General features: G+C 41.1%; 1 protein-coding gene across 2 annotated transcripts; it reads left to right on the top strand.

The window, feature by feature from the left end:
* The first annotated feature begins 14,414 nt into the window (after nucleotides 1–14,414).
* Nucleotides 14,415–37,708, top strand: LOC129437766 (TRPM8 channel-associated factor homolog). 2 transcript variants are annotated; one of them, XM_073862750.1, is made up of 9 exons: nucleotides 14,415–14,527; nucleotides 19,815–20,456; nucleotides 20,545–21,536; nucleotides 21,667–21,761; nucleotides 21,913–22,126; nucleotides 22,339–22,578; nucleotides 24,363–24,700; nucleotides 25,528–25,815; nucleotides 36,376–37,708. In XM_073862750.1, the coding sequence occupies exons 2-8, from the start codon at nucleotides 19,840–19,842 to the stop codon at nucleotides 25,768–25,770; spliced, it is 2,739 nt and encodes a 912-aa protein (XP_073718851.1). In that variant the 5' UTR covers nucleotides 14,415–14,527; nucleotides 19,815–19,839; the 3' UTR covers nucleotides 25,771–25,815; nucleotides 36,376–37,708. The 2 variants fall into 2 exon arrangements, with proteins under 2 accessions (XP_073718851.1, XP_055052035.2); XM_055196060.2 differs by lacking the exon at nucleotides 36,376–37,708 and having other exon boundaries at nucleotides 25,528–27,918.
* Nucleotides 37,709–72,089: the final 34,381 nt, after the last annotated feature.

The following is a 72,089-nucleotide window of genomic DNA, read 5'->3' on the forward strand; positions in this document are numbered from 1 at the left end:
CAGGAAGTCGGCCATTTTGAATTTTCACTGTGATTTCTGTGCAAATTTTGGCATTTCCAGGCTTCGTACTTTAACGAACTCCTCCTAGAGATTTAATCCGATCATCATCATATTTGATCAGTATCATCTAAAGGCCTTTGCGATGTTAAATTGCAGAGCTTTTGACTTTTCGTTGGAGGGCGTGTCAGTGGCGGCCTGACAAATTTCAGCGTTTTCGCCATGAAACAGGATGTTTTTCTAACTCCGGCATACAATGTTCAATCTGACCCACGCTTCACATGTTTGATAAGGGTCTTGGCCTGAACACATTTCCATGCCAAAATTCAGCTTCAGTCATAGCGCCACCTAGAGGTAGCCGGAAATGCCATGTTTTACGCCATGATTTACTGCTCTTAGAGATTTAATCAAATCATCATCATATCTGGTAAGACTGATCTTAAGCCCTTTGTGATGATAAATTGCGAAGATCTTGACTTTTTGTTGGAGGGCGTGTCCTTGGCGGCCTGGCAAAGTCTGATGTTTCGCAATGAAACATGAAGTTGTTGTAATTCCGGCATACATTGTCTGATCTGCCCCCGACTTCACACGTTTGATAAGGGCCTGAACAGGTCAATATAACAATAATCAGGTACCGTCATAGCGCCACCTGCTGCACACAGGCGGTGTGGCACATACATTTTTCTTTGAATATCCACCTATATTTACCCACTTTAATTCATATCCCCCTGGTTCACTGCTTTACTAATGTTATAGGGTGGCGGTGCACATGCGTGCGAGGGCCCTTCCATCGCTGCTTGCAGCTTTAACATTGAAATTGTTATTTTTTTATTAAAACCTTTAAAAACCTTTTTCTTTTAGTCATGGAAATAAAAAAGCATGCTTGTAATTGCTTTAAATGTATGGCTACACTGTAAAAAAATTCCGTAAAAATCGCAGCTGGGTTGCCGGTAATGTTTTTTACTAGCAACATATTGTTTAAAGTTATATGAACATTAAACATTTACAAGTCTTTGTCTTTACAGAGTAAAACTAAAAAAAACAGCATCAAGCAAAACATTCTGGGAAACAAAATCTGAAGTAAAAAACAGAAAAAGGTTGATGATTTCTGGTTCCCAGAATGCTTTGCATGAGGCTGTTATTGTATAGTTTTATTCTGTAAAGATAAAGACTTGTTAATATTTAAAAATTATTTAACTTTGAACAAACTCTTGCTTGTAAATAACATAAATTTAAATCTATGGTAAATTACTGGCAACCCAGCTGCAATAACATTGTGATTTCTACTGAATTTTTTTTTACAGTATATCCAGTATGTAAGATAAGGTTTGTACTCTTAAAAATACTTTATTTGTAACAAACAGGAGATAAAGAATTTACAAACGGCTTTCCTCACGTTTCAGCACTTTGGACAGCGTTTTTTTAGCAAAGAGTTTTTTTAAGCATTACTTAAAAATGTTTCTCATCTCACCATATCCGCAGGTACAGTGTCATCATATATAATAAATCCGTGACGTAGCATTAAAAAAACATTTAAAAACAGATGCATTTATTTAAAGCTAAGCATTTACTTACCAGGCTTCAGGTGAAACAGCTCTTTGCGCCTTCTAACGTCACATAATTAGTCCTCATTTATGTCAAAGAGACTCAATAATAATCTTTTATATTCAATCCTTTAATCTTTAATATTTAAAATAATTTTTGCATTCATGTACTTTGTGATAAGCGTTGAATAAGCAAACCCGCGTTGTCCTCCCGTTTATTATAAATTATAAATTAGGGTGGAAACTAGCGAAAGACACTTGCGTCGCGCATTGCGCTGCATTGCACCGGGTGTAAGATAGAGCCCAAAATCTTTCTGTTCTTGACAAGACATATACAAACAAAATGATTTCCACACAGTATTCTTTTTCTAATAAAAAACATTTGTTGATCTCTTAAATGCACTGTATGTATAGATCTTTTAAAGAGACAGTAACCTCAATTAACCTACTCAAGTCTTTGTCATTAAAGGGACAGTTCACGCAAAAATGAAAATTCTGTCGTCATTTACTCACCCTCGTGTTGTTACAAACCTGTAAAAAATTAATTGTTGTGAGGAACACGAAGATATTTTGAGAAATGTTTGTAACCAAACTGTTTGTGAACCCCATTCACTTCCATAGTAGAAAAAAATAATACTATGAAAGTAAATGGGGTACACGAGAGTAAATGATGACAGAACTTTCATTTTTCGGTGAACTATGTTAATCAAACAAAATCTAATCAATTATGTAGCTCTAAAAAAATAATAAAGAAATAAATAAAGATAATAAATAAAGTCAGCGTTATTATTCATTTGATCTGATTTCTTTACCTATTGCTAATTTTAGACCTATCAAAAAAAATTACTCCTATTTATTTTAGAACTGTGACTTGACTGGAAACTTATCAGGACTCGACTTGACTTGCTTAGGGTGAACCCTTGACTTGACTTGCTTGATTTGGACATGTGGGACTTGTCCCCACCTCTGGTTTTAATATGAACACACATCGCTAGACAGGAAGGGACCACAGTCGACTTTATATTTAAATGTAATATTCCTCCAAATTTATGCAAGGATATGTTTCCTGTAAGGGAGCAAATTGAGACACAGCCATGGACAAAAGAGATTGATTAAAACACGAGGGCTGAACAGAAATGTTTGCAAAAATGCATCTTAATACCAGGTGTAAACAGGGCATGATCATAGTTTTGTTTGTAAGGGTTATTAGGCTATCCTTGTGGTTGTTTAAGTTGTTTATTTTATGTCTCATGTTTATGCTTAACTTTAAACAGTGCATTTATACATTAATCCTCTCAGAAAGGAGGAAGTGTCTCTGAGTAAAAGAACCATTATTCTTGTGACATTACCCATCCTTTTGGGGGGGGACTTAATAATTTGCTTATGATGCCAGTGTATGATTCCAGATATCAGAGTAATCGATTCCTTAAAAGGTATTAACTAAGATACTGAAGTATGATTGGCAACAAGAGCTCAGGAATGCTTATAAAAGGAGACAGGGACCTAGGATCTTTATATGACTCTGCAGCATTATCTGTATGACTGTTATCCCTTTCTGATCATCCGGATACTTTTACCATTTCAGCCCGTTGGGGATCGTCGAAAGAACTAAGTGGCAATAAACTACAGTAAAAACATTTAAGTTTGGGAAAACCCATTCTGGTGTATGGTTGTGGTATTGAGCACAAGTCAAGACTTAATATGCCTTGAAAAGAGTAGGCTGAAATAGTAGGTGACACTGTATGAAGGTACAGGGAATAGCCAAAACACAGTACTGTGAGGCTGACTGTATGAAAGCACAGGGAATAGCCAAAAACACTGTTGTGAGGTGAGATGACCTTGTGCCAAAGGTACTATATGAGGAATAGCCATTTTAGACAAAGACGGCCATAGAGTGTCATTATGGTGCAGTAAATCCACAAGGTATTCTGAGAAGAATGGGGAAATGCCAGCCAAATTAAACAGAAGCACAACACTGTTGCTGACTGAGAGAGAGGAGAGCAGAGGAAGGCGATTCCCTCAGAAAATTCTGCCAAGCCATACAAACACATACAATACACTGCTTATCCTCTCTTTTTAATCTCTTAAATTTAGAATGTTTAATAGTGATTTTATTTCTTAAAATCCCTAGACATATTCTTTTAATTGAGAATTGTGAAGTTTCACTTATGGTAGATAGCGGTACAAGCTGCTCTACACAGCGACCATGTTATTTGCCATGCCAACTGAAGCTGATATTGTCATTCCACCGTCCTGAAATACTTCTTTACAAAATGGTACATGCTGTGTTTATAAAAAATATTTCAAACACTGATTAAAAGAAGTACACCAAGTACTCATACTCCACCTAAATAAAGGAAAGAACAACAAAGAACCAATATTAACTATAACAAATTAAATCATCAAAACAAATAAAGAGAATGGTTACCCGCAGGACTGAGGCTGCCAATGGCAGAAGACTAAGTTTAGTTCAAGCAAAGCACACTTCCATTCACGCACACACACCAAGGTGAACTTAAACCACACTACGAAACACAAAAGATGTTACACAGCACAAGATGAAGAAGCACCACCACCACCACTGCTGAAATTCCTGTCACCCGTGGGACCCCAGCTCCTGTGATAAACCAAAAATAAAAGTTAAAGACAGTAAAGGACAAATTCTAGTTATATTTAATGGATGGCTTAAACTACTTCTCATATGCACATTCTCACAACTCCTCCATAGTAGTGACCAGTTGTACAGTAGACACAATACAATTGCAGAGACAATAAAAATTGGGACACTTTTTTTACACATACCGCTTCCCACTCTTACAATGTGTTATTCGGACCAATGGGCCACACACAAGGGCGCGTTGCAAATACAAGCATGCAACAAACAGATTATAAAACAAAATAACTAATTCGCACAAAAAAGAAACACTTAATACATCAGACATGGGAAACACAGCGCTCATACAGGGCGTCGTTTAATCTTTAACCATAAAATGTTCATGTCCTCAAAACACATAAATATAGAGGAACTAATTTACATCATGTGTTGACTGCTTAACCACAGACTGCACACACTGGTCCACCCAAAGAGCACACAATGTGTGCAGAACAAAAATGCACACTTTGCAACACAATATTTCAAAATTATATAAAATGTGAGGAATATGCAAAGATTAGAAATAAAGACCAAGGGCCAGAATTGCCAGCTATGGCTGGACCAGAGAAAAATAAGAATCACCAGTAGTGAGGCATTTGAGGTACAACAAGCCAAGCCTTTGGCTAGACAATGTTTTGAGCAAACAACTGGGCTTACGGTGGAGACTACAGGCCTGGTTGTACATGATCAAGAAAATTGGCTTGGTGCCAGTCTTGATAGAATTATTGACGCAGATACTATTCTTGAGATTAAGTGTCCCACACCAAAAAAGGTTAAAGCACATGGTGGCAGTCTAAAAAATTATAGATTCAATCAAATATGATGTTAGATTGAGTGATGGCAAGTACGTTCTGAGGGCAACAGCATCTGGGTTAGGGTACTACTATCACTGCCACCTGAAGAGGGTGTACTTTCAGCATCTGCTACCAGCAGTAGCAACAAGAATTGCACACGGGGTCATGACAATTTGTGGACTCAAGTAGCTATTACACTTTAATGAGCTTTCCCCTCACAACTTAGCGGTAATACACATATCAAGAGTTCTATACCATAATATATAAGACATCTATACCACCGCCCATGGCAGTGACCTCAACGTGGAACTTGACCTAGCGTGGAAGTATTGGCCTTACCAATCACAAAAGAGTGTGGATTGCAGTGGGTGAGTGTGCTTTATTGACGTGTATGTGTCACAGGTCGGGGCTGGCCACTAATGTATAACAAGCCACACCCTTTCCTAGTTTCCACCTCGGGGAGGTCCCAAAGTCAACCCAATGACCAGACAACACAAGCGTAAGTATGAATTTAAAATAAACTTTATTTAATTTACTTAAAATATATATATGGGAAGAAGGGGAAGGGCAATTAAAAGAAAGGGATCTCTGTTTGCCCTCCAGGTTGATCGTATCAGAGGGGGAGGGAAACGGGGGCCAGGTGCCTGGGGTCCAAAGCACCACCGAGGATAGGGAAGACACCGGGGCGAGGCTCCTATGCCTTTTCTTGATCCCGTGGCGCCCTTCTTCTTCCTCCTGGAGGCAGATTAAAACAATGTGGTAAGTGCTGGTTCAATGTTTCATATACCTAGGGGTCTCTCTGATGACGACTGGTGTATTCCTTGATGCTGTGCTGGAGTGGTATCAGGTAGGCTTTTTCTCATGGCGACTGGGTCTGCACCCTTTTCGTCCTCAGCCTCACACTGGAAACACAGAAATACTTCAGGTCAATGACCAAGACTCTTGCAGGTACCTGCGGCCGTGAACACCTCTACTCTCCCCCGACGTGAGACTCGGACAGACTTTCCACGGTAGGTATCTCCAGGTAAGGTATTCGGGCTTTCTCTTCCTGCAGGCTGTCAGCTGTGGCACAGAAGATCAATTAGCAAACACTGGGACTTTCACTCTCACCTCTTCAGCTCGTGACAACGTACGGTAAGTACTTCTCAGGTAAGGTATTCAAGCTTTCTCTTCCTGCAGGCTGTTAGCTGTGGCACAGAAGATCAATTAGCAAACACTGGGACTTTCACTCTCACCTCTTTAGCTTGTGACAACGTACGGTAAGTACTTCTCAGGTAAGGTATTCAAGCTTTCCCTTCCTGCAGGCTGTTAGCTGCGGCACAGAAGATCAATTAGCAAAAACTGGGACTTACACTCTCACCTGTTCAGCTCGTGACAACGTACGGTAAGTACTTCTCAGGTAAGGTATTCAGGCTTTCTCTTCCTGCAGGCTGTTAGCTGCGGCACAGAAGATCAATTAGAAAACACTGGGATTTTCACTCTCACCTCTTCAGCTCGTGACAACGTACGGTAAGTACTTCTCAGGTAAGGTATTCAGGCTTTTAGCTGTGGTACAGAAGATCGATTAGCAAACACTGGGACTTTCACTCTCACCTCTTCAGCTCGTGACAACGTATGGTAAGTACTTCTCAGGTAAGGTATTCAGGCTTTTAGCTGTGGTACAGAAGATCGATTAGCAAACACTGGGACTTTCACTCTCACCTCTTCAGCTCGTGACAACGTACGGTAAGTACTTCTCAGGTAAGGTATTCAGGCTTTTAGCTGTGGTACAGAAGATCGATTAGCAAACACTGGGACTTTCACTCTCACCTCTTCAGCTCGTGACAACGTACGGTAAGTACTTCTCAGGTAAGGTATTCAGGCTTTTAGCTGTGGTACAGAAGATTGATTAGCAAACACTGGGACCTTCACTGGTTTCGCTGGCAGCACATCACACAAAGCAGGGCAGGTTACAAATAACTTCTGTCTCTCCTCCACTCTACTTCAATAGTGATAACTTGTGGTCATTTAACAGGCAATCATAACATCAAATGCTACTCGTGGATGGTGGACTTACGGTGACTGCAATCCCATGGATCGATAGATACTCCAAGACTGAAGATGGTGAGGCGTCGTGGTACAGCCTTCCCAGAGGCCGCTAGCACTGCGAGGGGGAAATCTAACACCGTCACACCGAGCCGAGCGCTGCCCTCTCCTCTCCTTCGCCTCAACTACAGAGAACTGGACAGGGGCGCACCTTTGGAGAGACTTCGGGACAGGTGAGATTCAATCTAAGCCACCCTTTCTTACAGCAGTACGGTGTTCTGAATACACACAAAGCACTTGTTAATATTTGGTTTACTCACAGCAGTCTCGAGCAGTCGAAGTCCTTCACCACCGCTCCACCGAGCCAGGACAGATCCGAGGGATGGCCACAAAAAGATACTACACTTGTAGTTATAATACGGGGACACACACACAGCATATACAGGAGTTTGAAATTACTGGTTCCACAGCCTTGCGTTCTCCCACGGCGAAGGTTGGTAAAGGCAGGGGCTACTGACAATACAAACACAGCATCACACTGCACCACTTCAAAGTGTATTCTCACAGCAAAGACTCAGACTCACCCACAGCACTCGATGTGAACAATAAGGTCGCCGCCCCGTCTTCCTTGAGTTTCACAGAGGACCGGTTGGGGTTGTCAATGTGGGCCAGTTACATACACGTCGCTGCAACAGCCCCAATATCGTCTCCTCCCGGCTCTCCCACCACTCTGCTCCATGGCAGGGCCGTCACCCTATTTATTGGGGACTCCAGAACGGCACGCCCAGTAAACCACAGAGCATTGCAAGAATTAGGCCAAAAGTCATACTTACCTTACACCTTCGTCAGTCCAGCCCATCGTGATCCTGAGACAGCCTAGAGCACCCTGAAACGATAAGCAAAGTTGTCACTGTTACAGTAGCCCTGTCCATCTGGGATCGAACGTCCAGCACCGAGGGAGAGTATAGTAGTTAAGTTAAGATCACGCTAACCTGTCTCTTACCTGTGACTGTAGGGGCCTCCGGGACGAGTTGTGAGGACCGTGGGTCTGCGGACAGAGAAACGTCACTCAAGCATTCTGTGGAACGAGGGAAACAGAGGAACAAGTTATTCTCATGACGGGACTAACAGTAACACTTAACTGGCTAGATCACTTGTGTTCGCAGGGGCCTGCGCCGCGAAACATTCACCCCCAGTCTACGAGGAAGGAGATACGGACGTAGTGTCTGGTAGATAGCAGAAGGGAGACAAGGACGCCCCACTTGGAACCACAGAGTGAACCCCTTGACAGAGTGCAGGTAGTTGTTTTTGGCCATCCATCCGCTGATTGTGTGTTTTCCTTTCTGCCTCCAGGAGAAGAGGAGGGCGCCACGCGTCAACGTAAAACAAAGCAGAGGACCAAGACCCCTAAGAGAAAATATATACTGATCATCGGACGAAGGAGCTCCGTCTCCCTTCCCCCTCTCTGTGGGTGTCCTAACTCCTGGCACCTGGCCCTCTCCTCCCCTGCAAGCAAAAGAAAATGAGAAGACGTTATTTTAAAGGTGCCATTTGTAATAATTGAGGTAAAAGATTTTAGAAAATTAGCTACACGCATCAAAAGAATGAGAAGAAATACGGGCAAAAATGTCATAAAAAAATGACAAGGTATAGTGCTGCAGAAATATCAATCTGAATTAGCATGCTAAATTACTAGCTACAGCCAGACTGGTGTTGTAATACCAGTTTCGACCATGGGAGGCGGTATGCGGGCCACGCACATAACCGCCAGCCAAACTGCAATACACAAATAAGTCGCGTGTGTGGGAGTACAGCCCTCTACTACTACCGCTGCGTCCGAAGCTGACTTGTTGACTTAAGAAGCATGAAGGCAGCTCAGAGAAATGCAATTCGGACAGCCATGGATTTGGACATGCCTTCCTGCCTTGCAATAGGGTTTTCGGGCGTATTTCAGTTCAGGGAAGAGAGCGGAAGAATGGCTAAAGCAAGAGACATTTACCACTACCACAACCATTTGCTGCAGGGAACAACGCGCTCGGAATCACAAATAAAATATGATAAATAAAGGAACCGAACCAGAGTAAATACTGGCACTGCTTTTCATCGCTGGAGACAACTAATGGACATGAAAGAAATGAGGTTCGACTCCGAAATGACAACATTTCTTTTCGATTGGTAAGTAAGATGCTGTTAGTAACTTATTTGCGCTAGAAGTTCACTTATAATAGGCATTGCGATAACCTATGCTCAGCTTGTACATGAACTACGGCTTTGTGCAGTAAATGTGGCTCCATCTGAAAGCAGTTAATGGCGATTCACTTTTAATCAAGAAACCGGCTTCACTGACGAGAAGCGCAATGACTATCGCATGCAAATTATCGCGCATCCTTAGCTGTTAGCGTTTAATAGTTAGCTCTACGGATTTGATCTGGTTTTCACCCGTTATCTACCAAGCTGATGCTAAAATGTAACATTAGCTAAGAAGCTTGAAATGTCTTCGATGATAATAAACACCAAATGGACGCACGAAACGTAGCGGAAAACATTGCAATTTTAATGAGACCGAATGTTTTTTTTTGTGACTAATGATAACTTAGTTTCTAATGTAAATCAGACTTGATATGCTGCTAAATTAGCAGCTGCTAAATTAAAATAGACCAACTCACTTTCTGGAGGTATACTGCCCCCATCTGTTTGGAGTGTGGAGTATGAATTGATTTTTTTTTTGGCTGATATTTTAAATGGTCTCTTTAAATTCCCCTTTCCCCTTCCCAACAATATTTTAATTTATTTAAATAAAGCTTGTTTTAATTTTACTTATCTGTTCTCGTGTGTTTGGTCATTGGGGTGCTTTTGGGGACCTCCTCGAGGTGGAACTTACGGAGGGGCATTAGTGGCCCGCTCCGGCTGGTAACATAGCAGTTTGTATGTGTTATGATGTTTGTAATTGCTATAAGTTTGTGATCTTTTTCTTAAGTTCTTTGGCCTTTGTACAAAGACATTTGTACAGTCAATGATGCATGTGGCTTTAGGATAGTTTGAGAAATGTCTTGGGCCTGATTCTGTTCAGCGTATCACTGGGCAACCAAGCAATCCCCTTTTCCCTCATGAATCTTGCAAGGATTGGTCTAAAATGTAAATATCTCAAATGCCATGCTTCTTGCAAGCAAGCAAGCAACTTTATTTATAGAGCACATTTTTTAAACAACAGACGTTGTCCCAAAGTGCTTTACAAAGTAATAACATGAAAATCATAGAACACAACAAACATACTTCATTCAAAAGCTAAAGAAAATAAATACGTGTTTAAATAAGACTTAAAAGTTGTAACTGATGGAGCTGACCTCACATGGAATGGGAAACTATTCCAGAGTTTTGGACCTACCACGTAAAAAGCATGATCTCCTTTTGATTTTAGATTACAACGAGGTACCTTTAAAAGCCGTTGATAGGAAGACCTAAGAACTCTAAAAGGAGAGTAGGGAATTATAAGATCACTAATGTACTGGGGGACAAGGCCTAACAATGCCTTGTAAACAAACAAGAGAATTTTAAAATCAATCCTAAATTTGATCAGAAGCCAATGTAGAGATTGAAGTACAGGAGTGATATGGTCTCTCTTTCTCACCCCCGTTAAAAGCCTTGCAGCTGCATTCTGCAGTAACTGTAGGCAACCAAGCAGAGTGTGGGGAAGACCGATATACTGTATAGCGAATTGCAGTAGTCAAGTTTAGATGTAATAGAAGTGAATCACAATTTCTAAGTCCTTACTGGATAAAAAATGCTTTACTTTAGCAATTGATCTGAGGTTAAAAAAGCTTCATTCCTTCCCTTCCTGACAACAGCACCAATCTGTTTCTTAAAATAAAGTGATGAGTCCATAACTACCCCTAAACTCTTTACATGATTCTCAGTCTTTAGGGATAAAGAACCCAAATAATCGGAAAAGGTAGATAAAACGGGAGAGCCTACAATCAGAACCTCAGTTTTACTCTCGTTTAATTGGAGAAAGTTGCTAGATAACCAGAGTTTAATGTCACTGTAACATTCCTGTGCTTTATAAAAAGAACAGGTTTTATCTAAGCTCACAGGAAAGTAAAACTGGAGATCGTCTGCATAGCAGTGATATGAAATGCTATACTTCCGAAAAACACTTCGTAGAGGGAGCATATATAGTGAAAACAGCAACGGTCCCAATATCGACCCCTGAGGGACACCACAAACCAAAGGGGACGATGTGGAAGAGAAATCTCCCAAGTTCACAGCAACTGTCCTACCTTTTTAATACGAAGCAAACCACTGAAGAGCTATACCCTGCACACCAACCCAATGCTCCAGACGATTTCATGATCTATTGTGTCCAATAAAACCAGAACAACATGTGATCCAGATTCCAATGATAGTAATATATCATTAGTGACCTTGAGCAGATTCGATTCTGTGCTATGACAGGTCCTAAAACCTGACTGGAATATATCTAGAGTATCACAAGTATTTAAAAATGAATATAGCTGTGAATAGACCACTTTCTCTAAAATCTTAGAAATAAAAGGCAATGTAGAAATTGGCCTATAATTGTGATATACTGTATGATCCAAATTAGTTTTTTTAACAAGGGGTAAGAATTGCATGTTTAAAACTATAAGGTACCACTCTATTTATTAACTGTTAATCATAGCTGTTAGGCTAGAACTCACAGTGGGAAAAACATCTTTAAGAAGATGAGTGGGTAAGACATCCGTTTTACAACTACCTCCGTTTATTTTGGAGACAACATCTGCCAGCTGTACTGATGAAACTGGTTGAAAATTAGAAAAAGTGTTGGACAGTGCAGGATTAATTTGTAAACAGGAATGTACAGGTAATATTTCACTTCTAATCCTATCAATTTTTTGAGTAAAAAACTGTAGAAAATCTTCACAAGTTTCTTGTGTTGCATCTCTCATAACATTCCTTGTAGGATTTAAAATGGAATCAATTGTGTCAAATAATACTTTTGGCCGATTTGCATTATCTGAATTGACCATTGAATAAAATTTCATTTTTTCCTCCTTTACTACTTTCTGATAGTTAGCCAGAGATTTTTTTACATTTCAGAGGAAACTTGAAGTTTATCTCTCTTCCACTTTCATTTAGCTTTTCTACATTCGTGTCTAAGAGTGCGAGTTACGTTATTCAGCCATGGTTGAGAGATAACCTTTTGTTTCTTTAGTTTAAGAGGGGCAACACAATCTAACTCAGCAGTACATGACTTTGTAAAAGCCCCAACCTGCACTTCAATGTCCTCTCCGACGACATTGTCTGTAACGTGCGATGAATACATTTCGGAGAAAAGGTTTGCAGTTGTGGAATTAATAGACCTGGCATAATGTACAGGCTGCGAAGAGATTGGATGAATATAGGAACAAACAGCGTCAAATACCACTGAATAATGGTCAGAAATGCCTACATCTGAAACTTCCAGATTTGATACAGAAATACCAAATGATAGCACAAGATCTAATGCTTCTACTTACCCAAAATTGTTTACCCAAGTCAGTAAACAATAAACCCAAACGGAGTCTTATTAAAACAAGCAAAATTTGTTCATGGACGGCCAATATGGAATTATGTGAATGCGATACGTTGGTGATAAAAGTACTTCTCAAATAAGTATGTACAAGACAGCACTTTAAATAGCACTCTGCAATTTCTCTTAGTTAACATCAAACATGCACAATTGCCAAAACTGTTGTTTATCTGTCCTGTCCTTGTTTTTGTCTAGTGTCTTGTTATAAGCCTCCTGTTGAATCAGATGTACTATTGATTTCCTACTATGTACATAGTAGTTTAATTAGTAAACATTACCAATCACACAATAATCAAACAATTAGCAGTTGGATGTGTATGTTTACCTATCCATCTAGCAGACGTTTTTATCCAAAGCAAGCAGTGAGGACTAACTTAAGCATTTAAGCTGATGCATAGAGAGGAACTACAGTTTACCAAGCAGTAACACAAGTCTTTTGCCTATAGCTAACGAAATTGCTAACAAACTTAGCTAGCGCTGTTTCACTGTGCGTTACACCCAATGCATGTAACGTGTGGCATTAACATATTGAACAGTCAGAACCAAACTTACCACAATATTCTTGTTCAGCTTGAAGCCTTCTCGGTATATGTGTTTCATCCGCACATCTTGGTCCTCCGCTCGACCAGGAACTCTTGAGTGAAGGCTTGAATTTTTTTGCTGTTGTTAAAACAGCCAACCACACAACACATTCTTCCAGGAATCACTGGACAGAATATGTAAAAAAAAAAAACTTTGCACAGCTAACATCTGCGACAGCAACCTACGGGACCAACACTCTACTTCCTTAGCAGCAAAGCAATGCAGTAATGCTGGCGATGCTTTACTTCCGTGTTTCGCCGGATTTGTGTATAAGACATAGCCACTATTGATACCCAGTCTCTCCTGTATTGACAATGGGGCCACATGGCCTCATCCACATCACATTCAACATACTCTCTTGCAATGCACCTAGGGAAAAATCTTCTTGCATGCTTTATCCAACCTTGACATTCCTCTGCACTTATGTCTTGTGCAGCAGCAGTCAATGCAAGGGCTTTTGCTCATAAGGATGGTGATCATAAACTTTCCATCTCCAAGCACTGAAGAACTCCTCTATGGGATTCAAAAATGAGAAATATGAGGAACAGCTTCTTCATACGAGGGTGTACTCCAAACCACTCATTGACAAGGCAAGAGCGGTGGAAAGCCTTAACCTCCTCCATCCGTGGTGGCAAAGAACAACACAGACATGGCACCGTTTTTACAAGGCCTGCAGACGAATTGCTATTTGAAGATTTGTGTGAAGGAGTGTCAAAACGGTGCTTCAGTGAGTTCATACTAATCTAGGTAGTTTCTAATAGTTAGGAATAGATCGTTTCTGTTTGCTTACCATAGCTAAAACAATAGAGTTTGGACTGCTTGAATGACATCCGTGTTACAGCTTTTTTTCGATTGCTAAACGACAGTGGGCACAACTGGAGCTACATGTGCAAAACTCTAACTACAGTCTGCACAGCAGCAGTTCATGTGGACGAAACTCTAGTTCATTTTTCATTGCTGGAACACAGTTTTTAAAACTCTACACACTTATCCCATGACTTTAACCACAACCTGCACAACACTGTGGATTTACAGCACTTCGTTGAAATGCTAACACACTGCTGTCAAATCTGTGAACCACACATTCAAAACAGAATTAATTTCAGCCTTGTGTCCAATAGAGGAGTTTTTCTTTGCCTGGAGGTTGAAAGTGTTTGATCACCACCCACATGACCAAATGTCAACATGCGTGCCGGATGTGAGGCATGAGTTCAGCGGACTGCCAGGGATTTATAAGGCACTCCAGAAGGTTCTTCCCCAGGTGCATTGCAAGAGAGAACATTAGATTTGATGTTGATGAAAACCTGTGGCCTGAAGCTATAGAGAGGCAGGATAAGCTCTTCAATTATTTGTTCGAATTACAGTATGTACTTTTAGTTTCTACCTTTTTTCTTATTACTGTATTTCCGTAAATTACCACAGACTATTGAAGCAAACGGCTAATTTTCATTTACCTTTAAAAATATGTATGTTCTAGAAATGTAAATAAATCATGTGAAAGAATCTCTTTCACTTTAAAAAATCTCTTTTCGTTAAAGAAAATATTACTTTGTATGAAGTCACTGAAATTGTTCAAACTGTAAAGATGAAAAGTTAGTATTTTCTGTATTGGTGTTTGATGCTACTGTTTTTCCTCTCAGTGTGACGGTGTGTGTTATCTCAGTGAGGATTCTGCTTTGTGTTTGGCTGCATTGAGCCTGTTCTGAGCCATGTGTTAAGAGTTTTGTTGCTTGGAGTGAGTTTTGCAGGTGACAGAAATGATGTGGCTGTAAAATTATCAAGCATTTGGCTTTTATTTCTAAAAACCAGAACCGTATTGATTTCAACTCCAGCATTTGGCTCCAAAACTAAGCCTATTTATTGCAATTTTACCCATTTAGTGTTTATAAGTGCCAGTGCCAACAATTAAGCAATTTAATTTACAGTTGTTTTTATTCGCTTTGGTACTATTTCCACAAGTAAGGTGTACATTTTCAAACCTCTTAGTACAAAAATCCCACTTGTAACGCAGCTAGTAATTTTTTCAAAACCTGATGTAATGCTTTCAGTAAGTTGTTAAATTTCAGTAATGTTTTCAATCCACATAATCATTATTTCAAATACAAGATTACTGTAATATGTAATGAGAACATTTGGTTTAATCACCAAACACAACAGTATGATCTCCTTTCAGTATAGTACTTTTAACAATCAGTTCATCCAACAGCAAACAATGCAAGATACATGTTTCAAATCGGCCTTAGAAGTGCTGAAATTAATATGCTACAGTACTATAAAAGACAGATTACACCATTTCAAATCAGGCAATACACTTACATTACTTACATAATCTATCATTTCCAAAATATCCATCCATGTGTAATCAAGTGAAGGATCAATGAAGACATCCTCTACAATCATTTGGACAAATTCGTTTTTATTTTTCAGATAAAATTGTTACATAGGTATACTTTCTAGAATGTAACAAAATAGGAACGAAACATAACATTTAGTGCACACATTACATTACTGTAATTTGGATCAAGCCTGTCTTGAGCATTTGACCGTAGATTTTCGTCCACCTTTTTTAACTCTCTGTTGGTGCCCGTGCCCACCTCTCTGACGGATCCCTTGTCCACAAGCTCTTCATATTCCTTGCTATCTGTCCTGCTTCATGTTGAAAGAAATTGCCAGTGTTTTCAGCCCCACTTTTACAGTATATCTACTGTAATGACCAACTGTGGTTCCCACTATGTAAAATCAATTAGCAATAAAGAGTATTTATCATCAGATGAGAAGCATATCAAAAGTAATGTGAGCATTGCATTGTGAAAGACAATTTCTTCATATGAAAGGTATTTCTTTGATGACACAATGATTAGGTGAGGTGAATGTATAATTAGACTCGGCTGCTGCAGCTATATCACTGGTGGCATTCCCAGACAGCAGACGACTCTGGGCCGGATCCGCTCCGGATCTGCGCCGAAGTCAACAGCTCTGGCGCTGATCCGGTGCCGATCCGGCCCAGAGTGGTCTGCTGTCTGGGATTCTTCAGCTGTTTAGTCTCCAAGCTCACCCTTTGGAGGAAGCAGCGCAACGATTTTGCTGGGAATCTGCGTCAGCCGACTTCAATAGGGTAGCTGGTTGCATGCCACCCTTTTACTGGCTTCGTCGACCAGATCCTGGTACTTAGATTTTTTTATCTGGTGGGATGTGGCTAACCTCTCTTTCCAGGGAACCGTGAGCTCCGCAAATATGATAGTTTTCATGCTCCTGGATAACAGGACCATATCTGGTTGGAGGGAGATCACTGCCACGTCCTGTGGGAAGACAAGCTTTCTTTTCAGGTCCACTCTTAACTCCCAGGCAGAGGCTTGTTGCAATAAAGAGTTTGAGTTCTTGGCTTTGACTCGTTGCTGTTCCACCCATTTGGAGATTTCTGTGAGGACCTTGTCGTGCCTCCATCTGTACCACCCTTCTGCCACAGCTTTTGGACAGCCAGTCAGGATATGGTTTAGCATGCAGGAGACTGCTCCACAATGAATGCACGATGGGTCTTCCTCTCCACTAAGTCAATTGAACATGCTGTAATCTAACCCCGACATCAAAGTAAATATCTGGTTTGTGTAGATTTCTACACCTGCAGCATTTACCATTAGGCTACTAAAAATAATATATAATTTCTGGGTTGAGCCTATTTGCTATAGTAACAATCTGTGTGTGTGTGTGTTTGTGTGTGTGTGTGTGCACGCGAGGTGTGCTTGAGGAAGAATGACAGTCATACCAGTTGCTTCATTGCAGTTTGGTACATACATTCATGGCAGAAATACAAACATTCAATTTCAATAGAACGCTGCATTTGGCTTGCATCACTTACATTGTGGTGCATTTTAGGTGAAGCATCTGTTCGAAAAATCACATCACAACATCACGTCCCGGTGTATACAGTGAATGCATGCTGAAATTATTGTTGCGTGGCTAAATAAAAGTTTAAGCATATGTGATGCATTGCATTGCCTCGATTGGTCTGAATGGCGCGTGAGAAAGACGAGGGTGTGTGCGTGTGAAGGGGTTCTTGCAATTGAACGTGAATACCTAGTATTTATGTTCAATTGAATCATATCTAGTCAAACCGCATAACGACATAGCTACAAATACAGTATGGGATTAAAATCAGCGAACATCAATAGGCTTAGCCTATGTTACCTTGTTTCAGCAACGCTTAGTGAAACAGCAGTGGATGTTTTCGGTTTAGATGCTGAGTGTAGTTTAATGATAAGAATGTAATGATCTCAAACTTTAGACATTTTCTGCGTTCATGGACATCTTTACTCGCCGCCATCGCTCCAACAAAATTCAAAATGTTTCACGCGCTATATCGTGTGCTTCCTGAATATTGAATAACGGTCCGTGTGAATCAGATCTCTGCGTGTGTTATTAAACGATGCTTTTAGGCAGAATTTTTGTCTGTCATTAGATTACTCTGCATAAGATGATGAACCTAGTGGCTTTGACTGAAGCATGCAAACTGATGAGTGCTCAAAGAGTGACCATTTAAACTGACTATAGATATGTTTCTATAGATAAGTTGTGTACTTATGCTTTTTGTGATTTTGGAGCTCTGTGGAAAAATAGGGAATTTCTCACATCAGATGCCCATACTTAACATTTATTTAATAATAATAATAATAATAATAATAATAAACTTTATTTGTATAAAGCACCTTTAAAAGCAGATTCAAAAGTGGGGCTGGTGTCAAAAAATACACCAAGGTTTCTGATTTTACTTTAGTCTCTAAATCAGTTCCATCAGCAGACAATGTCAGAGTAGCCGTTTTGCGAACTTGATGATGGAAACCTATGAGCATAACCTCAGTTTTCCCACCATAGAAGCACATAAAGTTATTATTCATCCATATTTTAATCTCAGAAATACAGCCAGAAAGGTAAGAAGATTCAATATCTTCTCCAGGTTTAGAATGGATAAAAAGTGGATTAATAGTAAAGGACCGAAGACTGATACCTGAGGGACACCAGTGCAAGAACCGGGCAAGAAACAGAGCTAAAGCCACTCATCAATACAAATTGGGAATGGTCAGTAAAAAAGATTTAAACCATTCCAAAACTGTCCCGGACACGCCAAAAGCAGTTTCTAGTCGAGCAAGACCGTGATCCACAGCAGTGTTGGGGAAAGTTACTTTTAAAAGTAATGCATTACAATATTAAGTTACTCCCAAAAAAAGTAACTAATTTGCGTTACTTTTTCTTGGCTAAAGCTTGATCTCTTTCAGGCCTTGCAGGTGTTTTTATGACTGAAAAGTTCTGCATTCAGAAATTGCATATTTCATCACAAAAATGTTTAGCTCTGGCCTGCCATCTCAGTTTCTGACTCAAAAAGATTCCACACAGGCACAGAGAGTGCATACGTTTAGTTTAATTCAGTACATATTTTTTAATCAAATTAATTAAACTAAAAAAGTAACTTGAGTTACTTTTTTGAAAAAGTAACTCAAATATTAATGTGTACATTTAAAAAGTAATGCGTTACTTTACTCGTTACTTCAGAAAAGTAATATTATTACGTAACTCAAGTTACTTGTAATGCGTTACCCCCAACACTGATCCACAGTATCGAAGGCTGCTTTAAGGTCCAGAAGAATTAGAAGTGAGGTAGCTCCAGAATCAGCGGCCATTAGCAAGTCATTGGTAACTTTGACCAAGGCTGTTTCAGTGCTGTAAAATTTGCGAAAACCTGACTTAAGGGGTTCTAAAAGATTATTAGCTATTAGATGATTACTGACTTGGGAGGCAACAACACATTCAAGCACTGTTTTTGACTTACTAGAGGTTATTATATTACCTTTTCAAATTGCCAGCACATACTAAAGCCAAAGACTCTGTTTCTACAGGAAATGCGAGAGTGGATGCAAAATCTGCTGCTGTGCAAGCTGTGACATGCTTAAAACAAAAATCTTTACAGAGCATGTCGCCTTTCGCCATAACCAGTGAGAGGGAGATTTGGACGTGCTCTGCTTGTGCATTTGTTGAAGACGTTGTCCTAACAATCCACCATGTTTTCCAAAACGTTTATTGTGGGTGTGCGCTAGCAACTGCAGGAAAGTCCTAGACCTATGAACTGATAAACGGAGACTGATGCAAGAAGAACCAAAGCTGCCGTGGATAAACCTCCTACCGCTGATAACCAAAGAATAAAATTGTCTTACTTTTAGCACAAAATACATCAAGTACATTAATAATCATCAATAATGAAATGAGTCAGATTAAGAGACGATGTAATTTAAAACAGATTGGCTTTAGATATGTTAACAGCTGAGAAAGGTGGATTATGTAAAATGTTATGTACCATATTCCTGAAAATGGCCGTAAAAGCCATATAAGATGCATATAAAAGGGACCTAGGGTCTTACACTCTGCAGCATTATCTGTATGACTCTTGACCTTTCTTGCAAAGAATACAATTTTCAACAGACCATTTTAGTCTCATTAATTAAAATTGCCACAGCATTGTCAAGAGCATGTAAATACTGCAATACACAAACCTAAGGCTTGCAACTGATTATTTTGTATTTTAAATGTTTTATTGTAGAGTACAGATTGTAGCATATATGACAATTCTAAACATATACTTATATTTTTTTGTCTTTTTTAAGAGGGTTTTCGACCAACTAAAGCATAATGGCTTGTGAAAATGACTACTGCACCATCATGACTGGTCTGAGTGAGCTTGACCTCCAAGGAAAAGCGGTGCCTAGTGATCTTTTGCTGATCGGTGCAGATGCCTTTCCACTTGCCATGAATCCAAGAGGTCAAGTTCTGATGGCTGCATCTCGTTATGGTCAGGGACGTGTGGTGGTGTTGGGACACGAAGACTACTTGACCCGTTTCCCCAGCCTGATAGAGAATGCCCTGAGGTGGCTCATGCCACGTACCGGTGATGCCAGCATTGTAGGGATTCAGAAGAATTTAGGTCCAGTAGCTGACAACTACCGCAATTCGCCTATCAGCACTGAGCTTGGAGATTTTCGGAAAGGCCTGGCTGTATATATCACAGATGCTTACAGCGTTGATGCTTGTGCAAAGGATTTGATTGCTTTTGTCAAAGCTGGGGGTGGTTTAATTATTGCTGGTGAAGCCTGGCACTGGTCTCAGTCTCATTCAGAGGAGAATGTTTTTCTGAACTTCCCTGGAAACAAGGTGTGCAGCGTCGCCGGAATTTACTTTACAGAACACACAGGAGAACGTGCCATATTCCCTGTTCCTTCAAATATCCCATCTAGTTGGCCTGCTGTATCGTAAGTTCAGCAGATATTTTACTTAATGCACTTTCATAAACACACTTCTTAAACTATTTCTCATAACTATTTTATTGTTATTTTTCAGAATCGTTAAGGATTTTAAGAATGATCTAGAATTCCTGCTAAAAGGTGTGCCACAGTTTGACATCCAAGGCGGGAATGTTGCATCTGAGCTGATGGTGCATGGACCATTAGCATTTCCTATTGCAGTCACTCCAACTGGACAAACATTTATTGCCGGCACCTACTTTGGACAAGGACGGGTAATTGTGTTAACCCACGAAACCTACCTGGGCTTTGAACCTCTGTCCACTTTCCTGATTAATGCTATTAACTGGCTTGATGAGGGGCGTAAAGGCATTATTGGCATCATACCAAGTCTCACAGAAGCCCAAAACATACTGACCAAATCCGGTCTGAACTGCCTGTTAACAGACTTGAAAGAAGATCTCAGTGTCTACGTCTGCACTTCCTACAGTCATGCAGAGTGTGAAAAGATCCAAGAATTTGTCGCAGAAGGAGGTGGTCTTCTGATTGGAGGTCATGCCTGGTATTGGGCCCATGAAAACAATGGCAGCAATGTGATGACTGATTACCCAGGAAATTTCATTCTTAACAAGATGGGACTGAGTATTTTGGACAACACTGTGACTGGAGGATTATACAAAGCCCCAGAAATCAATGATAGCTTTAAAGATGTGTACCATTTTCGGAATGGACTGAGATACTTAGGAAATCATGTAACCAAAGGGTACAAACTTACTCCTAAAGAAGAGGGCTGCTTGAAACAACTTGGCAATGATTGTGCAAGCTACCTTCGCATGCGTGCACATGACTGTGCTTCTTATAATTCAGTGGTAACTCTTTTTACCAACATGGTGAAGGAGATTGGTGTTCCACAGGTTAGTAGTAAGGATCCTGTTAAAACTCCCAAAGACTGCCTGATGCTCCAAATTGGGACTGAACTTTACAAAACCATGTCTGACCCTGATGCTCTCCTGCCATACATCATTAAGGATATACCTGACCTGCACACTGTGACTGATGCAAGAGTTCATATCAGCGCCAACACTGGTGGTATGGAAGTTTTCCTTTTAAATCAAGGGTAAAATGTTATTCCTTTTGTTGAAGATAGCAAGTAGGGGGAATTGACCTGTTACATGCAAGAGTTGTTATGGTGTATTAAACAGCACATTACTTCTTTCAGGCTCTGAAGAATGGATAAGCACAGGCTTGTATCTTTCTCCTGGTATGAGGACACACATAATTATTCCTTCAGAGCTCATTGGGAAAAACTGGAAGGTAATCAAAATAATACCCTCAAGTACATTATTATGATGTGTCCAGACTAATTTTATACAGTATATAGCAGATTTTTGTTAACATTGTAATTAGATAATTTATTGCAGATTAATAGTGTGATAGCAACATGTTTGAATGTAACTGTCTACAGGCCCAGATTGGTTGTCAGACTGATAACCTTTCGACTGCAGATGTTTTGAAAAGAGCTCCTGTGGTCCGTGAGCGATTCTTGTTGGACAATGAAATGGTCCAAATCTGTAATCTATGGGGAGGGCTCATCTACCTAGTTGCACCTCCTAAAACCAAAGTGAATGGGGTGGAAATTGTGGTGCAGACCGCAGTAAAGGCTCCATACTTCAAGTCTGGTAAGAATGTTCAATTAAATTAGATTTAATTCTGCCAGATTTAGTTTGGAGCTATTTAGTTCAATAATCAGTATCTCTGTCTAAAGTAAATTCATATTCAATGAGTATCATAATGAGATGCATATGTGTGTGAAATGTTTGTGTAATGTTTGTCATCAAAAGTCAAGGACTGTAGTAAAATCGGAAATGCTAACTTGCTTTTGTCCCTTCAGGAGAGACTAGTGTAGCTGACTGGGTTGGTGGGATCTGTCAGGCGCCAGCCCCCTGGGCAGAGCTTGAGTTTGAGAACATCATCATCACATTAGAGTCAAGTTTTATACGGAGTCTGGATCGTCCTGATGAGGTGGCGAAACATTGGGATGCAATAATGAGAGGCATAGCTGACCTGGCGGCATTACCTCATAAGTTCCCCCGCAAGGAGCGATTTGTTGCAGATGTTCAGATCTCTGGCGGTATGAGATGCTTTTGAATATTTACTCAAAAAAGAGCATGCTGACATCATCCACTTACTCTTACATCTCCAAACAATACAGAAAAGGAAATAATTTACTGAGAGCCGCTTACAGTAGGTGGATTACAATGGCAGTCCATATGACTTCATTTAAGGCTTAATAATGGCTTACTGATCATTCTGCAAGTGTTTCAAAATTTCAAAGCCTTTATATGGTGCTAAAGCTTTGATTTGTAAACAGATTTCTTATAACTTTGTGTAGTTAATCATCAGTAATTGAGTGAGCCATTTTTAATGGCATTGTTTTCCCAATGAAACACAAGAGCTGTTAGTTTTCAATAATGTGTCTTATGTAGGGAACTGCGTTTAAAGTTTTGCAAAAAAAAAAATTTACAATAGCACTAAACTGAGTTTTAAGCCTGTAATGTGTGTGCAGTTTTGCAGGCTTGGTCTGAAGATTAGATATATGATTACATGGTTTCACTGAGTTGAACCCCATTCACACAGACCTTTGGTCCCAGAAAATACCCATAAAATTGCCAGACAAGCTTCTGTGTGAACGCAAACCTGTCCCGTAAATCTTCTGTGATTGTTGCCGGAAAGAAGACCTAGTAAGATACACGGAAAACCCTCTGTGTGAACAAGAAGCCGAAACAATGCCGTAATGGGCGTTTCGTAGTGAGGACATGCATGTAATCACAACAAAATTTGTTGCTGAGCTCTTTAAAATGAGAGATTTACATGCATATCAACATTCACAACAAGAAATGTCCCAAACTAGATTGAAGCAGTTATTAGGAAATTATAAATGAGTCGCATAAACAATGAGTGCCGTAGCGAGGACGCGCGTGTCATGGCAACATTAAGTTGGTTCAACACTTTAAAACAAGGGATTTACATGGAGATCAACATTCACGGCGAGAAATGTCAGCAAACTGGACTCAAGCAGATTTCAGGTAAGTTAGCTTGTCACTTACTGCGCTTAAGCGAAGATCATTCAGCAGCATAAAGAATATCGCGTCACGTGCTCACTTGAGCTCATAATAAACAAAAATGCCCACACGTCATCCCAACAAGATATATCGTTCAGCTCCTCAAAACGGGGGTTTTAAATGCATATTAACAATCACGATGAGAAATGTCTGAAAACTGCATTAAAGCAGATATCAGGGAGCTTGTCAAATATCCACCCTGAAGCTGAGATCATTCACCAGCATAGAACGGTGCGTGACGCGCTCCTTTATAGTCTTATCATTAACAAAAATGCACTCAAAGTTGTTTTTGGAGAGAGAAATAATAAATAATATGCAAACTTAAGAAACTGCGTAGAAGATAGGACAGGACTTTCAACAGGTCACGTGTTTTTCCGGGACCTTGCAGATGCTGGCAAATCACTGGCTGTGTGAATGAACAAAAATCAAACGATCCAAAATGCATTTTTCGTGTATTTTCCGGAATGTTTGTGTGAAAAGGGCTTTGGCCTCAAGTAACACTTTTAGTGTGTAAGCCATTTGAAAAAACTAATGAAATATCACAAAGAAATATTTTGTAGAAGTCTCTTAGAGAATGAAACAGCGAGCCGCCCATGGTTTGCTGACAATTTTGGGTACTGCACATGTACTTTTATATTAAATCTGTCTAACCACAAAAACATTAAATATCTTGACACAGTGTGTATAGTTCTGCGTAATGTACATTTAAAGTGTCCTGTTAGACCTCTGGGTTTCTCAACGCCAGCCCTGACCAGAATGTTTAACTCAGCACTCCTATTTTCTTTTTGCTTAGGCTTTATGCATTCTGGATATCCCATCATGATTCAATCCACCTCTGCCCCAGACCTGTTGATTTCAAATAAATCCAGTGAAAGTGGTTTGTGGGGATTTACACACGAGCTTGGTCATAACCAGCAGCTTGAAGTTTGGGAGTTTCCTCCACACACAACTGAGTGCACCTGCAACCTGTGGTCAGTGTATGTGCATGAGGAGGTGCTTGGTGTTGACAGGGCTACTGCTCACCAAGCCATGATCCTAGATAGTCGCCAGAATTGCATCAGAGATTATGTCGAAGGTGGCAGGGATTTGGAAAAATGGACCGTGTGGACAGCACTGGAGACTTACATGCAGGTAGGAACAGCCTGCTTATTAGTTTTATGTTTTTCCACACATCATTAAATTTTGATCATGTACTTTTTTGTTACATGTTGAATACATATTTTTTATGACAGCTCAAAGCAGTATTGTTTGTTTTTGTTAAAGCTGCTACCCATAACTTTTCCTTTGCCAACTCCGTTTGAAAGGGCCCATGGCATACAGAGGCTAACCTTGCTACTTTGTAGGTGTGAGCAAAAAATAGGTCATTGAAATTTGGCCCTCTGTATGATGTCATAAGGGGCTCTTATTATAATAATACCACCCCCTTAATGTGCACTGTCCAACCACAGCACTGCTATTTAGTGCAAAGAGAAAGAGAGAGACAAGAAGGACTTGACAACACAATTGAGTTTCAATTACAACAAACCACCATCATTGTGATCAGTGTTTGCATTTCATCCGCTCATTTGCATTTTAAAGGCCACACCCAAAACGACACGTTTTTACAAAGTAGCAATGCTAGCCTTTGTATGCCATGGGCCCTTGAAGTTACATAAACTGCAAGTACTTGAGGAGTTATTTTCTTTAAATCAGTTCAACTCATATTGACATTACTTGCAAAATCGCACCCGACAACTTAAATTGAAAAACATTATTATAAGCTTACCATTGCCAGTTGTAGACAGTTTTGAACACTTTTTATGTACTTGCTCAATAGTTTTTTATTTGTAATAAAAAAATATGTATGGCAGCATTAATAAACATTTTAAATGATTATCTTCCATAATATAAAATGAGTTGTTTAATACAAGAATTATTATCACTGTATTCATAATCGTATACACTTAATATTTTTTAAGCTTCAAGGCGAATTTGGCTGGGATGCTTTCAAGAAGGTTTTTGCTGCCTATCATGACATGACTGAAGTGCCCAATAACAATCCAGGCAAGATGAATCTGTACGCTGAGACCTTCTCCAAGGTGGTGGACATGAATCTGTCGTCCTTCTTCAAAGCCTGGGGTTGGCCGATCGAGCCCAGCACTGAAGAGAAGCTCTCTCATCTCCCCGAGTGGAGCGATCATCCTATGAAGCAATATGAATAAGACACCTGAGAGAGCTTTAATAATTACATTGTGTGCGAAATTAAGGTATAATTATATAAGGTAATAATTACATTTATTAATAAATTAAGGGGTAAGGTTGATATTAAAGTTGATATATGCGATTATTCACATAGTCTGCATAATATATTTGTGTGTGTGTGTGTATTGTGTGTAATTATTATGTATGTATAAATACACAAATACATGTATAAATAAAATAAAAGTTATGTATATATAATGTATTTTTATATAAAATATCAAAATATTATAGACCCTTCACTCCACACTCCAAAGTAAAATTAAATCATAACATCACACCAATACAAGTTGTTTCTCCCCACCTTAACATAGTACACCACATATAAGAAAAAAGGGAACCCCAGCGTCATGACTGTGTTAGCATTTAGCCTAGCCCCTGTAGAGCTGGTATATAATAAACTTTAATTTTATTTATGAAAAGACACTGTAAAACAATTAAACCTTATGTGGTGTTGTTAACCCAAATTTGACCCTCAGGTTGAACTGGTTACAGACATGAAACTCTTTGTGCTCCTAATCTCTTCATCACAAAGGCTTTTGCACTGTCAGCCTTAAGGCTCACATCACTGGGTATCTGCTGAAATATATATGATATTATGTATATATGTTGTTCTGAGATTGCAATTTTATATTCATGTTTGGTTTCATTTTAAAGGTCATGGTGCGATAAGTAAAAAGGTCTCATTTCTATAAGTCTAAGATAAGATGGATCAAGGTTTTAGAACTTAGAATATAAGATGCATTTCTTGTAGAGGTGGGGTTTTGCCAGATACTTCTGGCTAGTTTGACCAGGTGCTCTTTAGTATCACTTGGCACAGGTCAAAATAGATTTTGGTAGTTTTCTCAAGCTGTGTATAAAAGGTGGCCTGGCAAAATGTTCTGGGAGCCATTCTGTACCCAGAAGCTCCCACACTCTTGTGTATTCAAACATCATGGAAGAAACCTTTAACAAGAATCTTCCTACACCATTTTGGGTGCATTATATTCATGATAGAAGTACTCTGTAGCCAGAGTGTCTATTGCCAGGTATGACTTTGTAACTTTTGCAACTGTTGATCATTTTAATTGGAATTGAATCATATTCTGTATTATATGATATTCTTTAAGCTGGAACCTGCCTGGTATAATAAATTGTTATAATTGATTCATTTTAATTCTTCAGAAATTGTATTGATTTATTTTAATTATTTCAGAAATTATTATGACTAGTAGATTAGAAGGAGTCTGGTATTACAGCAAGATCATTCTGTCAGGATATGATCACACTGGTGTTTTGATGGTTGAATGGAGCATGGGGCACATTCATTAAAACTCTCAGATTTATGTCTATCACCTGCCTTAGCAAGTTGCATGAGCGCTAGACTAAAGTAACTATTTTTATGATCGGAGCAAGCATGGAGTGGCCAGACATAAAAATATTAGTTTACCCGGCAACCTCTGACTAAGACCAGACTGACAATTTTGTGTCCGTGAGATATACGCAACGGCCGGCGTATACTCTGTGCGATACTGGGTCCCTAATGGAATAACTAAGACTATGGGAATTTATAAATAATCAATAATTTAAATTACCATTAACATAATGTATTACGTTTAATTATATAGTTTGGAGTCAGATTGGGAAACCCACAGAGTCAAATAAGATTAAAAGACTAAATTTGAATGAATTTTTTTAATTCTTAAAGGAGGAGATTCAGAACACGAGACCCCTTCTCCCACGCCATTGGATTCCATCATTGGGCCACTGGGTGGGTCATTACACCCCATTCATTCCTTGGGATCCGAACATGAATTTAGAAGCCACCAAACACTTCCATGTTTTCCCTATAAAGAGTAGTTACATGAGTAAGTATGGTGGCACAAAATAAAACATATTGTTTTTAAAGCGGATAAAAAATAAGAACTATATGGCAGAAATATTGACGGAAGTTTGAGCGAGAGGGGAAGTTGTCAGGAGTGATGATGTTACAGCACACCAAGGTCGAAGTGCAAGTGCTCTTCCGCCATACAATATACTGTCGTGATGATTTAAAGATTTATCTACGCAGTTCGCTTTGAGGACGATAGTGACAGTGACATTACTAGCTTGTGTGACTTGTAGGGATGGGACGATTACCGGTTTCACGATTAACCATGATAAAATGTCCTGACGGTTAGTATTATCGTTTAAAATGTAATTATCATTTCAACCGTGGTTGATTACCGTGATTTTGAAAACTCCCTGTAAATCCTTTCCAGTCAGAATCAGCTTGACGTTTAATTATATAGTTATAATGAACTTGGGGAATGGGGAAGGGGCAATTAAAACTAATACTCTCGGCTCTGCCCTCCAGGTAGGCCTCGGCCAGGAAGAGTAACAGGAAGAAGGGGGGGGCAGCAGGGGTCCAGAGCACTGTGGACCGGAGGGTGTGGGACTCGGGCTCCTGCCTAGTCTTGACTGCCCGTGGCGCCCTCCTTTTCCTCCTGGAGACAGAAATAAAAGCAAGATGAGTGTTGGGCCTAATGTATCCTTGCTGCGTACCTTTCTCTCCTTGCGGGGTTTTCCTCCGTACGTGCTCTGGGGGAGGGTTATAACGATGTTCCTTTGTCTCACGTGTATCTCCTTTTCCTACAGGCTGCTGCAGGACACCGGGGATCGGCTACTACGAGCTGCGAAGGACCTCCTCTCGCCTTCGCTTGGAATGAGGTCGGGTAAGTATAGGGTTCTTTCCTTTCTTCTCTCCTTTTCTCTCCACAGGCGGCAGCTGGGACACAGAGACACAGTTACTTGGACTCGGTTTACTCTCACCTCTCTGCTGGACACAACGTACGGTAAGTACGGAGTTCGCACAGTTTCTCCTTGTGTCGTTCACTCTCTTCCTCTCTTTCTCCACAGGCAGCGGCTGGGACACAGAGACACAGTTAGTAGGACCGGGTTCACTCTCACCTCTCTACTGGACACAACGTACAGTAAGTACGGGAATCACCAGTTTCTTCTCGTGTCGCTCACTCTCTCTCTCTCTCTCTTTCTCCACAGGCGGCGGCTGGGACACAGAGACACAGTTATTTGGACTTGGTTTACTCTCACCTCTCTGCTGGACACAACGTACAGTAAGTACAGGATTCACAGAGTTTCTTCTCGTGTCGCTCACTCTCTCTCTCTCTCTCTCTCTCTCTCTCTCTCTCTCTCTTTCTCCACAGGCGGCGGCAGGGACACAGAGACAGTTATTTAAACTTGGTTTACTCTCACCTCTCTGCTGGACACAATGTACAGTAAGTACGGGGCGAACCCAATTTCCTCTCGTGGCGCTCCACTCGTTCCAATTCCACACAGCACGTTCCTTGTTCCTAACAAGCAGACACCTAGATATATTAATTAGGTTAAACAGGGTGGCGAACTTACGACACTGATGGACTCGAGGTGTCAGCTGGGGTAAGCGGTTCCAATGTGGCGTCGGGGGCGGACCCTCTCGACGAGCTTGGCGGTTGCAGGGGAGGGACGTCGTACTGTCTCACCGGGCCGAGCGCTGCCCTCTCCTCGCTACTCGTGAGGTGATCGAACACTGGACAGGGGCGCCCCTTTGAAGAGACCTTGGGACAGACGGGATTTACTACCCCTCTCTCTCTCTGCAACGGTAAGTATCACACCGATGAAAGTATCCACAACAGTGACCCTTAGTCGTACTCACACAACTGTAATACTCCAGCACTTCACCGCCACTCCTAGACCCACTCGGATGTCAAGAAGAGGGATCGTTCTGGGCACCACACTGTTACTATCCGCCTGGGGCGTGCTCATAACATATATTAGGTAACCACACTGGGACCGGTAGCCTCTTTGTTCTCCCTCGACGAGGCGTATGAAGGCGGGGGTTTGTCTGACGGGACACACAGCAATGCACAGCACCACGTCAAGTGAAAGTTTCACAGCACAAAGACTGACCCACCGCACTCAAGTGTACACATAGGACGCCCGCCTTCCTCCACTTCGCCGGGGTCTGTTCGGCGATGGATAATACGGCCCAGTCGGTCGATGCGTCGCTGTGACTAGCCTCAGCCAATATTCCTTCGGCTCGCCCACCACGCTAACTTAGGGGTAGGGCCGTCCTCCTTCCTTAGGAGGTATCCGCTATAAAGACAGGTTAGTATGCAATGCGTCTTCAAACTCAGTATATTATACATTATACTCACGGACGTTGTAAACCTTTGTTCCCACTATTAGTCTAGTAGCCAACTAGGTGAACCCGGAAATGTTGAGCACACCAAAGTTCCACCGCAGAAATGTGAAGCACGGGTCCCCAGCACACAGAAACTACCGGATGCTAATTTGCATATGTTGAGCAATTTGCATAATTTGCATAATTAGCAATATTAGCTTAATCGTCCATTTTGACCACATATTTTGCACTAAATGGCCAATTTCTACAATATGTGAGTGGTTTTAGAGGTTTTAGATGATGCTGATTTCATTTCTGGCATTTTCAGATTTTAAAGAGCTAATTTTATTACATATTTTGATTTATTTATTCAAATTTTTATTACTTTCAGTCATAATTTTAGGTTATTTTATGGTAAATAAAATAATCTAACATTTCAGAATCATGAGTGCACTTATAAATGTTGATTCATAGTGAGGCTGAATCCCCTCCTGACACTTTTGAAGATTCAAAATAGCTTTTTGGATAAAATATGAATCTTTGTTAGGCTGAATGTTATGCATTTCTGGATGAAAAAGCAATGCGGGTATTTGACATAACTTGAATCCTGGAACTGTATGATACATAGTAATCAGGTAAACTAAAACTTCGCCAGACGCAAGAGTTAAAACTGAGTCTGGGCAACCCGGGTCAGCTCGCCAAACGCAAGGCTAACCAAGAGGGCTTCACTTCTGCACCAAGGCAAACATGTAAATATACAACATATACATGCCATACAAGACAGGCCCCGCAAGTCACCAGGGCCATGCCAGAATGGCAGATGTGCTTTCCAGGTTGGTCCGCAAGTCGCAAAATCAAACGAGGACCCAGTTAAAACTCCGCCAAACGGAAGAGTTAAAACTGAGTCTGGGCAACCCGGGTCAGCCCGCCAGACGGAAGGTTAACCAAGAGGGCCTTACCTCCGCACCACACAAAGCACACACTGGCTACCACCTTCAGGCAAACTGCTATGCCTCACAATTAATAATAAGGCAGCCTCATCATCTTCACTATTCTCTTCTGTTCTGTCATCATCTTCTCCAGACCCTTCATCTCTTTCTTTGTGTTCTTGGTGTTGTGTAAGGATGTTGCAGTATATTTCATCATTGATTTTGCAGGAACAATAACTGGTACAGCCCAGACCTGCAGCTACACAGCTGCACTTTGCTGATGTACAAGGTTTCAACACAGCTTTGAAACCACAGCTGACAACATCTAACAAAGCAGGAGGAGCAACTGGACTTGAATCCTGTGTGGGCATAAGCAGTTCCTCTCCTTCCTTTAGACCCATCTTCTTGTCCCATCCAAACAAGGTGATATCCACAACCCATGGATCAGGCTGGTCAGCTGATTCTCATAGTAGCACCTGTAGGTGGGCACGTCTTCCATGAAGGCGCATATTACGTTCTGTAGGAGGTAGTGCTTTCACTGCTGGGGGCCTTTTGCGCTTTTGGTAAATTTCATACGGGCTCCATCCAAGGTTACAGAGTTCCTCTGATTGTAAAGATATTTTAAAGTCGCTATTTTTCCCACTGCATGGTGCAAACAGAGACTTCTTTCCTGACATTTCGACTTGATCAAAAAGTTTCTCTTTGTTTTGAAAGTACTTAAAGGACAAGTTTACACTTAAAGCCCTGTTTTCAGATTGTTCACGATGAAATTGTGAAATAGCATCTTTTGCAGCGATTTTTGTGTGAGCATATCAGTGAACACCCCTGACCACTCGCTGAGTTTCACGTCTTTGTAAACGAAAGTTTAATGCATTTTAGAAAGGATTGTTCCAGTGCACCATTAAACCCATTGTAGAGGTGTGAGGTGAAACAACAAACACCCAAAAATTCTCAGGGCAGCTGCATATGTCGAAATTTCAGCCAAAACCGTTCTATTTCATCATAAACAATCTGAAAACAGGGCTTTAAGTGTAAAATACCGAACTTGTCCTTTAAACCTAGATCCGAATGGTTAAATTAATACTACACAACAACTTGAGAAAGCAGCAAAACACTGAATTTAAAATGTTTTTTATCCATTCCTGATCAAATCACAAGAAGTCTGAATTTAAAAAAAGAAGAATACTTTTTTTTTAATAATGGTAACTAATTTCTGAACACCAGATTCACTCACAAAATGGATCTGAATAGAAATTCACAATGTACTGAACAAAACTGTCATTATAACTCATTATAACCTTTTATCTTAATGTGAAAACATAAATATGATATAAGAATATAAAAATATCGGCAAGGATAATTTCGACTTTAAAAATAGACTATGCTCCTTTGCTTCACAACATACTTATTGTATATACAACAGCTCACTGCAACAGCTTATTTGCATAAAAACATGACCAGACCTCAAGAAATGTAAACATATTGAGGTTATCAACATTCACATCATGAGTTCTTGTGATTCTGAAATGTGAGAATATAGTGTTTGCCATAAAAATAACCTAAAATTTTGTTCAGAATTAATGAGAAAGTGTCTAAATTAATCCAAATCTGTTATAGAATTACCATTTCGAAGTCTGAAAGTGGCAGAAATGAAATCAGAATCCTCCAAAACCTCCAAAACCACCCACACACTGCAGAAACCGGCCACACAGCGCAAAATACGTGACCAAAATGGACAACCAAGCTAATATTGCTAATTATGCTAATTATGCAAATTGCTCAACATATGCAAATTAGCATCCGGCAGTTTCTGCACGTTGGGGACCCACACCTCCCATTCATGCAACAAAACCTTGGTGCACTCAACATTTCCGGGTTCACAATGGGGCTCTATGGGCTGGCTACTAGACTATATCCTCTGTCTTAGTTCACACAACAGTCGACTCCAGCCACACAAACGGGGCGTCTCTTCCCCCGACAGGGTTACACAGCAATTTTCTGTCTCTCAATAACTTCCATGCACGTATGTACTCACGCTAACTCTGTTTCCTCTCCTTTGTTGTGTTTCCGTTTCCAACGTTTCCGTTCTTTCTTCAACCCTTAAGGTTCACAATGTCCACACAGCCATGCAAGCTTCAGCCTGAGAGAGAGATAAACAGCCCACAACAAGCGTACCAGACGAGTACATCGCAGCACTTCAACACTGCACACAACAACACCCAAACTGTGATTTTAGCTGTCCTTAAATACTGCCCTGCTCAGCGTGTCCTCCAATCATCAGCCGCTCCTGTTAACTAGGCACAGCTGCGTCCAATTCGCCAATTTTCCCTCTCGCTGGGCTACCGGAAGTTCCGGGGTCCATCTTTTCCGGTCCGGGCGGAAACGCTTCCAGGCGGAACCAAACTTTCCTAACTTCGTTTCCGCCCCTCAAAAGATCGTCACTATGTGACAAGTACTCGGCATGTACTCAATGATTTTTTTTAACTCCTCAAAAAGAATGGAGTAATGGTGACAGCCCTAAATTCAACGTAGAAATAGTCCTCCTAACACACATTTAAAGTGTTATTAAAAAATGTAACAGTGTTTTGTTAAAAAATGTTTTTTAGCAGGTAGTTCTTGTCGGCTTTATCATTTTAAAAGTAGATTGCCACAGAAAAAAGGCTGGACACCCCTGATTTAATGTTTATGCTTAAAAAAGTGCATATAGCTGCTAATTGTATTTGTTGTTTGCTGATTTTCAAAAATACAACTTGTTAAAATGTTTTCAGTGTGTGTATCAGTTCTTTTTGAACATTTCCATCTCAATTTAAGAAAATCATGATAATATTGATAACCGTGATAACTTTGGTCACTATAATCATGATATGAAATTTGCTAACCGTCTCATCCCTACCGCTGCCATTACTGAACTACAACTCATCTAACGCACGACCTCAACGTCATCGTTCTTAGCCACCCCCCTCTGTTCGCTGATTGGTCCTGCAGATTTTTGCAGGAGAAAACGAAACTCTACACAGCAGTTCCAGACATTGTACTGATGCTAAATGAAAATTAAGCAGAAGCACGTAGGAGGGCAGAGCCAGGCTATGTTAGCTCCACACCCTGTCACACAGCAGCTTTTAGGCATTGTTGTGGTATTTGTTATAAGCCAGAAATGACATGGAGGTTCAGGCAGCCTCACGCAATGCAAAGTCAATAGTACTATTCGGACGGGATTAGTTTTACATAGGGAGGTGGGGTAAAGCAAGTTTTTTATCAGAGGTTCTCTGTGATTTTAGTCCAGTCCGAATGCTCCATGTCAGTAATCATTACGGACAATGTCAGTAAAGATTACGGCGTCTTTTACCTTCTGTAAAAAGGTCCGGAGAAATTACCTCAGGTAATACTAATCCAGTGCGAATCGACCAGCTGTAAATATACACGTAAATCGCGTCATTTCCTTTTAATTTGCGGGTTTCTTTTAAATATAAAAGCGCTTAAAGAGGCATTTACTTGCGTTCTAGATGGAGAAACAAGTCAGTGGCAGGTCAGTTTCTGAATAAAACACGACACAAACTTAAAAAAAAAGTAAAATTCACTTCTCAGATGCGCGGAACTGTTTACGAAACTGACGTTCTCCCCAAACTGAAATTAAACACAGTGTTTCGCGTTTTCCTTGTCTGTGTCATGTTGTTTGCACATCTGATATCTGGAAGCAAGGTAACGTGCACGTGAAGACGAGAGGTGACGCGCTGCGCCAACGAGTTACCCCTCCCACTTCTGAATGTTTTACAGAGATTTCTAATCCCGTCCGAATTGACCATTTATATTACCCGACGTCCTGTGGTAAAATTACATTACGCCATCTTCCCCTGTAAAACTAATCCCGTCCGAATAAGGCTATTGTTACCAGAGCCGGACAGTAACGGAGTACATTTACTTGAGTACAGTACTTAAGTACAATTTTGAGGGATCTGTACTTTACTCGAGTATCTTTTTTTTGGAGTACTCATGACTTTACTCAAGTACATTTGAGAGGCAAATATTTTACTCTTTACTCCACTACATTTATATCCATAACCGTAAGTACAAGTTACTTTTTCTTAAAAAAAAAGGAAAAAATAAAAATCTCAGAAACCCTCAATTTGTTGTTTCCCTCTCTTAAACGTGATTGGATTGTGCAGGCGCAACTGATTGGGACAGCCTATCAGCAATCACCTTCAGCTTTCCGCCAAAGTCACCATGGTCAGATTTAGATAATAGACAAAACCACTCACAAAACAATGGATGAAGACGCAGCAGGTCCATTCTGGGAATGTGTCAACCCGTGGCCCCACCTCGCCAGACTATTTAAATGTTCTGAACAAGTTAATGATAGTTTTCTTTTCAAGTGTTTGCTGTGTTTACCAAAACAAAACTCCAGCGGCAGGAATCACTGGTGAGCTCGGATTATTGTCGTTCAAAATGAATTACTCGTCAAAACATCACACTCTTACTTGATCTGGACAAACTCAGCATCACAAGACAGGTTTAAGACTCCAGCTTCGACATTTGATCACTGTTTATGATTAAACTGGTTTGCAGTAACATTAATTTCTTAATTTAGCCTATGCCAGGAGTCCAAAATAATGAATCTGTAACGCTCGTTATTTTGAATAGAAATCATCATTCGTGAAACATTTATTCTCTTCTTCTCCGGTTTATTTGTGTTCAAATAGATAAAATATAAAGAATCCGCCAGGGCTATTAGTACAATGGTGAGCATATTTGGGGAAATAATGAATAATTATCACATGTTAGTAAAATATTAAGTCATACAGAATAACATTTCTATTAATTTTCCACTGAATTATGCGATCTGAAGAGCTCAAACAGTGAACAGAGCGATTTGTGTCTCCTCTTCCTGATTTGCATAAGATTTGACCTCAGTCAGAAGTCTATCATTTGCTGTACAGCTGTCAATCATCTCACATGGTTCAACGTGCACTGTGGGAGTAGTAATGCAACATTTAGAAAATGTACTCTTGTACTCTTGATACTCAAGTACTTTTAAAAACAAGTACTTTTGTACTTTTACTTAAGTAGACATCTGACTGTAGTACTTTTACTTTTACTTGAGTAAAATTTTGCAAGGGGTAACTGTACTTTTACTCAAGTACTGAAGCTGTGTACTCTGTCCGCCTCTGATTGTTACTCATTGTTTACGCATATCGTTAACATGTACTAATGCATACTTACACACCAAAGTAAATATAAAATTGTGAGTCGGCCATAATTGCTCTTTAACAAAATACAATAAAAAGGCAAGGCTTTTCACATTTTACTCCTAAATTCTCCCATGCAGTCTAAATCTAGAAAAAAACACCTCTTCTAAGACAAGCATTCACATACACAAATACATTTTATGACCTTGTTCTTCAGTAATGAAATAATAAAATGCGCAAATGAGCTTTTGCTTGAAATAATATGAACAGCAGCAATCCTAATCCTTCTCATTTTACTTTTCTGTTTTTGTCCATCAGGATACACATCATAAGATAACTAGAGCTTACGGCTCTGTTTGGATCCAGCCTCACTTGTGAAGACTTCAGATGACGTAAACACAAACAAAGACATTATATGATGGCATCTATAGATGGACATACACAACTGCCAAATGTAATATAGGCCTATTGTAATTACTGCACCAAAGCGCAACTCTGCAGATTTTCAACCCACTTAATATTGTTACAAATACAATATATTTTTATATTTGAAAAAATATTCTTTAGCTAATTTTACTGATTTATTTCAATTTATTTGTCCACAATACCCTGCCAAAATGATGTTTTGCATCATCCAAATATTGTTAATGTACATATTACAGACATTGTAACAACACAAAGTTGGTTGAAATCCTGCTAACTTACTCTATAAAAATAACCGTCTGTTAACTAAACATGGCTTTAACATGTGACTTGTATTATATTAGAGCTGTTGTGATATGAATATTGATTTGTTTCCAGAATATGCTCCTCAGTGTGTCACACTTACAGTACCTCATGCTGATTAAGGGATCTTTTGTAACTTTGTAACATGCATTTTCTTAAAATGGCATGTATTGTGAAGCACAATATACCCTATCATGGTTTTACTTTGGTGAAACTGCAGATCATTTTTCAAGCTAAGGTTTTGTTACCGTGGTTCTACTATACTGCTCTACAAAGGCTAAGTGCAGTTACTACGCAAACACTAAAACCGAGAAAAAAAGTTCTTAAAGTTTTTTACATCAGCCAGTCAAACATGTTACTGCAATTTTGGCAAACACATTTCTCTGATGGGACAAAATTAAACCAGGAGACTTTGTCACAAGACAACAGAACTCACAAAGCCTATTTCAACCTTTACCTCAATTTTGACCAAATGCATTGTTACTGTGCTTTGGCTTTGTTGGGCAGTATAGTAGTATTATAGTAATACTGGAGTGAAACCATGGTAACCATATATTTTTAAATCATGGTAAAGTTTGTGGTTACTAAAATGTAGTACTATAAACCTATGGTGTTGTAAGAGAATGTTTTTTCTTTATTATTGTTGTGAAACCATGGTTGATTTTATATTTACCATGTTTTACTGCAAATGATGGTAAAATCATGGATAACTTTGCATGGATACAGAAAGGTGTAAACTGGTTGTTTTTATTTGAAAGTCATGTTGGTTTTAATGCATCTGATAAATGTATATGCATTTGGATATTTATTCTGTTTACTGACAATAATAAATTTGCAGTTGCTGATGTAAATTGTTTATTATTGTGTTGAAAGAAATTTGGTTAGCGTGATTAAACAATTATGAACCACGGACCGACCGTGGGCAGCTAGAAACCATTACCGGTATAAACCAGTGGACCTTTGCGGCTGCCGCTGGTGGTCCGCTGGAAAAACGATGGGTAAAACTCCGGCGAGCCGCTGGCAGCATCCGCCGGCGGGCCGCCGCTCGTCCGCTGGCCTTGTGTTAGCTGGGGCAGCGGTCCGCCAGCGGAGCTCCGACCTCTGCGGCTGACGCTGGTGGTCCGCTGGAAAAACGATGGGCAAAACTCCGGCGAGCCGCTGGCGGCATCCGCCGGTGGACTGCTGCTGGTCCGCTGGCCTTATGTTTGCTGGGGCAGCATACCCAAAAATCTTTGCAGCCCTTGCTTGTCTTCTGGTGGATGTAACTGAACTACAGCTCTCACTTTCTCTTCATTTGGTTTCAGTCCTTCTGCTGTAAGTACATGACTGATATACTTGATTTGGGATGTTCTAATTTGACATTTCTTTTAGTTCAGCTTGAGGTTGTATTCTCTTGCCCTTTAGAGGAATTTTCTCAGTCTGGCATCATGCTCTTATCCTGCTTCACCCCAAACGAGTAATCATCCCTGATGTTTATCATCCCATCCATATCTTCAATCATTATGCTGACGATATTCCAAAAGTTAAACCAGAAATCTATATCTTCCTAAAGGCATATTAAATGTACACAACTTAAAGCTTTCATTGTCCAATATGATCTCCAGAACCCTTGGTTGGCATCAAGTATTGAGAAAATTTTGGCATTTGGCATATTTGACACAACTTCTTCTACTGTAAGTAGAGGATAGTGTTCACGTTTGATTGCCAACAGGCTTTACTGATGGATCAAGTTGAATATTATGTTATCCTGGCATGCATCCTAGGCCACTAAGGATATCTTCAAAATGTGGCTCTTCCTAATATTTCAGGAGCATCTTTTTCCACAATCTGGAACTGAATCTTTTGATTTTGACCTTTGTACTCACAGGTTACCTGTTTCTGTTCCAATGGCGTCATCTGGTGTCCAAAGTATGTAATTAACTTTTAGCAGCTTGTCCATTATGTTTAGCGAGTTGAGAGAACGTTACATTCTGCGCCCGTGTCCAAATGGAATTTCACTTAATTGCCTCTTATCTTGAGCACTTCAGACCACTCTTCTTTTTCTTGGATCTCAGTAGTGACAGACTGTACGTTTTTTAGCTTGTTTCTCTGACTTTCAAGTGTGCCAAGGAATATATTTTTGTCACCTTCTTCTGTCTGTTCAAGCCTGTGCATCTTTTTGGGGTGTTTTCGCTCATTTTTGAACAATTTTGCAAAGTGTATCTTTTTATGTAGTGCTGGGCAACAATTAGTTGCGATTAATAGCATACAAAATAAAAGTTTAAAAGTTAAAAAAATTGTTTTGCTTAAGATCTGAGTGTGTGCTGTGTGTTATTATTATGTATATATAAATACATACACACACATTCATGTGTGTATTTAAGAAACATTTACATGTGTATATATATTTATTTACATTTTTATATATTCTATATTATACATAAAAAATGGATATATTAATAAAAATGTTCTGAAATGTATATATGTGTGTCTGTGTTTAAATATAGACCGTTTTATCGGGTGCAGGTGCGGTAAGCGTCTGGTCCAAACTTCCGGTTTCTGTTTGTTTAATGGTCTGACTTGCTGAAACTGAACTCTTAAACAAATGCCTCGTCGAAAATAACAAATGTTTTGCGTTCCTATGTAATCTACGTGTTGTTTATTTTGCTTGATACATAAATAAACTACTTTAAAATGACTTTGATGTTATTTATTCTTCGCGGAATTTACCGAAAGTTACGTGCGGACCACGACAGCCGCTTGTTTATGTTGTTACTGCTGAAACCGTCTATAGAGGGTATGCATTGATGTCACTTTTTCACGTTGAGTGGCAAACCTTCAACAAAATGGCTGGTTTTCATAGTGGCTGCGGCACAAATGCCAGTAAAACTGATTATTATCAGCTTTAATTGGATTTAGTTGGACTTGATAGCAGAGGTGGACAATACTTAGTTACATTAGTTACATTTTCCAAGCATCTGTGCTTTATTAGGGTGTTTGTATTGGGAAAATTTTTACTTCACTACATTCTAAAGCATAGAATCATACTGTGTATACCGGCAACCTATAACCGCTGAGGGGCGAAGTATTGGGAATAAGCATTGCTGACGCGTTCCAGTTGTTCTTTGATCCGTTTTATTGAGACATTCATTTTGTTCAAACAAATGAAAACAACAAACTCATGAACACAAAATGCATACGATGATGCAAAACACTAAAGACATACTGTTAACTGATGATGAAGTCCATATAAAGTCACATTAAAATAGACCAATAAAGTTCACGTGATGAAGTTTTACGGTATAAAGATTACGTGATGAAGTTTTACGTTACAAAGATTTACGGTCAACAGAAAGTAAGCTTTCCCACTTACTTCCCTCCTGTTCCAATACACACACTAACAAACAGGAAATGGAATGAAATACTTATACAGGTGAACCAACCTAGTGAAATACCATGACCTGGAAGTGAATACTCAAAAAATTACAAAATAAAGGTTCAAACATATAGTGCACTTACACTGTGTATTCTTTAATATTGCATATTAAAATGTATTTAATACCTTATTACATTAAAATTGTGTACATTTACTTGAGTAAAAGTATGTTAATGTACTTAAATATTAAATGTAAAACAAACACGTGTATTTATGAAATGTAATAGAAAAAAAATGATGAAAATATGCTTTGCAATGTATGTTTTCCAAAGTAAAACACGGATAAAATGCAAATACTTAAAAAATACTTTTAAGTAGAAAGTAAAACCTCTGCTTGATAGTGACCCTAGCAACTTATCAACCCCCCTGTGGTCTGCGGACATTGGCATGAACGATCTATTTATTTCTCCTTTCTGTGTTTTTTTGGCAATCTGTAAAACGATAGCTCTGAATTCTTGTTAATCTGGCACCATTTGTGAGCCCCATTCACGTACATAGTAGTGTAATGAATTTTCTTAAATCTTAAATTTTCCAGAGGTTCAACAAGAGTTATGGTTAAATCCGCTCCACAAATTACAGCGTACCATTCGCTCTGTGTCGTCGTGGGACTGTTCCACTACGTGCTGGGAAGTCAACGTCAAAGGTTCATCAGAAGTCTGTCCTAGTGAGGAAGACTAGATGTTTGCTGTGTGCCTATATGTACTCTCCAACCACCTGAGTCTTGAAGAGCTAAAGCCCTGGTGTATGTCTATCCACTTGCCTGTGAGTTAAATCCATTCATGCTAAAAGCCTGTGTACTCACCTGTAAACTTCCTTGTACGCCCAAAGCCCAAGGCCCAGTGTACTCATCTGTATACTTACCTTTACGCCCAAAGCTAAAAGCCTAGTGTACTTACCTGTGTACCTACCTGTACGCCCAAAGCTCCAAACCCAGTGTGCTCACCTGTATACCTACCTGTATGCCCAAAGCCCAAGCCCGTGTACTCACCTGTAAACTTCCTTGTACGCCCAAGCCCAGTGTATTCACCTGTATACTTACCTGTATGCCCAAAGCTAAAAGCCTAGTTTACTCACCTGTATACCTACCTGTACGCCCAAAGCTCCAAACCCAGTGTATTCACCTGTATACTTACCTGTACGCCCAAAGCTCCAAGCTCAGTGTACTCACCTGTATACCCTCGGGACACCTACAGCTCCAAGCCCAGTGTTCGCACCTGGATATCTTCTGGACGCTTACAGCTCCAAGCAGTGTGATCACCTGTAAACCTTCTGGACGCCTAAACCCCCAAGCCCAGGGTACCTAACTGTTTCACTTACTCGTGTACTTACCCTTATTTGTTCTTTCCGAGTCCAGGAGAAGAGGCTAAAAGTACTCGCCTGCGGTGTACCTGAAAACACGAAGAGAGCGAGAAAGCCGAGAATACTTAACTGTAATTCACGTGTGGACCAAGAGAGAGAGAGGGCGAGTTAGGACGACTTACCTGTCAGTCTCCGTGAGAGTCAGAAGTGACTCGGATCCCAGTCCCCAAAGTTCCAGAGCCCTATTTATTTTAAGAACCCCTCCCCTTCCCCTTCCCCTTCTTTTAAAGGGGCCATTTAAAATGTCAGCCAAAAAAAAACCAATTCATACTCCACACTCCAAACAGATGAGGGCAGTATACCTCCAGAAAGTGAGTTGGTCTATTTTAATTTAGCAGCTGCTAATTTAGCAGCATATATCAAGTTTGATTTACATAAGTAAGTTATCATTAGTCACAAACAAAATTTGGTCTCATTAACATTGCAATGTTTTCCGCTACATTTTGTGCGTCCATTTGGTGTTCATTATCATCAAAGACATTTCAAGCTTCTTAGCTAATGTTACATTTTAGCATCAGCTTGGTAGATAACGGGTGAAAACCGGATCGGATCCGTGGGTAGAGCTAACTATTAAACGCTAACAGCTAAGGATGCGTGATAATTTGCATGCGATAGTCATTGCGCTTCTCGTCAGTGAAGCCGGTTTCTTGATTAAAAGTGAATCGCCATCAGCTGCTTTAAGATGAAGCCACATTTACTGCACAAAGCCATAGTTCATGTACAAGCTGAGCATAGGTTATCGCAAGGCCTATTATAAGTGAACTTCTAGCGAAATACTAACAGCATCTTACTTACCAATCGAAAAGAAATGTTGTCATCTCGGAGTCGAACCTCATTTCTTTCATGTCCGTTAGTTGTCTCCAGCGATGAAAAGCAGTGCCAGTATTTACTCTGGTTCGGTTCCTTTATTTATCAGATTTTAATTGTGATTCCGAGCGCGTTTTTCCCTGCAGAGAATGGTTGTGGTAGTGGTAAATGTCTCTTGCTTCAGCCATTCTTCCGCTCTCTTCCCTGAACTGAAATGCGTCCGAAAACCCTATTGCAAGGCAGGAAGGCATCAAGGCATGTCAGAATCCATGGCTGTCCGAATCCATGGCTGTCCAAATTGCATTTCTCTGAGCTGCCTTCATGCCTCTTAAGTAAACAAGTCAGCTGCCTTAGTTTTCGGATGCAGCGGTAGTAGAGGGCTGTACTTAGACTTAGACTTAGACATACTTTATTGTCATCCAGCTACACATTTTGCAATGTACAGTTGAACGAAATTTCGTTGCAAGGCTCTGAGCATAAAAAAAATAAAATAAATACACATGTAATACAATATACAAATTAATTAAAAACCTAACTAAAACTAATATACATAAAAATGGCCACAGGCTCTAATTCAGCAAAAAATACTTGGTTCACATAAGTATAAGTGACCAGTATCACATGCCTAAAAGGATTCATTTCACTGGGAGTTCAACAGTCTTATTGCATGAGGAATGAAACTATTATAGAATCTTGTTGTTCTGCATTTAAAACTGCTGAACCTCTTCCCAGAGGGCAACAGAGAGAACAGAGCATGATTGGGATGGAAAGGGTCCTTTATAATTGACTGAGCCCTGGTCAGGCAGCGGCTACCAGCAGTATTGTCGATGAGGGGGAGTGCTGTCCCTATGATTTTTTCCGCAGTCCTCACCACTCTCTGCACACATTTCCAGTCTGAGGCGTTACAGGACCCAAATCAGACAGAGATGCAGCTGGTCAATATGCTCTCTATTGTGCCTCTGTAAAAAGTGGTGAGGATGTGAGGGGGGATATTTGCTCTTCTCATTCGACGCAAAAAGTACAGACGCTGCTGTGCTCTCTTTACAAGAGCAGAGATGTTAAGAGACCAGGTCAACGCATCTGTGATCTGCACTCCCAGAAATTTGATGCTGCTCACCTGCTCCACTATGGCGTTTTTGATGAGAAGGGGGCTATGGCTTGGCTGTTTTTTCCTGAAGTCGACGATAATCCCACTTCCCACACATGCGACTTATTTGTGTATTGCAGTTTGGCTGGCGGTTATGTACGTGGCCCGCATACTGCCTCCCATGGTTGAAACTGGTATTACGACACCTGTCGGGCTGTAGCTAGTAATTTAGCATGCTAATTCAGATTGATATCTCTGCAGCACTATACCTTGTCATTTTTTTATGACATCTTTGCCCTTATTTCATCTTATTCTTTTGATGCGTGTAGCTCATTTTTTAAAATCTTTTACCTCAATTCTTACAAATGGCCCCTTTAAATAAATAAACATTGTTATATTTTATTCCTTGTCTGCTTGGTCATTGGGGCATTTTGGGACCTCCTCCGGGTGGAAACTGAGGGAGGAGCGTGATTCACGATAAGGGTGGTCCGCTCCGACCTGTGACACGTGCAAATAACATCTAAGAAATAATATTGACAGTACGTTAAGATCAGTTAGAACAGTCATAGCTACAAAATCATAAAATACACAAAAACATTTTAGAAAATTAACTTCTGGTCTTTTCATGGCCTGCAGAGGATCCAGACATCTTACTGTTGAAAATGTGAATTGTGGAATATTCCCATAGTTTTTATTAATGTTTGAAATGTTTTGTGCAGTTAATGAGCAGCACTCTTGTTTAAAAATAAAATGTATTTTACAGATCTTTTTGCATTGTAATACATATATGGGAACAGAAATGGCACCCATTTGGTGCAATGGCCTGAGTTCTATAAATTTACATAAAATGTAACTTCTCGTTTTGCATAGTTGGCCACAAGTTTTTTGTGTATTAAAACGCTTTAGTTATGCTTTATAAAAATGCATACTGTAAGTATGCCATGTATTTGACTGATTGTGATAGGCTTAATGGAGTTCACCCAAAAGTTGTGTCATTTTCTCATCCTCATGATGTTATAAACCTGTATGAATTTCCTTTTTCTGATGAACACAAAGTAAGATATTTGATAAATGATGGTAAGCGCATAGCTGATTGTAACCATTGACTTCCACAGTAGGAAAACAATACAATGGAATTAAATGGGTACCATCAACTGTGTGCTTACCATCATTTATCAAAATATCTTCTTCATTTATCACAATACTTCCATAATAGTTGTTTTCCTACTGTGGAATTCAATGGTTACAATCAACTGTGTTCTTACAGTATCATAATTTATCAAAATTTCGGTAACACGTTATTTCGATAGTCCACTTTAGACATTTTACTAATTATAAGTAACTTTGCAACTACTTATCAACTACCAATCTTTAGAGAATTAGTAGACTGTCTGCTTAATATCTACTAACACTTTATTGTGATGATATCTCAACATACATTCAACTGACTATAAGTATCTTTGCAGGTGCATGTCAACTTATTCCACCAACCCAAACCTCTTCCTTAACCCCAACCCTTACAGTCTACTAATACTCTAATGACAGTTAGTTGACATATAGTTGCAAATTATTGAAAGTAAGTTGACATGTAGGTGCAAAGTTATTTATGGTTGGTGGAATGTCTAAAGTGGACTATCAAATAAAGTGTAACCAAAATTTTGTCTTTTGTATTGATTAGAAGAAAGAAATTCATGCAGGTTTAGAACAACATGAGGATGAGAAAATGATGACAGAGTTTTCATTTTTGGGTGAACTATCCCTTTAATGTTATCTCATAACTCACCCTGATGCCATCTTAGTGGGTATCCACATCCCCGTTTCACCTGCTAAATGACATTTATGTGCCGAATCAAGGTAGGTTTGTTTCGCTTCATCCAGTTGGGTACAGATATCCACTCCAACCTTCTGTTGCACTCATTAATCACTTTCTGTACCACCATGGCCTAGATTCTTCAGCATGTTTCCTTAATGTCTGTGCCAATATGCTTTAGACCTCAAATGTAAACTTTTCAAACCATATCCTCTTCCTATACATGTCTTGGTTTTCCTTGGTCTTATAAAATTAAAAATAACAATGCATATTGCAATTATAATTGTCCATTTAGGTTTCACTTCGTCTTACCGCCTTCTTACCTCTCCACTGTTAGACCCTTGATGAAATCTTATGGTTCCTTACTTTGCTGAACCTGCATTGAACTTCCTTTATCTCATGGACCCAGTCCCGGCACCATGGGCGGGCTTTGGGGGGACGGGCCCGCCCTGTGAGTCACTATTGCCCCCCCTGGACGAGCCTGCGGTCTCCCTTCTCCTGTTCAACAGCTTCATGTCCCACCAACCAACAGTTCTTGCTTGTTTGCACTTTTTTTAAGTTATTGTTTTGTATATATGTATAACTCCTCAATAAAAAAAATGTGTTGGTCTGATTTTAAAAAATAATAATATTTTAAATGTATTTAATTGGTTTGTCGGTAGTGAGCGTGGAAATGTTTGGTTGTTTGCTAAGCAAAGCGCCACCGCTTAACGTTAAGACACGATTGGGTGTTGCAGTGAGACTGACACGTTATTGTTCTGCTGTGATCTAAAACTATTTTCGCTGCTGATAAAACAAAAACAGTCAACATTGCGTCTAAAATGTAATTGACTAAATATGAATTACTTGTTTAGTAAACTGTCATATGAAATCTGTAAATTTTCAACCGTGATGTGATGCTGCTTAACTGTTAACTGCTTTACTGCAATATGTTTAACCCACTTTGTTACACACTGTTAACTGTGTTTGCTGCGCTTATCTGTTTAACTGGTAACACTTTAGAATACTGTATCTTACTGTATAACTAATAAGGAATTACTGCAATCGTTAATCGTTAGTTCTTCATTAACACTCAAGTCACTACTATTAACTACTATGGAATATGTGTTAATTAATCAGTATGTCATAGCAGTTTTTTTATTATGTTAAGTAACTATTAGTTAATCAGTAACTAATCAATTCAGTCATGCCTTCTGAAGAACTACGATGAAGTAACTACTAATCCCGCTTCAGGAGGAATAACTATTAAGTAACTAATAATGAACTGTGATGCTCAGTATCAGGTTATGGCTGCTTCTTTACTACTAATGTTAGTTGATTTACTTAGATGGAGCCATGACCTGCCAATACCTCAGGTATGTTTATGGCCTTATATATTTATTTTGTGTGTCTGTTTTTACTCAAGATATTTCATATCACTATTATAAAGTGATGACAAAGAATTCTGTATTTAAGGCAATGATCAAATAATTACTTTGAACCCATTGATAATTAATAAAGAATTACCACATCATTATCAAGGAATTACTAAGAACCTGGAACTGTATTCTAAAGTGAAAACAATGGGAACCCATTGATAATTAAGACCTAATTCTACAATAATTATCAATGGGTTCCCATTGTTTTCACTTTAGATCTTTGTTTCCAAACGCAATGACTTCAGTTTTCTCTTTGTTTAACTGAAGAAAGTTTTGGAACATCCAACTGTTAACTTCATCAATGCATTTGCACAGGGAGTCAATGGGGCTGTAGTCGTTAGGGGATAGAGCTAAGTAGATCTGAGTGTCGTCTGCATAACTGTGATAGGCAATTTTGTTCTCTCTCATTATTTGGCTTAGTGGGAGCATATACAGGTTGAACAGGAGTGGCACAAGAATTGAGCCTTGCGGGACTCCGCATGTCATGGATGTCCACTCAGATTTATGGCCACCTATACTAACATAATAAGCTCTCCCTTCTAAGTATGACTTGAACCATTTCAGGACCACCCCAGAAAGCCCAACCCAGTTTTCCAGCCTGTCAAGAAGTATGTTGTGATCGACAGTGTCAAAAGCAGCACTGAGGTCGAGTAGCATCAGCACTGATAGTTTGCCTGTGTCTGTATTGAGGCAAATATCATTTCAAATCAAATCAAATCAACTTTATTTCTATAGCACTTTACAGCAACCACAAGGTGCCCAAAGTGCTTCACATCGGATACAAATAACACATCATTTGAAATCACAACATACAAAAAGAATAAAGGAAAGACAAAACATCATCAAGTCACACACTACTGCGTATCAAATGCCAATTTAAACAAATACGTTTTAAGTTTGGTTTTAAAAAGGGCAACCTCGGTTATAATACGCATGTCAGGGGGGAGCTTATTCCAAAGCTTAGGGCCAGCAACAGCGAAAGCCCTATCACCCCACTGCTTATACTTTGATTTAGGGACCTGTAAGATGCATTGATTAGAAGACCGCAGACACCGATTTTGCCCACCCAGAGTTAACAACTCAGACAAGTACTCAGGGGCTAACCCATTTAAAGCCTTAAAAACAAACAAAAAAAACTTAAAATCAATCCTTAAACACACTGGAAGCCAGTGGAGAGTAGCTAAAACCGGAGAAATGTGTGCTCTTCTAGGCGTGTCAGTTAAAAAACGAGCGGCAGCATTTTGTACTAGTTGCAGATGTGAAAGAGATGTTTGACTCAGACCAACATAAAGAGCATTGCAATAATCAAGCCTTGAACTAATAAAGGCATGTAAAGCCTTTTCCAAATCCTGCCTGCTAAGAAAAGGCTTAACTCTGCTCAGCAAACGAAGTTGGAAGAAGCTCACCTTTACCACATTGCTAATTTGTTTGTCAAATTTTAAGGCAGAATCAAAAATAACGCCCAAATTTCTGACAGTTTGTCTGGTGTATGGAGTCATAGATCCCAAACTTTTATTATCTTTATGAGTGCTGTCTCTGTACTGTGGTCTGAAACCAGATTGAAAAATGTCAAAGTAACCATTAGAAATTAAGAATTTGTTCAGCTGATTGAAAACAACTTTTTCAATGATCTTGCCTATAAAATGAAGATTTGAGATTGGTCTGTAGTTGCTCAATACAGTGTTATCTAGGTTGCTCTTTTTCAGGAGGGGCATAACAACTGCAGTTTTAAGGGACTTTGGAAAAGTCCCAGAGTTAAGTGATGAATTTACCACTTTTAGGAGATCTGCTTCTAAACAGTTAAAGACACTTTTGAAAAAAAGATATTGGGAGTGTGTCAATGGCACAGGTTGATGTTTTAAGATGCTGTTCTGTTTCTTCCAAAATTTTACTATCAACTGCTTCAAAATCAGACATCGTAACTACTTTCTGATGTTGTGGTCTGACCCCGGTGCAGCTCAAGGATGTGCTGATCACCTTTCTGATATTATTGATTTTGTAAGGTACCACCCACAAGCCCAACGACGGATGCAAGTGGAGTGGGTGAAGGGGACTCGTGTTCGTTCCTTCCTCAGCGCTTCTAGAAGAATAATTCCATATCATGATTAAATTAATTTCTTTGATCTCTGTGTTTAAATTATAATCTGACTCCAATTTAATATATTAAGAATTTTGTGCATTATTCCAATTATCTGTTGATCATAATTTAGATGTTTGATTATTTATATATTCCCATAGTCTTAATTATTCGTTCATTAGGGACCCGATATCGCACAGGATATACGCCGGCCGTTTGCGTACATCTCACGGACACAAAATTGTCAGTTCTGATCTTAGTCAGAGGTTGCCGGGTAAACTAATATTTTTATGTCTGGCCGCCCCATGCTTGCTCCGATCATAAAAATAGTTACTTTAGTCACGATCATGCAACTTGCTAAGGCAGGTGATAGACATAAATCTGAGAGTCCTGGTGAATGTGCTACCTGCTCCATCCAACATCAAAACACCAGTGAGTACATATCATGACATACTTATTTTGCGGTAATATCAGACTCCTTCTAATCTACTGGAAATAATAATTTCTGAAAGAATTAAAATAAATCAATACAATTCCTGAAGAATTCAGATGAATCAAATGTAACAATTTATTATACCAGGCAGGTTTCAGCTTCAAACATAAATTAAACAATATCATACAGAATTTGAGTCAATTAATTAATTAAAATGATCAACAGTTGCAAAAGTTACAAAGTCATACCTGGCAATAGACACTCTGGCTACAGAGTACTTCCATCATGAATATAATATACCCAAAATGGTTTAGAAAGATTCTTGTTAAAGAATACTTCCATAATGTCTGAATACACACACCCAAAGTGTGGGGAAGATTCTTGCTAAAGAATACTTCCCAGAGTCTCTTGCCAAGCCACCTTATATACACAGAATGAGACAAAGAATAATAAAATCTCAAAACAGGATTTGGTTGGTCGGTTCTCGTGACCTGAAGGAGCACCAAATGGGACTGTTAACCATCTGTAATCTAGATCTCCTCATGAGTTGACACCCATCACAGGAGTACAGATTATGTCTTAAGTTTTAAACTTTGATATACTTTCTCTTAGCATTATAGAAATTAGACATTTTTAACCATCGCACCATGACCTTTAAAACAACACCAAACATGAAGATGAAACCTTTGTAGCATCACAACATATGATATATCCAATGTTACATGTGTTTAGTATAATTCCAGTAACCAAACCCTTAAAGGAGAAGAGAGAGGGGGTGAAATACAGATCAGTTCCTGTGTATCCGTGACCCCTGTGGAGAGAGACAACACGTCTCTCAAAAATAGACACAGAATGTGTTTTTTATTGTTTTATGGTCCAGCTCCAAAACCAAAACTTGTCCACCTGTCCTACAAACTCACTACATTTGCTGTCTGAGAGCATTTCACTTGGAATGTGACTTGGGGGGTTGTTAGTCTCTCTATAGTAGCAAAAAGAGTGCGGGTGTTATTTATGTAGTTCCACACTGAAAGCACGAAGGCTGTCTTTATAGATATTATAATGGACTACAAGTTTTGTCTTCCGCCACATGCGCTCAGCTTTTCTGCATTGACTCTTCATATTCTGGACCGCTGTTGAGTTTCTCCAAGGTGATTTTTGCCTGCCATTCATCTTTCTAACTTTTACAGGAGCAATATCATCGATTGCACTCTCAACTTTCGAATTAAAGGAATCAAGGAGAAAATCAACAGAGTCTGCAGATATGCTTGGTGTTAAAGATATAGCCTTCATAAATAGCACACCGGTGTTCTCATTTAAGGATATCTTTTTGACAGACACAGATCTAGTTTCAATAGTAGGAGAGATTAATATATCAAAGAAAATACAGAAATTATCAGACAGTGCTACATCCTTAATTACAATAGATGAAATGTTTACAACCTTACTGATAATTAAATCTAGAGTGTGTCCACGATTGTGTGTGGGTCCATGTACATGTTGAGTCAGATCTAAAGTATTTAAAACAGCTGTGACATCTTTTGTCATAATGCTTTCTGGCTTATCTATGTGAATGTTAAAATCTCCAGCAATAGCAAAACAGTCAAACTCTGAAGAAATCATTGATAACAGTTCTGTAAAGTCCTCAACAAATGCTGGAGAGTATTTTGGGGGCCTGTAAATAATTATTAGTAGAATGCGTGGGGTACCTTTCAACACAATACCTAGATGTTCAAAAGATGGGTAATTCCCAAATGACATTTGTTTGCATTGATATACATCTTTAAAAATAGCTGCTACACCTCCACCTCTCCTACCAGTTCTGCAGACACTCATAAAAGTAAAGTTAGGAGGGGCTGTTTCATAAAGGACTGTTGCACTGTAGCTTTCTTCTAGCCATGTTTCATTTAGAAACATTAAATCCAGGTTGTTTGGGGCTATTAAGTCGCTGACTAGAAGTGATTTGTTTTTAAGTGAACAGATATTTAAAAGTGCTAACTTAACAGTACAATTTTTTTTCCCTAACAGAGATGTTAGTTTGACATGTCACAGGCAGCAGATTAGATTGATTTGCCACACGATTTGATGTAGCCTTACGCTTTCTATCATGTACTTAAACAGAAATAGAGAAAGATATAGGCACACTGAGTTCCTGCTTTTGTATATGTGGCGAAGTGACGCTCTACAGTTAACAGTGCAAGTTCACCTACTTGCAGGGGAATTTGACTACGCCACCTGGGAACTACCCAGGAAACAAAAATGACCACTAGGTCACACAGGTTCACTTCTCATATATAATTAAAGGCAGGCAGAGAACATGAGTATCAAAAATACAAAATTTATTAATCAATAATAAAAAAATAGAACAGTTAATTTTTCTTTGAAAGGAGTATGTTACACCTCCAAAGATCTCAAAAATGTTCTCACTGCAAATTGTGCAGTAAGTGGCAGCTGGATAAAGAATTAATCAAAACAAATACAACATACAGGGCTGAGGTTACCCACAGGAGTGATCACCGGCGCACGTTGTCAAAGAGCACACTTCACATACACACCACACCGTGAACTTAGGAGTTTTCACATATACACTGTTTAGGTCGGCCCAAATGACGTGTCGCTCCGAGTACGGTGCGTTTGGGTCAGTGTGAACACAACAGCCGCACTCGGGTGCGCACTAAATGGCCGCTCCGAGACCGCTCTAAACAGGTGGTCTCGGAGCGGCTGTTGCCGAACTCTGGGGCGACCCACTTGTGGTGTGAACACTGCCGGACCTCGGGGCGACCCAAATACAGGAAGTTCTTCACATGTCACTGGACTTCCGTCGTGACGTGAGCCCGATGTTGTATTGAGGGAAACAACAACAAACATGGCAGGGAGTAGCAATCGTGGGCAATCTTGGTCAGCTGCTGAGATTCGCTGTCTACTGGATATTTGGGCCGATGATTTTATTAATGCACAGCTGTCTTCCACCCACAAAAACAGTGATGTTTACGTGGTGTTTAGCAAAAAAAAAAGGTTTTAATAGGACGGTTGCGCAATGCCGCATTAAAGCCAAAAAACTTCGCGCCAAGTACATCAAAATACGCGATGCACTCAATAAAACGGGAAGTGATGGGACAGAAAAAGAAAAGTTTCCCTGGTTTGACGAGCTGCACCAAATACTTGGTACGAAACCCATCGTTGACCCAGTGGATGTCGTGGAGTCCATTGATAGTCCTGCTTCCTCCACTGTTAGCACGACTGACCTCTCGCCCACTGACACGAGTTTTGATGGTAAGTGAAACACTTTTTTGTCCTGCATATAGTAGCAAATGTTGACAGGCGGAGATGTTGTGTACAAATAACTGCATTAGATTTTCTTTTTGTATTAATATGCTGTAAGTAACAGTGTTATTTCAATACACAGGGGGAATTAGCTCATCCAGTAACGTTACCACTGATGCCCTAAACACTCCCTCTGAGGCAGATGTGTCTGCTGCTCCATGCGCCGAGAGCAGTGATAATTCATCTGAGCGTGGAAAAGGAGAGAGACTGCCTATACCCGGAGCTCGGGCCCGGAAAAGAAAAGTGAAATCATCCAGCACTGATAGTGAATTTATGACAGAACTGAAAAGGGTGATGGAAGACATACATTCTGCTGAACAGCGGCAGGAGAGTCATTTTGAGAGGATGCTTAAGGTATTTATCTGAATTTAGCATGTTCTGTGTCTTGTATATTCAATATCTTCCCTAATCAGTGGCACACACACACACACATTTACTACAGAGCAGTTTCTATTGCATTCCTCTGCTTACCTTCTTCATTTATGTGATGTACACACCCCATTCCTCCCTTGGACAATATATTAAAGGCTTATGTTATGATATAGGCACAACTAGATGCTGAGGAGAAACGGTTCCGGGAAATGCAAGCACAGCAACAGGCCACAACCCAGATGTTCTTCCAGTTAATGGGCAATATTGCAAGTGCTTTGAATCCAGCTCAGCCCCAAACCTCATCAGTACCACCCTGGACCACCACACCTCTACCAACAGCACCACCCAGGGCCTGGTCCGTGCCTCATCAGTATCAGCAGCCACAACCTAGTGTCCCGCCACCTGCGATTCATTCATATCCACATCACAGAGGGCATGAACATACCAGCACTGCCTCATTCCTACATGACCTAAATAGTCAAGGGGACTATAGCAGCCTCTAGGGTGTCTGGGCAAAAAGACATTAGCATTGTTTAAATTGCATCATACTGCAATTTACATTTGTTCAGTATTTTGTTAAGGCCCTGTTCAACAAAGATGAAAGGGCAAAAACACGAGCATCGTGTACCTTCCCTGGTCGGCCAACATTAATATCCCAAAATTTCATATTATGGTCAACCACACCCTGTAAAATAATCGAGTAGTCACCCTTTCGATTATAATAATCAGCTGAGTTCTCATGTGGAGCTGTAATCTTTATGTGGGACCCATCAATTGCACCGACAACCTGAGGAAATCGCCATTTATCTCTATAACCTTGGATTATTTGCCTAAACTCTGCTGCAGTGGGATGTTTTATGTACTGCGGCTTCATGACAACATTGATCGCAGTCACAACCTCTTGGGTGATCAAGCAGCATGTGGATAGCCCAACACCAAATAGCTGCCCAATTGACCTGTAGTCTTGGTTTGTGGCTAGTCTCCAGATACAAATTGCCACCCGAACCTCTACAGGTACTGCCCTTCGGTATGTCGTATTCTGCCGTGTCAGCCAGGGCCGTAGAGTGTCACACAGCTGATCAAAGGTCTGTCTGTGCATTCTGAAGTGTTTGTACCATTCCTCAGGTGTACAGGTGGTGCAGATGTTTAGCCACCAATTACTACTGCGTGGAAATGTCCATATGCTCCTGCAAAACACAGGTAAAGCGGATAAGCCAATCAGTTTTGATAGGTTAAAGGGATAGTTTACACAAATATGAAAAATTCTGTCATCATTTACTCATCTGTTCTAAACGTGTATGAGTTTTTAATTTTATTTTGATGAACACAAAAGAAGATATGATTAATGATGGTAAGCACACAGTTGATGATACCCATTGAAATCCATCTTATGTATTTTCCTACTATGGAAGTAAATGGTTACAATCAGCTGTGTGTTTACCATCATTTATTAAAATATCTTCTTTTGAATTAATCAGAAAAACAGAAACTCATAAGTTTGTAACAACATGGGGATGAGAAAATTATGACTGAATATATATTTTTGGGTGAATTATCCCTTTAATATAGGGTGGTGGAGTTGAGTTTACAAACACTATTGTACTTGTACTGTGCAGAATATTTATTGCTACACAATGTATGTATATCATATTTAAAATTTCACATATAAAACATGTAACATTTATGATATTACAAAACTATTTTAAGGATAAAATATGCTACCCATAATGTATGAAATATGATAAATATAGCCTACTAAATACATTTTCTTATCTTTCAAAAAGGGCTCTTCAGTGACTTCACAAATTACACATATATAGTTAAAAAAAAAACGTAATAGTTATAACTTTATTTTTTATCAATACCATGGCCGTAACCTACCTGGCATTTCGGGATCGTGGTCTGACGAAGCACATGAGGGTACGTCTTCTCCTGAGTCGTAACATTTGGCATTGCAACCTGTAATGCATCAGCACGTTCCTCTCCCGACGCAGACTGGTCTCATTTTCAAACTGAACAATTTGCCAAAAGTTTGATAAACAAATAATATAAAAACTAATAGCCAGCGCCAGGGTCAACAGACGTGCTTTGTTTATCTCCATCTCGCTAGCTTCCGCGTGTCAGGCTGGTTGTCATGGAAACGTGGGGGGGGCATGAGGGTCAGAGCTGTCAGAGACCAATGACAGCACTGACAGTTGTCACATGGTGTAAGGTGCGGCGTTTCGAGTACGGTAAAAACAACATATGTGAACACGGACCGCACTAACTGAAAAATGACACAATGTATTTTGGTGCGGTCCGAGGCCGCACCACGGTGCGCACCAACATATGTGAAAACAACCTTAGATTACAAATCATACACTCCAAAAAGGTGTAACACAGCAAACGTCGGGATAGTACAACCACCACCACCAGATCCTTCACCCATGGGGACCTCAGCTCCTGAAAGAAAATTAAACACAAAATAAATATTAAAAAATAATATTGCTCAGACAGACGCAAAATAAATCACAAGAGTCACAACACACTCCATTACACAAATATTTCAACAAGAGCAAAATAAAGAAATACAATTTAAACTAACTAATAACGAATGCAAAAATCCACATACAATTATTCAGATAAAAGAAAAGAAAACAAAAGTTAGGCAGCAGCAGTAGAGCTACAATTGAGACCGACGAACACAGACGCTCAGCTCGAGTATGCTACGCGATTCTCCGCTCAGCAGGACGTTTCCATATAACTGAACACGTTGCAAAAACCAGATAGCAGCAACAGTTCCCAGCATAATACTGTGCAACTTAGCAAAGTTTATGCAGCACACAGCGGCGGTAGAAAATGAAACTAAAGCTGAAATGTATAATCAGCCAAAGTGAAAGGGAGAATCCACAAGCGGATAGATAAAAAGTTTTAGGTAGGCTTCAGTATCAAGCCACGGCCAAGCATGCACAGCATTCAGATCACCCACGGTTACGCGGAAAGGGCAGTCAACAGCTCCTCGCTAAAGCAACCGTAAAACTACATCAAGAACAGGAGGGCTAGATTGTAGCAACAAAACCACTGCACAGATGGAAAGCCAAGCGTAAGCCACCATCAACACAGCGAAAAGGGGAGGGTCCAGACGTGACGCATCCCAAGCTAAAGCCAACCAGCTCTAATATAGCCAATACTCACTGCTGATTGGTCATCACGGGTGTCACTCTCACCACCAACCTCATTCATACTGTTACAATCCACCCCCAGCTTCTGCATCGTCGCCCCGATGATGAGTTACGCAAAAATGTGCCCTCTAACCCTTCAATCCCATGGACAAAAACAGAGCAACAACTGCACTACTCACGATACTAGACACAGTACCTTCCCCCACTGACCGTGGGAGGTGGTGTACATTAGAGTGCTGCCCGGCAGTACGCCTTCCAGTCCTCCTCACCACACTTTCCCCTTCTACCACAGAACTTAAAGGAGGATCCCCAGAACTTAACAGGGGATTCAGTACTGGCTGCATGGTTACCCCTGTCCCAGAAATTCCTTCTACTTCCGGAGCTACACCAGACCCTTGAGGGGCAGGCTGGACCGTACCCTGCAGTGCAGGCTGGACCATATCCTGAGGTGCTGAACCACTAGTACCCAGAGCAGTTTCAGACATCATGGATTTTGTTTCGACCTCTCACGTTCTAATTGCGGAGATATACCAACTGACCCTCCTTCAGTACGGATTCTCGTACCTGTAGATCATGGCGTGCTTTTCGGCGATTGGCTGCAACCCCCAACCGCTCACGAGCACCCTCAAAAGCCACCTGCAACCGATCCTGGTGCTCCAGGACCCACCGATGGACACTACCAGCCAGCGGTTCCTCAACCCTACCAAGCAGGAAGTCAACCGGAAGTCTAGGCTCCTGCCCAAACATCAAGTAGTAAGGGCATTCTCCTGTGGTTTGGTGAAGGGTAGTATTATACGCAAACAAAACTTAAGGGAGACAAGATGGCCAATCCCTTTTTTTCGCCACTGGTAAAGTGCGCAACAAATCGTGCAACGTCCTATAAAAACGTTCACACTGGCCGTTACCAGCCGGGTGGTATGGTGTAGTGCGCGATTTTTCCACTCCGTATAAACCACATAGCTGCTGAATGAGAGCTGGCTCGAAGTTACGGCCCTGGTCTGAATGGATGCGACTCGGCACGCCTAACCTGCAAAACCATTCATTTACCAAAACCTGCGTCACCGTCTCTGCTCGTTGGTCCCTAGTGGGTACAGCCAAGGTATATTTAGTAAAAATGTCGGTCATGACCAACACATTCTCCAGACCTGAGCTCGAGAGCTCTAACACTGTAAAATCCAATGCTAGGATCTCATTTGGCCGTGCGGCCAACAGATGCCCCATGAAGGCAGCGGGCGCATGCTGAACCCCTTTGGCACACTGGCACCGCTCGCACTCCTGACACCATTGAGCAATGTCCACAGACATCCCGGGCCAGTAGCACCGCTGCCACATTAGCTGCGTGGTGCGTTTCACCCCCTGGTGCCCATGCAGCTGATGCAGCTGCGTCAACACCTCAGGCTTCATGGCCGCTAGCAATAGCACCTGCAGGACCTCTTCCCCACCATCCCGACGATAAAGCACCCCCTCAATCTCAACCAGGCGGCTCCACTGCCGCAACAAGATCACCGTAGCCCTAGACAGTTTCCTACGTTCTTCAGAACTAGGTGGCAATTTACGCCTCCAGAACACCAGAATCTCTCCGATAACCAAATCGGCCTGCTGCTTAATGGACATACCACTAGTGGAATTACCGGGAAATTATACAATTTGATTTACCTGAGTCACCAATCCCTCTTGGCCAGCTTGACGCAAGGCAGCTGGAACAGCAGCAACCAGGTACCAATCCTGAATTTCTGCTACCCCAGGGGGGTTTTGATGGGACAGAGCGTCAGCATCTTACCTGACCTATATTTCAGCTCGAAGTCAAAAGCAGCCAACTGGGCAGCCCAACGCTGTTCCATGGCACCCAACTTGGCTGAGGTCAGGTAGCTAAGGGGGTTATTGTCAGTGTAGACTATACACTTCTGTCCTAATAGATATTCACGGAATTTTTCAGTCATGGCCCACTTGAGCGCAAGAAATTCCAGTTTCATAGAACTGTAATTAGAAGTATTGTGCTCAGTGGGCCTCAAACCTCGACTACCATAAGCGATGAGACGCACCTTACCTTGTTGTTCTTGTGAAAGAACTGCCCCCAAACCTCCATGGCTGGCATCTACCTCCAAAATAAAAGGGAGTTTAAAGTCAGCATAGGCAAGTACAGGGGCTGTTGTCAGTCTACACTTTAACTCCTCAAAGCTACTCTGGCACTCAGTAGACCACGCCTCCGCGAACTCCCGAGACTCACGCTTTGCTCGCTCTGGAGTTGCCAGCTCAGCCACCAATCTGTGGAGGGGGGCGGCCAACTTCGCAAACCCCTCCACAAATCAGCGGTAATAGCTAGCAAACCCCAAAAATGACCGCAACCCTGACACACTAGTCGGCAGCGGCCACTGAGAAACTGCCTCAATCTTACCTGGGTCTGTGGAGACCCCTTCCGACAAAATCACATGACCCAAGTACTGCACCTTTCGTCTGAAAAAGGCACACTTTGACAATTTGGCCTTCAACCCTTCCCTGCACAACCGATGTAAAACTACCTCCACTCAAGCTAAATGTTGGTCAACTGAGGAGGAAAACACAACAATATCATCAAGGTACAAAAGGAGGGACTGGCACTGTTGGTCCCCAAACAACCGTTCCATCAATCTCTGGAAGGTGCTGGGGGCGTTGCACAGCCCGAACGGCATCCTATTCCATTCAAAAAGCCCGAACGGAGTGCAGAAAGCTGTCTTTGGACGGTCTACCTCACTTACCGGGACCTGATTGTATCCGCTGGCAAGGTCCATGGTGGAGAACCAACAGGCCCCTGCCAGCGAGTCCAACGTCTCCTCAATACGGGGTAGGGGGAAGGCATCCTTCCGTGTCTTTGAATTTAAATGATGGTAGTCCACGCACATGCGTAGACTACCGTCCTTTTTCTTAACCAAAAAGATAGGTGAAGCGTAAGGACTACAGCTTTCTCAAATTATGCAAGCTTCCAACAACTGGTTAATGTGTGCCTTCACTACCTCGTACTCAGAGGGGGGGATACGCCTGTATCGCTGCCGCACAGGGACCTCATCAAACAAAGGGATCTCGTGTGAAATAAGATTAGTACATCCTAAATCCCCATCATGCAAGGAAAACACAGACAAGTACTTATGCAATAGGGTCCTTACCTTGGCTTGCTCCTCCACTGACAGCACAGATAAATCGATTTCAATAATCTGCTCCAGCACCGAAGGGGACGCCTCCACTAATTGAGAACTCACCCTAGCCAAAACCTCCTGAACCTCAGTGACCCCTGGGGGTAAACTAACCACATAAACGTGATTAATAGTGCCTATAACTGTACTAGCATACATCATTACATCCATTGTGCCTACATTGACCACAGGCACATAGGCTGTTCCCCGGTCCACTTGTACCAAAGCAGGAGATGCCAACAAACTGGCTGGAAGACCAGTATCTGGTGGCTCAAAAAGTACTGTACCACTTGAGTATTGCGCAGAGCATGTTACGGCAACCAATTTCATGGTGCCCCCTGGGATGCGACCCAAAATATGTCACGAAACAACTCTCCGTAATGGTGGACACCATAGAGCCAGTGTCCAACAGGCAAGGTACACTCACCTCACCCATACACACGTCGAGTTGCGGACACTTTGACATGAGACGAGACATAAAATCTAAATTACCAAAAACACCCGAGCCTGTCCTTTCCCCGACCAAGCTGTGGCTCTGCAGCTCAGCGGGAACTAGTTTTCCGACGGTTGCCTGGACTATGACTGCCCACCCCTAGTTGAAGACCTCCATTCCTGATCGCAATCTCTGGCAAAATTACCAAGCTGCTGGCACCTTCTACAAATAATCTGACTCAGCCTAGATGCTTGCGACCGTGCAGGGGGATTTTGAATCTGAGCCACACTTTGAGTTAATTGATTTAATTGTTGCTTCTGCTTTTTCAGCATTTCACGCAATTCACTCAATTCAGAAGTCGACAAAATATTACTATGGGTATGCTGATGTCCCTGTACCCCCAGGGTTTCTGCAGGGTTTAGTCAGTCAAATTTAAGACTTTTTAAGACCTTTTTATGACCACTATGATTTAAATGTATGACCTGGTTTCGCTGCAAACTGCGCGCAGCCAATTGGCACAGTGTTCATGGGAAATGTAGGAAGTAATGCCAGAGGGATAAATGACGAGCTTTATGTATCATGCATGCAATGCCTCATGCATCACAGGCCAAACTGGCTAGTAAGTTTTTATTAACACCAGCCAAAATGAATTTCAACCCGCATTTGGCGGGTTGGCGGGTGTTAATTTAGAACCCTGCTTCTTACACAATGTGCAATAGGCTTGATACCGAATGTTAGCTACGGGTTTGAGCCAACTACTAAACGCACCGTCTTCGAGCCATAGCTCGTTAAATGTACACTTTCCCATTGTGATAGACCCAGAGATTTCAGTTAAACTAAGCTGACCCTCGAGAGTTCAGAGTTCGCGCGGGACCGCGGGTTTCTGAAGTACTTCCGACAAGTCTGTTTTCTGCACTGCCGCATGGACCTTGTAGTTCTGGAACGCTGTGATTTTCCCACCCAGATTCCTCAAACAGAACTACAACAGGCAAAACGAGTGAATTTTCATAATTAAATTTAAGACGTTTTATGACTTTTTATGACTCAGCGGAAACCCTGACCCCATACTGAATGCCATACGCAGATGGAACCGATTGACTCCGACCGCGTGACCCCCCAGGCATTCCCTCACGTTCCCAACGCATAGCTTCACTGCGAACATCCAGTAATTTAATAGTGGGTTGGCGCCGGACTAATTGTTTCAGCTCACGTCGTAGAGCACCATCACTCACATGTTCCACAAATTGATCCCGCAATAAAATTTCTGCATTTGGCATACCATGGGGTGATTGAGATTTCACCTTTTCCAGGAGATTCAACAAGGCCAGGGAGAACTCTCACAAGGTCTCCCCGTCCTGTTGTTTCCTGGAAAAAAAGGACTCCTGAAGAGCCACATAAGAAGGGCAGTCAACAGCTCCTCGCTAAAGCAACCATGAAACTACAGCAATAAGAAGCAATAAGAAGAAGAACAGGAGGGCTAGTTTGTAGCAACACAAAACAACTGCATGGATGGAAAGCCAAGCGTTAGGGTTGCCGCGGTGACAGAATTTTCCCACCGGTTAATCGGCGCGTCACAAACCCGGTGATCCCGGTATCACCGTGTGGGAGGGGCTTATAAATGAACATGCAGACGTGCACATTTTACTTTCACTTTCGAATTACGCAACTGTTTAAATGCAGTTCTTGCGTACGCTGCGTTAAATCACGTATGCATTTGCGTGCAATGCGAGGGCAACAGCTGGTTTAATTAAGTGCTTGAGTCAATGTGTGCAGGGAATTCTGACAGAACCCGACAGTCCCAAGCAGAGCAACCGGCTACTTCTCCATAAAGCGCTGCTTGAATGATGGGTTTATTTTTCTTGATGAAAAACACAACAACAAAACGATCTCCCTTATTAAACATCATATATGTATATTATAACAAAAACGAGTAAGCACGCGGCTTCTGCTATCATCCATTCAGTCAGCTTGCCTCACACACTCTAATAGAAATAAATGAAATCTGACACCTGCTGCTCTATGACGGGACGCGCGTTCAGCTCCGCTCAGCAGACACATTCTGTTCTTAGTGTGTTTGCTCTCTCTAACGAAACTAAATGATTTAATTACACGAAAATATCAAAACGACGGTGAAGACGGTGTCGCGGTGGTCAAGTGTTCTAAACGGTGAGAGGCTGAGGCACCGGTTATCACCGTTTCACCGACTATCGCGGCAAGCCTACCAAGCGTAAGTGTGAGCTCTCACAGGGCGAGGAGGGGGAACTGGGCCCACTGGCTTTGGTGGTTTTGGGGCTTGCCCTTTTCTGGTTGAAATCAGGGGGCTTGCAGCAATAGAGTGGGATAGTTTAGTTTAGAGATCGACCGATATATCTGTTTTCCGATATTTTCCCAGATATTTGAGCATTTTCCGATTATCGGATGCCGGTTTTGCAATATCGGATTGACCGATAAACAAGAGAATTGAGGATTGCGAGCTGGACGCATCTGAGGGAGGAGCTCACAGCAGCAGCAGCGTGCACAGCAAATATGACGGCGGAGTGACGCAACTTCATTAAAAGGACTTTGAGTATACTTACTTTGCATATGAGACATTTATAACACATTTTAATTATGCATTAATGTATGTTATGTTAAATAAGTTGATATTTAAAGCAATGTATGCAGCTTGTCCAAGAATAGAGACGACCTCACAGTCTCACGCTGGCTGATCCATAAAATCCGGTCCCAATAACGACGTAGCTTTGCATGAATAAAACAGCCATGAATTAATGCTTTGTGGAATTAAAAACGCTAAATTAAATTCGTTTTTCTGTTATTGATGCTTATCATTAGCATCGTAAAATCATGTTCATATTGCTGATCACTTACCGGGGTTGAAGGCTAAAGCACATCTACCACTTTTAACAAGATTTACCCTAAGTTATAATAACATTTACCAGATAAACATTATTTTGCTAAAATATCTAAATAAATGTCTGTGAATACTAATTAATTATTTATTACCTCCGCATGCGGTCACAGTTTGATACAGTTATGCGTGAGTAAATGCATAGATAAACAGCGCTGTCAACAGCCATTTCATATGCTAAAACAACTAAATATTAATTATTCTGACATCAAATAACATTACCAGTTAAGAAATTAAATTATATATAAGCCGTTTTGTTTACTTTCCTGAATGTATTATTCCAGTCAGTGATATTATTTGTAAAATCTCTTTGCTTACTACTGGTTGGATTGCTGAAGGCTACAGGTTGCTGGTCAAAACAACGCTATTATATCCCAAAAAAGGCACTTAATCCACCTGTTTTACTCTATAAACTATGTATAACAAGCAGCCAACTCCGCTATACTTTTCTCTCTCTCCCGCTCCGTTACCTGGAAACCGCAGCGCGAACTTTGGATCAGTCCATTTCTGACAAAATGATAGGGGTATTTGGAATAGTCCATGTATTGGGAATATAGTTTCTACATTATTCATTAAATTAATATTATTCTTCACTCTTTCAGACCCCTCTATTTATGACTTTGTATGCAAAGAGGGAGTGATTGTGATTATGATTATTATTATAAGGGTTTGTTCAGTTCAGTAGTGTTGTAGTAATTATTATGTCAAAAACAGAAGTATAACAGTTAATAATAATCGGTTCAGCATTTCGGTTATCGGGCACATAAGCATCCAAATATTTGTTATTGGCATCTGTTTAAAAAAATGAGTATCGGTTGATCTCTAGTTTAGTTCCAGCATAAACCAGTTCCTCCATTTTTCCAGAGAAGGTCAAAAGCGGGGATGCTGGAGAGAGGAATGACATATCTAGTGAGGAGTCCTGTTGTTCTGATGTGACTGGAGGCTGTGATATGTTGTCCTGGTTTCCCTGGCTGTTTTCCAGAAAGTCGTCCTTGGGTGCTGAATCTTGGAGCCGTTCTAATCTGACACAGTCTGACTGTGGTGAGCTCTGTGGGCAGGACTCAGCTGAGATTGTGTCCATGAGCAGTGGTTGTTGTGGCTGCGTGGTGTTGTCTCTGTCCTTGTGGGATCTGTCAACGTCATGTCCATTCAGGTGCTGGAGAGAAGTCCTGTGGTGATTCATACTCTGTCCAGGTGTGTGTGTGCCATTCAGGTTGAGTGGATTGGCACACACTGCTGAAGGATGATGAAGGGAGAAATAGATATTGTCCTTTAGCACTCTTGCACCCAGTCTGTTTGGGTGGATACCATCCTGTTTAAATAGTTGTCTCTGACTCCAGAAAAGATTGAAGTTGTTGATAAAGCTCCGTCCTTTTATGTTGCAGGTTTTTTGCAGCCATGTAAGTCCAAGCAAACGTGAAAACCTATTTGTTCCTCTTGCAGGAAATGGTCCACTGATGAACGGCTGAACTTTCACTGTTCTGAGTGTTTCAAAAAGTTTGTTGAAATCCCTCTTAAGGAGTTCAGATTGCTCTTTGTGAATATCATTATTCCCCACATGAATGACAACTCGATTTACAGTCTTATGTTTCATCAGAATGTTCTGAAGTTCCCTGTTTACATCAGAAACGGTTGCTTGTGGAAGGCAGCACGTAGTAGAGTCCCTGTTGCTAATGTTTCGAATAATTGAGTCACCCAATATCAAAGTTCTGTGCCGCTGTCTGCTCGATCTTGAGCGGCAGTTTGCATCAGTGTTAGCTGCTGGCTAATTTGATAGGTGTTCAGTCACATTTATCACATTTGGGGATTCCTCACTCATATTCATTAATACTTCAAATCTGTTCTCAAGATGTATAGGTGGTGGTAGAAAGTCAGTGTTTGCAACCCTTGTCCTAGCTGTATCTGGGGTAGAGGAAGCTATTGCGGCAAAATGTGATGCTCGTGACAGCCTGGTTTCTCGAGTGATTTTGGGTCTTGCTCCCTGTTTGTACCATTGATTAGTGTGTTGATCATTAGATTCATGTGACTCACCGGCTGTATGCTGAGGGCGTCCATGATGACGAAGCTCTGTTGTGTGTTCCGTCTGGTTTGGTAGTAATGTAAGTAACTTTGTTTCAAGAACAGAAATCCTTTGTAAAAGTCTGTGGCAGTTTGTGCAGCAAGTAGATTGTTGATGAGGCATTTCTTTTTCTTATCCTTTTGAATGAAGGCAGCTGTGTTTTTCCTTCTAGAATGTAAGCTGATGGCGGTGGGAGGCTAGACGGATGAAAAATTCCACTTTTTTGTAATCCTCCAGTCCCTAAAGTTTGTGATTTAACGTTGATGCCAAGCTTTGTTGTTTGAGCACTATGCTGATTTGCTGAAGTTAAAATTATAAGATAAAATATAAAAAGCGATAGAGCAAAGCGCAGAGCAGTAAGCAAAAGTGTCAGAACAGTAGCAAAGCAGGAAGTGTCCACCAGTATCAAACAACGTCACTGGCTCATTACTCTGGGCTTGCGGGGTTCACAAGGTAAGTGTACCTTTAGCTCAGTATGCAGGTAAGTATCGAACGACGTCACTGGCTCTTTACTCTGGGTTTACAAGATCCACAAGGTGAGTTTAACTTTAGCTCGGTGTACAGGTAAGTATCAATAGTCGTCACTGGCTCTTTACTCTGGGCTTACGGGATTCACAAGGTAAGTGTAGCTTTAGCTCGGTGTACATGTAGGTATCAATAGTCGCCACTGGCTCTTTACTCTGGGCTTACAAGATTCATGAGGTGAGGTTAGCTTTAGCTCTGTGTACAGGTATCAATAGTCGTCACTGGCTCTTTACTCTGGGCTTACAAGATTCACAAGGAGAGTTAAGCTTTAGCTCGGTGTACAGGTAAGTATCAATAGTCGTCACTGGCTCTTTACTTTGGGCTTACAAGATTCGCAAGGTGAGTTTAGCTTTAGCTCGGTGTACAGGTAAGTATCAATAGTCGTCACTGGCTCTCTACTCTGGGCTTACAAGATTCACAAGGTGAGTTTAGCTTTACCTCGGTGTACAGGTAAGTATCAATAGGGAAAACCATACGTCACCTCTTGGCTTCGTTCAAGGGCGAGGGGGGGTTTTACCGGCATCAGGCTGCGGCTTGTAGGGCCAAGTATGGCCGATGGCGCCTCGGTGAGCGGGTTCGGGTAGAGCAGCTATACCAAGTTCGTCCTGTCGGACTAGCATGTCCTCTTCCCTCCTCCTATGGACAGGGGAAGATCTAGATAGTGGGGTGGACGGCTTAGCTCACTCCCACACACAGGGTACACACAGCAGTCAGATTCTCATACAACACTCCCAATATTTCCTCCAACAATATGGTTTTCACCACAATCTTTCCACAGTACCTCACTCGACGTACACACTCCGCTTCCTCTGGGCCGGGGTTATAGCGGGCAGTTGTAGAATTTGGTGATCACCGCTGCAGCAGCTCACGCTTGTTCCAACAGAGACCTTCTTGACCTGGGGGCGAGTACAGACGACAAGAGACACGGCACAACACTGCAAGACTTCAGGTGCACACACGTTAAAGACAGACTCACCCACTGCACTACACACACTTCAGTGACTTGATAAGGTCCGTACTCCACGCCTGGCCGAGATCCGCCCTGAAGGGGACTTGAGTTCGCTGGTACAAGCAATAATCCACCGAACGTGGTAGCCCCGCAAAATAACATCAACTCGACCTCTGATACTTCGGCTCGCCCACCCGTCTAAGCATACACGGTGGGGCCGTTAAACAGCAGATAAACACTCAAATACTGATATTCGTATCTGTCGTCAAAGGTAACAATCCACTGTACTCACTGTGTCCGTGTCAATTACCCTTCTCTCCTCTCCGTCTCTCCTTTCTCAGATGACTCACCAAATGCTCAGCAATATTGTTGTGATTTCACCCAGATAGCGTTCCTCCACCAGACCTTCGATGCAGCACACACACAAATGGTAAGTATATTTTCCTCCAACTTTGCTTTTCTCACCCCTGTTAGGATCGTCGACTTCCTATCCTTCCATTTGCTTAGCGAATCCACAAAAAGCCTCCGCCTGTATTTTTCCACTCCCGTGTTCCAGCTCACCACTTCACTTGTAGCGTGTCTTCCCAAACAACAACAGCAACTTCATGCTTCTCCAATGCTCCGTTTATACTCCTTCCAATCATACAAACCGCCCAGTCAGTGATCGCTACGTCATTTTGCACACCTGCCGCGGATTTTGCTTGATTTGGGTTGCCCGGGGATACCCGGAAGTGACGGGTGTTTGTAAAATTCGGTCCGGGCGGAACTTCTTCTCTCACTTTTGGTTCCGCCCTAAAAGTCACTCCGTGACAATATTGTGTGACAGTGTTAAAACATGTAAAAAAAGACAAGATTCTAACAATGTCAAAATCAAATGCCTGACAGGGTGTGTGTGTGTTTTCAAAATATTTTCAAAATAAAGAAAAACAAGACAAAGCTGTGCAGTTTGTTTCTGTGTAAGTTTATGAATAAAATGATCGGAACACAATTGTTTGGGATTCTAGCGGCAACCTTACCTAGGGCAGCAAATTGGCCAGGGCCGGCCCTGGTTGGATGTACTGTAATAGACTACTCTGGTGTGTGTTGTCTTAGTAGGTATCTCAGTCTTCTACAGTTTTTGTAGTCAAATGAATTTAACTTGATCCTTCATTTTAGGGAATATGTTAGCTATCATTCTCTTAGTTAGGTTGATTAACGTATCCCCATCAATTTCATTCTCTAAAACAACAGGTTATGAACAACTCTTTGCACTAAGATTTTTCATATACGTGTTTGGATGCTTCCTCTTGGTTAAGCATTACCCACACATCCTCATTCTACGAAATTGTTCTCAGCACTGTAAATGTGCACCATGTTGTTGTGTTTGATTCAGAGGAGCTTGCATGTTTTTGGCCTGTGGGAGGAAACCAGAGTACCCAAAGTAAACCCATGCTGACGCATGTGTATTTAAGTTCTTCTTTACAGACAAAATAGACTCAGCAAAACAATGCTTTTCTCTTCATTTTAAAATTGTGTCTATGTTGAATCTGTTTGATGAGAGAAAATGGACAGTTAAAAAGAGGTATTTTTGTGAGATCAACCTTGAAATGCAGGAATAAATTCCTGGAAACTATTTGCAGTAACCAGTCAGGCACATCTTGCGTAGTCCACTGAATAACTTCTGTACTCATTTTTGTATCAGTTCCTATACAAATAATTGTGGTTTAGAGAATGTGATGATATTACATAACAGTTCCTTTGAAAAGAAAAAAGAAATTTACATACTTTTAATAATAACCTCCTAAGACTTCTTCCAGCTATTTTGGGGTTAAGAAGAACCAATAAATATAATAACCAAAATAAACATGAAGCAGTGTAATTGTCCACATTTGCGTACAACAGGTTCCAGTAACACAGAATAAAGTATTATGGTGCAAACAACAAAAAATGTGATGTCCACGTATGTGGACACACAAGGGGCTTCATTTATAAAACTGTGCGTAGGATCCTTACTAAAAGTCTATGTACACACAAAAGCCAAAAATAGCGTACGCCAAAATTATTCAGATTTATAAAACATACCTACGCACACTAGCAAGAAATGTTCCTTTTATAAATCACAGATCAGCTGAAAGTGTGCTTACGTGAATCTGCCTCATATCCCACCCTGTACACGCCCATATAAGCAAGCACCAAAATAAGTGCCTGCTGCAGATGCGTCTAAAGGGTTTATAATAAAAGAGACAATAACATTTGTCAGACACTCACAAAATGTCATGCGTAATCAGAGTTTACTGTTAAGGGGGTGTCTTGCGTGTATTTTGTGAACGTGAGCGTCTCTTCTATCATAAACGGTTTTGACGCGTGTGCAGCAGGCACTTATTTTGACAAAACACATGGTGATGCGCATGGGACATTTGACGCAACAAACACATATTTTGAAAACGCAAGCAACACACATGACACTCTGAACACATATTTTGAATTTGCGTCCCTCGGATGAGCAGTCACGAGCCGCCACTGGTGTTTTCTGCTCCTTCAGTGCACGCGTCTGATATATGCGGAGTTGCGGACGGTTCTCCAGCAGCACAAGCGTTCTCCCCAGCTCTACAAAAGCAGACATATAAAAATAAATTATTTAAATGTAAAAACATAAATAGTAATTTCCTTTTACCTAACAGACTTGCATTAACTTGTACACGTGTGAGTAAATATTTATTTTAGTCTAATAGGCAAACACATGTTCTTAATTGTTCTTAATTCATAATGTCATAATTACTTTCTTCAATCTGATTTCAGTTCACTTTCTCGCCATCTATGTCAATAATTCCCATTAATTGTCTCCAGAACACATTCTGTCGTCAAGTTTTTTATACTTTTATTCTGCCATCAAGTTTTACACACATGCCTCAAATACGTCTTCAGAGCAATTTAAAGATCTTTAACTGAAGCAAAAAAAATGGCATGATGCAAAGTTAAATCATGCCTGTAATATAGAGCAAAGAACCCAATGCTTTGCTTTTGGTGTGTGACCTATGGGCCCAATCACACCAATCGCGTTTGTGACAGTTGCAGGTGCCTTTTTTGAATGATATTCTATGGGCAGTTCGCATATGCACAGTGTTTATGCGCACCGAACGGCATGCGTTCCCTTTCAATATGGTTCACTTCACATTGAGTTAATTTGCTGACGCTATGGGGGAAACTCCTGTTTACTCCGTGATTGAAGCCTATTGGTTACCGTCTGTAAAAATACAGACCAATTGTGTTCAAACCCGCGATAGGATGGGGCTTACGCTCTATATAACACGGGTTAGAATGCCATTTCGCTTACCTCATTCCTCATACAGCGCGATTCTCTCGCTGCTCCTAGAGAAGCCCTACTTTGCCATCGAATCAAGCCCTGCAGTGGATTCCACGCCTTGGGTCTTCTCCTGCCTGCTTTTCGGCAGATAAAAGAAAGAGCGAATTTCCAGAGTGAATTTCCTCCAAAAGAGCATTTCCTAAGCATGTTGTAAAATGTCGCTTCGGCATTGTGGCTTGTGATGAGTCCCTTTGCCCATGGATGACCGTCACCTGCCTGGGTCCTGCTCAAGCTAAGTCCACCATCGACGGAGCAGGCTGCACCCACTGCGAGCTCATTCTCCTTGAATGCTGCTCTCCCATATTGCCACCTTTAAAATGGCTTCCCGTGCTCCCCCGCCCAAAAAGCAGCGGAGATGTGAACCGAAAAGGTAGCTCATCCCGGCTCATCCCCCGTGTGCTCTGTCTCCCCGCCGCCAGCCTGTCAAGTTTGTCCAGGAAGACTAGCGCCCCCTGCCGAGCACCAGCTGCATGGTCTCTTTTGGCATAGAGGACGCTCTCGATTTGTCGTCCTCGAAGGAACTGGAGGATTGGACGACTTCGGATGAGGACACCACTGCTGCAGATGAGCCCAGCGAGACATGCCCCCAGCCTGACTCCGAGCTCATGCGGATCCTCACCAAGGCTATAGCGGAGCTCGGTCTTCAATGGTCGCAGCCGTCAGAGCCAGAGCACAGCCACTTGGATAAGTGGTTTCACCAGCCGGGAAACCGTCATACAGCTCATCAACGGCATGTGCCGTCTTTTTCCGGAGGTCCACCAGGAGCTCCAAAGTCTTGGCGTGCTCCTCACTCCACCAAGCACAAAGCTCCGTATCACGGAGTGACTTTGCAGGGCGGAACTAAAGTGGTGGATATTGGTTCCGCCCAGACCGAAATCCCCAAACACCAGTCACTTCCTTTCACTCCATGGCAACACAAATCTGGGCTTTATTAGCAACAGGTGTAAAGGTGAGTGTGGCGACTTCGGATTGTACGATGTAATGAATAGGAGACACATAAATAGATCCTCAGAAACACAGGAAGGCGCGGTTGACTTAAGGCGAGCTTATTTCCGCCAAGGGCGGATGAGATCGACTGCCTGCTAAAGAGTCGGAAGGCCCCATTGATCCGGCAAACGCACGGAAGGGAGCGGAAAGAGGACGGGGCTGAAGAAGACGAACGGCAGGGCAGTTTATTTTAGCCGATCTGGTGAGAGAAGTCGAGTGTTTGGGCGAATTCAGCGTTGAAAAGGCGGAGGGTATTATTGACTGGGTGAAGAAGGATTTAAGGGACACACGTGATTGGGCTGAGTATATAACATTTAAATGATGATCTGTGAAACAACACATGCAAATCAATGATATATTCTAAGTAACTGCAACAGGAATACTCATCGGAAGTGTCACCGAGGGAGATCTCCGGCGATTGATAACCGATGGTGGGAGGATTACCCGACAGCTGAAAGGAGAAGGAGACAAAGGGAGAGTGTTATCACCGCCTGTGATTACCTCTGAGCATTTGTAAATCACATCATATCGGAGAGTAAACCATTCAGCGAGTGTTGTGAGTTTTAGCATACAGGTGAGCGGCCCCACTGTGGAAAGGAGTTGTGGGTGAGCCGAGAATCACATGTAGAGGAAGACACAGGGGTTCGCGACGGCCACATTTCGACCCTCCGTTGCAATCAGCGCCCAACGAATCCCAGGATGAGTCCCAGTCAGATGTGGTTGTGACCCTATTTCACTTAGTGTAGTGGAGTGCAGTGGGTGAGTCCTTGTCCTTGCCGTGAGTGTGTACACTTGAAAACTTGCAGTGTTATGCTGTGTTTGTGCCGTCAGTAACCACCTCTAGGCTGGATGAGTCTTGGTAAAGCAAGTGGACGTCGAGGCTGGTGAGGTGACATCTTATTCACATTCAATTCGCGACATCCTGTATGGATACCCTGCATTGACACCCTGCATCGATATCTTGGATCTTCCTGTCTCTGTGGAGGCGGTGGTGAACTAACCAAGCAAGAAAGACTGTGTGAGTAAAGCGGAAAGTATATATATATATATATATATATATATATATATATATATATATATATATATATATATATATACAAGGAGAAAGCTTGACTGCTGTAAGAAGAAAATTAGCTTTGTGGATAACATTACCTGTTGTGGAGCCCCTTCAACGGTTCGCCCCTTTCTAGATCTCTTGTCCTGCCAGCTGGAGGAGAGGAGAGGGAAGCGTTCAGCTCAGCACAACAGTTTCCAGCCTCAACCGCCATCTAGTGGAGCCTCCACGCAGGCCAGTGTCAAGACGCTTTCGCCACTTAAGGTCTGTAAGCTCCATCTACTTACTGTTTCGCAGTCTACTTATCATAAGTCCACCGCCCAGGAAGAGTTATGTTATGCGAAGTACCCGCCCGCTGTTGAGAAGTCATAGAGCAAAAGTAAAGCCCCAGTCATTTGTAAAATACTTACCTTTTGCCTAAAGCTAAGAGCCAGCAGATTGAGTTGTACGTTACCTGAAGCACCAGTAAAGTCCCAGTTGTCTGTAAAATACTTACCTTCTGCCCAAAGCTAAGAGCCAGCAGATTGAGTTGTACGACACCTGCAGCAACAGTAAAGCCCCAGTCATCTGTAAAATACTTACCTTCTGCCTAAAGCTAAGAGCCAGCGGATTGAGTTGTAC

Source organism: Misgurnus anguillicaudatus, chromosome 24 (genome assembly GCF_027580225.2).
Source record: "Misgurnus anguillicaudatus chromosome 24, ASM2758022v2, whole genome shotgun sequence".
NCBI classification, from domain to species: Eukaryota; Metazoa; Chordata; class Actinopteri; order Cypriniformes; family Cobitidae; genus Misgurnus; species Misgurnus anguillicaudatus.

Coding starts and splice junctions, on each gene's coding strand:
- LOC129437766 (XM_073862750.1), top strand. CDS start 19,840: ATGGCTTGTGAAAATGACTACTGCACCATCATGACTGGTCTGAGTGAG. Junction 22,127..22,338: donor GGCTCCATACTTCAAGTCTG/GTAAGAATGTTC, acceptor TTGTCCCTTCAG/GAGAGACTAGTGTAGCTGAC. Junction 22,579..24,362: donor AGATGTTCAGATCTCTGGCG/GTATGAGATGCT, acceptor CTTTTTGCTTAG/GCTTTATGCATTCTGGATAT.